Source organism: Bos indicus, chromosome 20 (genome assembly GCF_029378745.1).
Source record: "Bos indicus isolate NIAB-ARS_2022 breed Sahiwal x Tharparkar chromosome 20, NIAB-ARS_B.indTharparkar_mat_pri_1.0, whole genome shotgun sequence".
In the NCBI taxonomy this organism is placed as follows: Eukaryota; Metazoa; Chordata; class Mammalia; order Artiodactyla; family Bovidae; genus Bos; species Bos indicus.
This window is the reverse complement of record NC_091779.1, coordinates 55,463,857-55,535,945: the sequence shown is the minus strand read 5'-3', so window position 1 is coordinate 55,535,945 and position 72,089 is coordinate 55,463,857. Positions and strand designations below refer to the sequence as shown.

General features: G+C 41.1%; 1 pseudogene; it reads left to right on the top strand.

Moving 5' to 3' along the window:
- Positions 1 to 47,898: 47,898 nt before the first annotated feature.
- Positions 47,899 to 51,148, top strand: LOC139178022 (transcription initiation factor TFIID subunit 11 pseudogene; annotated as a pseudogene).
- The last annotated feature ends 20,941 nt before the right edge of the window (positions 51,149 to 72,089 follow it).

Here is a 72,089-nt window from a genome sequence, read left to right as displayed (position 1 = left end):
GGAAAAATAGTACTGATGCATCTATATGTAGAGCAGGAATGAAAATGCAGATGCAGATGCAGAGAACAGACACAGTGGGGGAAGGGGAGGGTGAAACAGATTGAGAGAGGAGCATTAACATATATACCTGACCATGTGTAAAATAGGTAACTAGTGGGAAGTTGCTGTTTAACACAGGGAGCTCACCTAGTGCTCTGAGGGGGTGGGATGGGGTAGAGGGGTGGGAGGGAGGTGCAAGAGGGAGGGGGCATAAGGGTCCTTATGGCTGATTCATGTTGTTGTACAGCAGAAACCAACACAATACTGTAAAGCAATTATCCTTCAATTAAAAATAAATTTTAAAAAAATAAAAAATAAACAACAGAAAGGGATTTTCTCACAGGTCTGAGGACCAGAAGTCCCAGGTCAAGTATCAGCAGGATTGTTTCTTCTGAGGCCTCTCTTCTTGGCTTGTGGATGGTTTTCTCTCTCTGTTTTCACATGTTTTTTCCTCCTTGTATATCTGTGTCCTGATCTCCTCCTTGGATGAAGGACACAAATCAGATTGGATTAGGGCCCACCCATATCACCTCCTTTTACTGTAATTCTTTAAAAGCTCTATCTCCAAAACCGGCCACATTCTGAGGTGCTGGGGTTATGACTTCAACACATGACTTTTAGGAAACACAGTGCAATTTCTAACAGTGTGCTACTCACACACTGTCATTTTACACATGGTTGTGAATGACACAGCGTTTGGGTTATGCGGCCCAGAAACAGATCCCAAAACCCTCACAGACGATACTCATGGTTTGTAAGGAGATGTTTCTTTAAAATGAGCTCGAGTTCATTCTTAACAGTAGTTGAAAGAATCTCAGTCCTGATTTTCTGTGACTCAATTTAATCAGAGGAGAGATATTTTTCATTTGTATGTGGTATTTAAAGTATAGCAATTACTAATATTTAAAATGAATAACCAACAAGATCTTACTGTACAGCACAGGGAACTCTGCTCAATGTTAAGTGGCAGCCTGGATGGGAAGGGAGTTTGGGAGAGAATGGATATAGATATATGTATGCCTGAGTCCCTTTGCTGTCCTCTCTAAACCATCACAACATTTTTAATCAATCATATTCCAATATATGGATGGATGTGAGAGTTGGACTATAAAGAAAGCTGAGTGCCCAAGAACTGGTGCTTTTGAACTGTGGTATTGGAGAAGACTCTTGAGAGTTCCTTGGACTTCAAGGAGATCCAACCAGCCTATCTTAAAGGAAATCAGTCCTGAATATTCATTGGAAGGACTGATGTTGAAGCTGAAACTCCAATACTTTGGCCACCTGATGTGAAGAGTGGACTCCTTTGAAAAGACCCTGATGCTGGGAAAGATTGAAGGTGGGAGGAGAAGGGGATGACAGATGATGAGATGGTTGGATAGCATCACCGACTCAATGGATATGAGTTTGAGTGGGCTCTGGGAGTTGGTGATGGACAGGGAGGCCTGGCGTGCTGCAGTCCATGGGGTTGCAAAGAGCTGGACATGACTAAGTGACTGAACTGAACTGAACTGAACTCCAATATAAAATAAAGTTTTTAGAAAATAAAGTATAACCATTTCTAGAAAGAGTGTTGAGTTAGGAGTCATTTTTAAACATCTAATTTTTTTTTGTCTCTGATAAGAAGTATATCTGCTTATTATTTTAGAAGACTCACTTGTTACAGAAATGAATGCTACAGAAAGGGAGAAGCTCCTGAATTCTTGCCTGAGAGTGTGTTGAAGGTACCTAGGTGCTGTAGAAAGGATGCAGCAGCTGAAATGTTTCTATCTACAGATATTTCAGTACATCCCTGAGGTTTAACCAAGGAGGTATTTTAGAGATTGCTCTCACCGCCCACAGGCTGTGATTAGTTTCGGTTTTGGCCATGATTTGTTGGCCCAAGTTGATGGATTTCTGAGTATCCAGTCTAAGCGCATCATCTCAACCTCTATCAGGTAAGTGAGTAAAGCCACACAAGCCTCAGGAAAGTTCCATTCCATCTGGTGGATCAGTTCAGGGAAACTTGATGTGCTTGCTGCTGGCTGTCCTCTGACCCACAGCCTGTCTGCTCCTGGATGGGGAGAATTCGATGCCCTTCAAAATATAGAGTATATTGATCTGTTTTTGAGGCCACAAATGCCAAAGCCCCGTCAGCTAATGGGCCTTCAGAAGGTTAAATATGGATTTGGAGTGAATCACCAGCTGCCCACCAGCATTTTCTAGGTGGTCTGACATGCAGAGACAGAGAAGGAAGATGCTCAGGGGTGTGTTTCTGGGCATACCGATGCATCTTTTTGGGCAAACATTACATACTTTGTATTTGACCTGGCTCTGCAGTATGCTGTGTCTTCATTAGTCAATGTCATCCCTGGAAAATTAGTAAAAATGGGAGGAAAAGAGAAAATGTCAAAGTTTGGAAAACAGTTCCCTTTACTTTTCTGAATTGTTGTTCAGTCACCAAATCGTGTCCGACTCTTTGCAAGCCCATAGACTGCAACATGCCAGGTTTCCCTGTCCCTCACCATCTCCTGTAGTTTGCCCAAATTCATGTCCACTTAGTCAGTGATGCCATCCAATCATCTCATCCTCTGTCTTGCCCTTCTCCTTCTGCCTTCGGTCTTTCCCGGCATCAGGGTGTTTTCCAGTGTGTCGGCTTTTGGCATCAGGTGACCAAAGTATTAGAGCTTCAGCTTCAGCATCCATCCTTCCAATGAATATTCAGAGTTGATTTCCTTTAGAATTGACTGGTTTGATATCCTTGCTGTCCAGGGGACTCTCAAGAGGCTTCTTCAGCATCACAATTCAAAAGCATCAATTCTGTGGTGCTCTGCCTTCTTTCTGGTACACCTCTCACATCCGAACATGACTATTGTATGGACTAAAGGTCTGTGTGGTCAAGGCTGTGGTCTTTCCAGTAGTCATGTATTTTTCTGAATCATACATGCATTAATTGGTGAGCCTGTCACTCTCCAGTTGTGCTGCAGAAGGTGGTTTAGAGTGGAGAGGGGAGGAGAGAGAGGAAATAAAGGAGAGAGAAGGGGAGACAGTATATGAATGGTTACAAACCCTTTTATAGCAGGATGCAGAGTTTAAACTTCCTGGGGTAAAAACACCAAGAATTGACAGTATGTTACTAAGTGACAGGTTTAGAAAATTCTTTGTCATTTGATCTTTCAGCTTTTCCCTTCTGTTTCCTTTTATACAGCAAGGCCAGTTAAAATAGCTCTGTTGGTTTTCATTTTGAGTTTGGTTTTCTCTTTTGTCTTTATGTGGTGGTAGGCTGTACTAGGCTTGAATTTATAGGAAATACCTCAGGGAAACACAATCTATCCTTGGAATATTTTCTTAATTTCTGTGTGATAAAATTTGCATAAATATGGACTGATGCATACTCAAGTGGATTTTTGCTGACCATTTCAGCCTCAGAAGACCTAGGTTTGAATCTTAACTGTATATCCTAGTCACATGATCATAAATCATGCTATATCACCTCTCTCAGTTTGAAATTTTGTGTGTGTAAAATGTTGGAGATCACATGGCCTGACCTTTCACAGCATTGCTCGGAGTGTAATAAGAATAATATATGAATTAACAAACTTAAAAAGCCCACCACATGTTGATTATTGATATTAAATATTTCTATGTTTATTTGAATATTACCATTAAGAGAGGTTTTATTGACAATAAGTTCTAAAACTGAATTTGGAACACTCATTAGAAAAAATGGAAATAATGGGATTTTGTTTTGTTTTTGATTTAAACTGTTAGCCCCAGATACAAACTCAAAAGAAATTTGTCTAAACAGACAGCTACTTTTGTGCCTTTGATTGTTCAGGCCACTGTAATTGATTTATGTCCACTTTACTGCCTGTGTGAAGTTTGTGTGCAAATGTGATATTATCTGATAATTACATTGTATAAAAACGTGAATGACATTGGTAATGAGAGGTTGTGAGACTGAAAGGTGATGCTGTCCTGGATGTGCAGTTTTGTAGGATCAGATTTCCACTAGGTGTGTTAGTTCTCAGAATTAAATAAGAGCATCCCACCCCTCACCAGTCCCACTCTTAAAGTTGTGTGCGGGCACTTGGTTTAAGGAGCTTTATTCAGCTGGCTTTCATTTTGGGGAAGAAAATTTTAAAATGACATGTATACATTATTTCCTGGTAGCTCAGCTGGTTAAGAGTCTGCCTGCAATGCAGGAGACCCTGGTTTGATCTCTGAGTTGGGAAGATACCCTGGAGAAGGGAATGGTTACCCACTCCAGTATTCTGGCCTGGGGAATTACATGGACTGTATAGTCCATGGGGTCACAAACTGTCGGACATGACTGAGTGACTTTCACTAAAAATTATCATGTGTAAAACAGATAGCCAGCAGGAAGCTGCTGTATAACACTGGGGGCTCAGCTCGGTGCCATGTGATGACCTAGAGAGGTGGGATGGGAGGTGGGTGGGAGACCCAAGAGGGAGTGGTATATGTATAGATATGGGTTATTCATTTTGTTGTACAGCAGAAACTAACACAACATTGTAAGACAACTGTGTGTGCTTAGTCACACAGTCATGTCTGACTCTTTGCAACCCCATGGACTGCAGCCCACCAGGCTCCTCTGTCCATTGGGATTCTCCAGGCAAGAATACTGGAGTGGGTTGCCATGCCCTCCTCCAGGGGATCTTCCCAACCCAGGGATCGAACTCAGGTCTCTCGAATTGCAAGTGGATTCTTTACCATCTGAGCTAGCAGGGAAGCCTTTACCATAACTTCAAAAAAAGAAAGAATAAATTATGTCTAGGTATAAATAAATCAGTCATTTCTCTGGAGTTTGAAAAAAAAAAAAAAATGAAACATGCCAGACTCCTCTGTCCTTCATTATCACCGGGAGTTTGCTCAAATTCTTGTCCATCGAGTCAGTAATGCTATTTAACCATCTCATCCTCTTCCACCCTCTTCTTTTGTCTTCAGTCTTTCCCAGCATCAGGGTCTTTTCCAATGATCAGGTGGCCAAAGTATTGGATCGTCAGCTTCAGCACCAGTCGTTCCAGTGAATATTCTGTAAAGAATTTGTATACATGCTAGCACTTCTGAGTATACAGATTCCTGTGAGTGAGGAGCAAACATACTGTGTTTGCCTGAGCTCTCTCAGTACAGAGCAGTGGTCTCAGTGTTCTGGGGAATATGGTGTCTATGCAGGTACAAAAGGAGTGGAAAGAGAAGGAGGCAGTTGCCAGAGAACATGGGACTCAAGTGGTCTTTAAAACAGCTCAACTTCTTTGCCAAGGTTTGTTTTAATGGTGAAGAAAACCACAGTGACTTCTGGATACTACCACGGAAACTTCTTGTTACAAAGAATTGTCCTTCTCTTTAGTTTGCAGTAATGTTATTATATAAATACTTCATTCCCTAGTTGTCCTGGCAGCCTAGTCCTCATATGCTATTTCTTCAATTTCTACAGCTGCAAAACTGTATTGTCTTTTTGCTTTTCTTGGTCAAAGGGTGTTTATTTGGCCCTGGTGACTTCACCCTATTGGGATGAAGTCAGAATTTCTCCTACATTGGCCTCAAGTTTCAACCGGCATTTCAGCCTGTTATGGAACCGAAGACAAATTCTCCAGTTGTAATTTTGCTACTTTCTATGATTCTTAAAATGAATGGAGAAGACTTTCCTCGCGGCCCAGGGCTAAGGCTCCGAGCTCCCAATGCAGGGGGCCTGGGTTAAATCCCTGGTCAGGAAACTAGACCGCATATGCGGCAGTTAAGATCTGGTGCAGCCAAATTAATAAATAAGAAAAAAAGTGGGAGTTGATCAAAAAGCCAGTCATCTTTGTGATTTTCTCATCCACTGTGATGCAGCTTTTATAACTGGGACATGGTAGATAGCTACACCTCACCCCTTTCTTCAAGCCACCCCTAGATTGTGTGGGGCCCGGGGTAAAATTTGTGTGTGTGTGTGTGTCACTTGTTTATATAATCAGTTTTATTTTTTATAATCAATTTCATTTAAGGAGACTTTGCAAAATTCATGAACATATGAGGCATAGTGATTTATCACTAAAAATTTAGAATGATGGGTAGAAGAGAGTTACTAATGTGTTTGCTTATTGTCCAATCAGGGCACTTGATCCCCCATAGTGCCCAGGCATCATCTCAGTTTAGATCCGGGAATCATCTTTTCATATTCTTTATTGTCAAATGTGCTGTTACTGGGTAATTTCATATCTCCCACTGTGAGAAAAAGATAACAACACTGCTATTACTCAAGTCCTATAGCTCTCAGGACCTGTCTGAATTGGAACTTATATATAGCTCTGCTTGACTCTAAGTGTCTTATGCCGTTTGTTTCATGTTGGTTACGCCGTGATTCATGATGCTGCACCATCCATCCTGCTCCCGTGAATACTGGCTTCCGATGGCTCTTTCAAAGGTTGTTCCGGTGCTTCTTTGAAGATAACCACAAATTCACACGGTACCCAGGAAAATGTGAACAGTGATTTATTTTATGGTTGTGTTAAATTTGTCATTTGGAATTTTACAGCATGTATATATAGAACAATACCCTTTCCAACCATGTCTTCTCTGGAGCTCTTGAGGCTGTAATCACAGCATTCCTAAAATGTGATCTCTTTCCATGTTGATTGCACCCTTGGTTTCTACTCACAAGTACCAGTGGGGCAGATAGGGGCAGATAGGTAGAACAAGATGAGTTATCCAATTTATGCGTGGAATCCCTGACCCTTATCTGAATTAGCTTAACCTGGAAGAGCCAAAAATCACTATAGCAATTGGAGGCAAGAGAAGACTGGGATTAGAAGGGACCATTGATGTGGTAAAACAACAATCTCCAAAGCCCCTCAAGGGGATGGATGGGGCCATCCCTGAGGATTGTATTACATGTGGTGTAGAGCCTGTGGAGGGGTGAGGGTGCTTCCCTGAGTGCCACTAGCCAGAGGGTGCACAGGGGAGAAGACGATTGCCATTTTGGATGCTGGAAACCAGAGGCAGCACCATGGTGGAAGTACGATGGGTAACTGAGTATGCAAGAGACCAGTTTGAACTCAAGGTTGGGCAAGCCCAGAGTGCCGAACTCATCCTGAGTCCAAGTGAGTGGGAATCATTCAAAATCTGAGTGTCAGCACCATTGCAGCAGCCCAAGCTCATCCATCCCAGGAGAGCAATTCTATGTCTGTCAGCTCTTTGTGAGCGTCCCTCACCAGCTGGCTGTTCTGGAAAGGCAGCCCAGCTCCAGGGCCCCAGGGCAACCTCACAGGACAAGTTTTGGAGCAACTCAGAGTGCTGAGTCCACTCTGCACACAATATGGAAGGTTGGAGAGAACCCTAAAGGGTAGAAATGGGGATTGGATGCCTTCCAACCTCCACCCAGCCATAGGGAGCCCATCCAGACAGCCCACTACCAGCTCCAGCCAGGCCTTGGTACTAGAGTGGTGGGAGGAGGGAGTCTTACCGAATGTCTTGAAAGACAGAGGAGTGTGGGGCCCTGGAGATCAGGGACCCAGGAAAGAGCTCAGCTTACCCATGTCTAAAGTTGGTATTACCTTCTGTTTGCTTCTTGTGACACGAAGGAGTGAAAAGAATAAAACAGTAGGATGAATATGGGAGATTTGTAAAGTGTGAAGTGTTCATGCAAGTCGGAGTCCTGAGAAGGGATGTTCCTGAGTTGACTTATTTAACGGACTGAAAAGTATTTCACCAAAGTATTTAATTAATAAACAACAATAACAATAACAAAAAGAGCTCTTACAGTTAAGCGTTGACTGTTCTACATTGGAGGACTTTATAGGTCAATTGACCAAATTAGAACATGTCTTGTAGACTAGACAAAATTACTGTGTCCATTTAATTGTACAGCATTGGTAACTGTACACTGGTTATATAAGAGAATATTTCTTTACTTAGGAAGCACACTATAACGAATTTAGAGGTAAAGAACCATGTTCAGAAAAAAAAAAAATCTATCATCAATCAATCAATCATCTATCTGCTTTAGTTCTATAAGTTGCTGTAAAAAGTTACCAGCTAACTTAAGTAACAGATTTAGATCTCACAGTTCTGGAGGCTGGAAGTCAGTGATGAGGATGCCAGCATGGCTGGGTGTTTGGTGAGGTCTCTTTTCCTGACTTATAAATGCCCTTCTTCTTGCTGCATTCTCACATGGCAGAAAGACAGCCAGCTAATTTTCTGGCCTCTTCTTATTAGGGCACTAATCCCATTCATGAGGGCTCCACCATCATGACCTAATTACTTTCCAAAGATCCTACCGTCATGCATCATCACATTGGGATTATGATTTTGAATATATAGATTTGGGGGTGGGGGACACAAACATTCATCCATTGCCCTATCTATTTATCATCAATCATCTATCAAACAGGGGCCCCCAACTTCCAGGATCTAATGCCTGATGATCTGAGGTGGCACTAATGTAGTAATAATAGAAATAAAATAGATAACAAATATAATGCACTTGAATCACCCCCAAACCATCTCCCCCACCCCTGTGTCTTCCACAAAACCAGTCTCTGATGCCAGAAAAGTTGGGGACCACTGATCTGTAGCAAACGGAGGAAAATTTTAACAACAGTATAATCTGTGAAGATTAAATAAGTGATATTTGTACTATTTATATTCTTTCTGCAACTTTTGGTAACTTTGAGACTATTTTCAAATAAAAAGCTTAAAAAGTAGCCACAACATCTTGTATCAATTTTGGTGAAGTTAGATATTATAGTGCTTCCTTTCCATTTATTCTTTCTTTTCCTTCCCCCTTGTTGTGCCCCCTTCCCTCTCCTTTCTCATTCTCTCTCTGTCTTTTTTGGTCTCTCTCTTTCCTCTTCCCCTCTCCCTCTTTCCTGTTTCCCTGTTTTCATGGCATAGAGATAAATACAGGTAGGGAACTTACAGCTTACTGGCATGTTCTACAGATTAAAATAATTTTAGATTGAAGAATTAAAGGAAAATGTTGACTAAATCCAGGATAGGTGTTTTGTCTGGGAGAAATGGCAACAGGGATGAGAGGTGAGATGAGATGATCCAGAACTTATGTTGGGAGTCTGTAGCTGATGACAAAAGTGTGTAAGAGAGCTTGAGTAAATAATTGTGCTAATGGATACACTTTAAAAAAAACTTTACAGGAATGGAATCTAGAAAAGTGGCACAGATGAACCAACGCATGGCAGGAATAGAGACAGATGTAGAGGGCTGTCTTGAGGACACAGCGGGAAAAGGAGAGGGTAGGATGAATTGAGAGTAGCATGCCATTTACACACTGCTGCTGCTGCTGCTGCTAAGTCACTTCAGTCATGTCCGACTCTGTGCGACCCCATAGACGGCAGCCTACCAGGCTCCCCCGTCCCTGGGATTTTTCAGGCAAGAACACTGGAGTGGGTTGCCATTTCCTTCTCCAATGCACGAAAGTGAAAAGTGAAAGTGAAGTCGCTCAGTTGTGTCTGACTCTTAGCGACCCCATGGACTGCAGCCTACCACGCTCCTCCACCCATGGGATTTTCCAGGCAAGAGTACTGGAGTGGGGTGCCATTGCCTTCTCTGCATTTATACACTACCATGTATAAAATAGATAGCTGGATTCATGTTGATATATGGCAAAACCAATACAATATTGTAAAGTTAAAAAATAAAATTAAAAAAATAGATAGCTGGTGGGAAGCTGATATATATTAATAATTCAGGCAGCCCAATCTGGCACTCTGTGATAACCTAGAGTGGTGGGAGAGAGACTCAAGAGGGAGGGAATACACACACACACACACACACACACACAGCTAATTTGAGTTGTTGTGTGGCAGAAACCAACACAGCCCTGTTAAGCAATTATTTAAAAGAATGCAGGAAAACCCATGCTTTATTGTGGTTTAAAAATCATCACATTTCTAAACTAATTGTTGTCTGGAGGATCACAGCATGTCATAGTGCTTAGTAACCTAGGCTCTAGGGAAAGACAGCCTGGATTTAAACACAGCCTTTTCCATTTACCACCTGGCTGATCTTAAACTGTTTAACTTTTTTGTTTCTCAGATTCCTCATCTCTTTATAAATTTTTAATGAAATCATAAAATTTTAGAAAAAGTTATAATAAGTACTATTCTCAATTCCAATAATATTTATAGTAGGTGTAGTACTTTTACCCACATGTTATAAGATGTCATCAGTTTGCGGAATAATTTTGAGCAAGCTTGTGGAAGTGGGGGTAAAGGAAGAAGTCAACAATCCCCCCCTTGCCCCCTCCCCCCTCCCCTCTCCCCCCTCCCCCGCCCCAGTTCCCCTCTGATCCATCTCTTTGTAGGCCAGGTGGAATGCGGGACAGGCTACTATTGAGATGGACTTTGCAGATTTCAAAGGGAACAATAGGATCCCAAAATAGCAGAGGTCAGGTGGTGGCCCTTATTCGCTTATTTTTATCACATTAATACACGCTGGATGGCCAGTTTTCCCGTTTTTCTTTTCCATGCTGATGGGCTGCGTTCATTTTGCTGGGATGGGCTCAAACTTCACACAACAGTCTTTGCCACGTTAATTTCTGCGGTCAGTGTTGTCGCTCTTGCCCATCCGGAAGTGGAGATGGTTTGTCTGTCCAGTGCGGCTCTGCATACACAAGTACAACTAGATTTTATTGGTGGATCTTTTCCAGGTTGCTAGCTTGGTACTTTTCAAAATGCGCTGAGTAGCTGTTTGCAATTTGTCTCTGCTGACTCCACTGGGCTCAGTTTCAAATCTCTCCTAATCCACTAATGAACCTTTATTAAAGTGGGAGAGAGGTTGAATAAGACTTTGGACACATTATTAAAATAAAGTTGGAGAAGTGAAAAAATGAAAAATGAACAATAAAGGAACACTTTGTCTCCCCTCCACATATTTTTTTAAAGGTGATTATTTTTTTGAGAGATGTCAATATTAGGTTAATTTTCGTAAGTCTTTACTTTTATCTTAATTTTGTTTTACTATGTATGAAGAGACTCTCGTTCCAAACTTTCCTCTTTTTTCTTTTTGATTTAAAGTTCAGGTTGAATATTAAAATATTTAAATACCAGCCTTTTATGATTCTGAAAATGAATCTGCTGGATCAAACAGTAATTATGAAGCAGCCTGATGGCTATTACTGCCCTCCTCCCAACTCCTCTGCCACCCACTCATGATTCCCTGTGTCTAGGACACCCTGAGTCTACAACGGCTTATGCTGAACCGCAAAGGAACCATCATGTACCTTTTCAGAAATGTCCACTCATCCTTAAAGTCACAAATCAAGGAAGAGATGGCTTGCAGCTATGCAATTCAACTTGTGACACCAGCCAACCTTTATTCTGAAATGTTCCTGTTTTTCTACTACTTTCGTTGTTCACTGCTTCTGCTGGTTACGTATTCACTCAACTGTTGGGTAAACGACGTTCTGTTAGACCAGGAGGATATACTGATGAGTATTTCAAGGAACTTGCATTCTGTCACGTAACTTATTTCATAAGAAGAAGCAATAATAATTTTTAGTCATTAAAGTAAAAGAGAGAAACTTAGGTATAATATTGTGCTTAGTACTTGTTTTTGTCAGCTCTGTTTCTTCATCAACTTCTTAATTGGGAAAAAAATGGTCATCACAAAAATCTAATCTCAAATTTAGCCCTGAGTGTTGGATTTTTCCTTTTCTATCTAACTACATATCTCCACCTCTTCTTCTTCTCTCCATATGTCTATATCTTTATATATTTATCCTTAGATCTATATCCGTATAGATAAATAGATGTTTTCTATGTTTATATATCTATCTCCTTTTATCTATGTATATTAATACATGTAATTTCTTTTGAATGAGCTATATCTTTCACCTATGAGAAGTTGCTAATTAAGTCAGTAATTTTTCTAGTCATAATTTAAAATTATATGGGATTTGATACTTTTTAGAATGCCTTTATAATACATTATCTCATATAGCAATACGTGAACTGTGAACTTCCAGATGTTCAAGCTGGTTTTAGAAAAGGCAGAGGAACCAGAGATCAAATTGCCAACATCTGCTGGATCATTGAAAAAGCAAGAGAGTTCCAGAAAAACATCTATTTCTGCTTGATTGACTATCCCAAAGCTTTTGACTGTGTGGATCACAATATACTGTGGAAAATTCTGAAAGAGATGGGAATAGCAGACCATCTGACCTGCCTCTTGAGAAATCTGTATGCAGGTCAGGAAGCAACAGTTAGAACTGGACATGGAACAACAGACTGGTTCCAAATAGGAAAAGGAGTACGTCAAGGCTGTATATTGTCACCCTGCTTATTTAACTTATATGCAGAGTACATCATGAGAAACGCTGGACTGGAAGAAACACAAGCTGGAATCAAGATTGCCGGGAGAAATATCAATAACCTCAGATATGCAGATGACACCACCCTTATGGCAGAAAGTGAAGAGGAACTAAAAAGCCTCTTGATGAAAGTGAAAGTGGAGAGTGAAAAAGTTGGCTTAAAGCTCAACATTCAGAAAACAAAGATCATGGCATCTGGTCCCATCACTTCATGGGAAATAGATGGGGAAACAGTGGAAAAAGTGTCAGACTTTATTTTTGGGGGCTCCAAAATCACTGCAGATGGTGACTGCAGCCATGAAATTAAGACGCTTACTCCTTGGAAGGAAAGTTATGACCAACCTAGATAGCATATTCAAAAGCAGAGACATTACTTTACCAACAAAGGTCTGTCTAGTCAAGGCTATGGTTTTTCCAGTGGTCATGTATGGATGTGAGAGTTGGACTGTGAAGAAAGCTGAGTGCCGAAGACTTAATGCTTTTGAACTGTGGTGTTGGAGAAGACTCTTGAGAGTCCCTTGGATTGCAAGGAGATCCAACCAGTCCATTCTGAAGGAGATCAGCCCTGGGATTTCTTTGGAAGGAATGATGCTAAAGCTGAAACTCCAGTACTTTGGCCACCTCATGCGAAGAGTTGACTCATTGGAAAAGACTCTGATGCTGGGAGGGATTGGGGGCAGGAGGAGAAGTGGACAACAGAGGATGAGATGACTGGATGGCATCACTGACTTGATGGACGTGAGTCTGAGTGAACTCCGGGAGTTGGTGATGGACAGGGAGGCCTGGCGTGCTGCGATTCATGGGGTCGAAAAGAGTCGGACACTATTGAGCAACTGATCTGATCTGATCTGAAAGGTCTTACTAGGATGGAGATATTTGGACAAGTGATTTAAAGGAGGCAGAGAACAAGTCATAGTGGTATCTGGAAGAACAGTAGAAGGAATGAACAGTGTAGTGGCAAGGAAGCAGCATGTAGTTGGAACAGAGTGAAAAAGGGTTTCTTCAGGAGGTAAGATCTGAGAAGTCAAGCGTTGAGTGGGAAGGGACAGATGGAGGTGATGATGGTGGCCCTGGAGGTTATCATCAGAACTTTCACTTTTCTCTGGGTCATGTTGAGGTCCATGGGGTAGTTTAAGCAGAGGAGTAAGCATGCTTTATTGTCTGGCTTATTTTTAAAAAACATCATCTGGTAGATGCCTTGAGAGAAACCAGTGGACGGCATGGGTGGGCACAGGGGAACCTAGTTCTGAGGGTTTTGTAAATGGGGCGTATGTCCAATGAGCAGAGGACCTGTGGGATCAGGTTTTATATTCTAGTTGAGACTTTTCCTTCCACCAACTGTTGAGGCATCTTGGGACAATCACTTAGTGTTTCACTAGAAAGGGAAATGGGACCAAGTAGTTAGTATGCATTTGAGCCAGTTTCCTGTCACTCCCTATGACTGGTAGCCTACTAGGACCCCGAGTTTGGTTTTCTTTTCATGTCCTAATTCCAGAGTGTGTGCCTCTGCTCTCCCCACCTCTATCCTTTTTATTTTTCTGATGTGGACCATTTTAAAAGTTTTTATTGAATTTTTTTTACAGTATTGCTTCTGTTTTATGTTTTGGTTTTTTGGCTGAGAGGCGTGTGGGATCCTAGATCCCCGACCAGGGATCGAACCCATACCCTTGGCATTGGAAGGCGAAGTCTTAATCACTGGACAGCCAGGGAAGTCCCCCGCCTCTGTCCTTACAGTCTCTTTACTATCCGTTCTCCTTTCCTGACCTTCCTCAGCACATGCAGGAGACCGGAGGCAATGGACAACAGTTTTGCTGGGTCTTGAGCTGTTCTGGAATTGTAGGTTGTAATGCACAGCCTATGTCTTTCATTAAAGAAATCAAAACGTAGTGTTGCTGCTGTTGTTGTTGTTCAGTTGCAGTTGTGTCTGACTTTGTGATCCCATGGACTGCAGCACGCCAGACTTCCCTGTCTTTCACTATCTCCCTGAGTTTGCTCAAAGTCATATCCATTGAGTTGATGATGCCATCCAACCATCTCATCACCTTCTCCTCCTACCCTCAATCTTTCCCAGCATCAGGGTCTTTTCCAATGAGTCCACACTTCACATCAGATGGCCAAAGTATTGGAGCTTCAGCTTCAGCACCAGTCCTTCCAATGAATATTTAGGGTTGATTTCCTTTAGAATTGACTGTCTAAGGGACTCTCAGGACTCTTCTCCAGCACCATAGTTCAAAAGCATCTATTCTTCTTGTAGAGATATTTTAAAAGTTTAAAATAAAAAAAGTCAACTTGAACAGCCTGCCTAATCAGTGAACTATTTAATATTACAAAATTTATGGTATACTGTATTAGTAGACGATAGACCACAGTGTCAGCAGGTTGGGGACTGCTGCTGGGACTTAGGTAGGCTATGTGCATACACATATCAGGTCTGTTTTGGTTTCATTTCATTTTAGCTATTTGCTTTGGTGTCTGCAAAACCCTGTGTGCACATTTTTATGAGCCTGGACAATTTACTGCCAAGCTTACTTGAATTCTAAAACGTTTCCAGTTTCTGAAAACCACAAATTATTTACCAAATAGGCAAGGAAATAGAGGTCATGAGTTCATTTCTTACATAATTTTAAACTTCCTTTCTGAGTCCTGACATCTCCCAGCAGGCAGAGTGATGTGTTTTTAAGCAGATTCAATAAGGGAGAGGAAAGAATGGGAAGTGATGAAAGTTGTTAACTGCTGTACTGCGCTATTTGTTTCTCTTGATGCTAAATGCCAAGAATCCAAGTTAGAATAGTGGAAGGGACATATGAAATAGCCCTCCCTTTCCAATTTTATTTTGTTCAGAAAGAGTTAAGTAGAAAGAGCTGACAAAACTTTTGGGATGTAAAATTATTAGTACTCTTTAAAATATTCATTTATTTATTTGGCTGCATCATGTCTTAGTTGCTGCAGGAGGGATTTTCATTGCGTCATGCGGACCTTCTGTTGTGGTGCAAGGACTCTAGTTGTGTGTAGGCTTTGGAACGCACGGGCTCAGTAGCTGTGGCACGAGCTTAATTGCCTTGAGGCATGTGGGATCTAAATTCCCAGAACCAGGGATCCAACCCATGCCCCCTGCAGTGCAAGATGGACTCTTAACCACTGGGCCACCAGAGAAGTCCTGGGATGTAAAATTATTTAAGATAAAAAGACAACTGTGGCTTTGTAGTAGAGCCTGAAGTCAGGTAGGTTTATTCCTCCAGCAATCCCTCTGCTGGGCATACACACTGAGGAAACCAGAAGGGAAAGAGACACGTGTACCCCAATGTTCATTGCAGCACTGTTTATAATAGCCAGGACATGGAAGCAACCTAGATGTCCATCAGCAGATGAATGGATAAGAAAGCTATGGTACATATACACAATGGAGTATTACTCAGCCATTAAAAAGAATACATTTGAATCAGTTCTAATGAGGTGGATGAAACTGGAGCCTATTATACAGAGTGAAGTAAGCCAGAAGGAAAAACATAAATACAGTATACTAACACATATATATGGAATTTAGAAAGATGGTAACAATAACCTGGTGTACGAGACAGCAAAAGAGACACTGATGTATAGAACAGTCTTATGGACTCTGTGGGAGAGGGAGAGGGTGGGAAGATTTGGGAGAATGGCATTGAAACATGTAAAATATCATGTAAGAAACGAGATGCTAGTCCAGGTTCGATGCACGATACTGGATGCTTGGGGCTAGTGCACTGGGACGGCCCAGAGGGATGGTATGGGGAGGGAGGAGGGAGGAGGGTTCACGATGGGGAACACATGTATACCTGTGGCGGATTCATTTCGATATTTGGCAAAACTAATACAATTATGTAAAGTTTAAAAATAAAATAAAATTAGAAAAAAAAAAAAAAAGACAAATGTTCCCCCCAAACAATAGGCTAACAATCATTAAAATGAAATTGAAGAGCAGTATAGAAAGTAAATCTTTCAAGCATCGGTTGCTTTCAGTTTCTTCCAAGCTATTTCAAGAGTGACTATACAGAGTTCCTTGTGTGCTTGGGCTCGGTTGTGTCCCACTCTGTGACCCTGGGGACTGTAGCCTGCCAGGCTCCTCTGTCCACGGGGTTTTTCAGGCAAGAATACTGGAGCGGGTTGCCATTTCCTTCTCCAAGGAGTCTTCCCGACCCAGGGATAGAACCCGAGTCTTCTGTGTCTTCTGCATTGGCCAGCAGATTCTTTATGACTGAGCCGCCCATGCATAAGTAGCAAATACATTCAGCAGAAAAAAGAGTAATGATGAAAGAGCGATTCTATGAAATATAAGAGGAATAACTAATAACCTTAGGTCAAACGAGCAGGATTAAAAAGGAGGGACTGATAACTCCTGGGTGTCTAGTTTGGAAAGAAAATGGACTCAGTTGAATGAAGATACATATACTTGGTTTGAACGTTGAGGATTTCTTTATTTATGATAAATGGTACATGGGTCCACCCACAGGAACTAGGACAAAATGTCACTCTTCTGATTTTGAGAACCTTTCTCTTCCAAATTTTGATCTGGTTTTTTTTTTTTTTTTTTCCTCTCAGGGGGAAAGGGAATGAGAGGGACTCAGGGATGATCGACATTTACCTTGGAGATTTCCATGTTTTGGGGGAAATAGCTTATAGACTGAGAGCAGAGACCTCTCCCGGGGATTCTACAAGTTGTGAATTGAGTGCCAGGAACTGAGAGACCAGATGTTTTCATGACACCAGCAGGATATAATTTAACCAAGGGATAGGATCCAGAAGGAAATTCAGTGACTGATACTGGGAAGCAAGATCCCAACTGAGCTTAGTTACAATTTCAGATGCGAAGAGTGCTCCAGAAAGCACTGCACCAAGGATATTATGAGTTTTAAAATTTCTTTATGTTTATGATTTTAATTATCCCTGTTTCCCAAAGTGATCAGCAGAAACAATTTAGGAGGAAATGGATGTATCTGCTGGAAGGGAAGAGGACATTCTGGAGACTATATCCCATTTCACAGCCAAGCTTGTGGTTAGGAAGTGGATGATGATGGTGTTTAAAGAAGCGAGAGGGGCTGGCAGTTTCTAAATGAAAGAGAGGAGAACAGGCTTGGTCCAAGAAAAAAAAGATTCAGTGGGAATCCCACTTAAAATGGGATCAGGCTGATCCCATTGGGATCTACAAACGCCATACAAAATTGAGAAGTCAACAGCTAAGAATAAATGTTTATCTCTAAACAGAAAAAATGGACCTGAAGATATTGCACTGTCTGAAATGATTTACATAATGGAGGTTCAGGTGATGAATACATTCATTTTCATATACACATATGATCTATGTAAAGTTCATTTCACATCCATGATGATCTCTGTAAAGACTTTAGAATAATTCCAGGCACCTATTAAGAGCTCAATGAATGCTGATTCTTTACCTCTGAATCCACCCACAATTTGTGCCTGATTGTCTATTATTCTGGAATTGTAAATAATTTATGGCTCCCTTCAGGGGAAATGTGGAGTCTTAAACACTGGACCACCAGAGAAGTCCGAAGACTTTTCTTGAAAATGGTCTTATTTATCTTTATTATAGAGAAACTTCAAACAAATGGTTTCTATTATTTGTGTGTGTGTTCATGTTCAACTGCTCAGTTGTGTCTGATTCTCTGCAACTCCATGAACTGTAGCTGGCCAGCTTCCTCTATCCATGGAATTTTCCAGACAAGAATACTTGAGCATTCTCAAGTAAAAATACTATTGTTTTTGAAAAGCAGCTAAAATCTTCAGACAGTAAACACAATTTATGCATCTTTCATTTGCTCTTGTTTTAAAATTATGGAAGTTAATTTCCCTTTTAAAATTAACAGATAAAAAAATAATTTGCAGCACATTCCATTAAAATAAGGTCTGTGGCACAGTGGCCATCCAGCTTATTGGAATCAGGGAGAATTTATTGTCTTCAGCAGTTTGATTGTGATGTGCCTAGTTATGGCTTTCTTTATATTTATTTTGTTTGGGGTTAGCTGAGATTCTTGAATGGGAGGGTTCTTCTCTTTAAGAACTCTGGAAAATTCTTGACCATGTTTTCTTCATATATATTGCTTTCCTGCTTTATTCTCTCTTTATTCTTCTTCAGTGACCTCCAACAATAAGCACGTAAGGTTTTGCACTATGACCTACATATGACCCTTATGTGTATTTTTTGTTTTGTCTGTGCTTTAACCGAGTGTTTTATACTGATCTGTCTTTGGAAATCATTTAATAAACCTCCTGCTGTGCTGTTGAATTCATCCAATGAGGTCTTACTTTCAGATACTGTCTTTTTCAATCTTAAAATGATATTTTTATGGAGTCTAATTCTTTGATGGAATTCCACAGTCTTTCATCACTTTGGCCATCTTTTCTTCCAATTTCTTTGTATATTAACCATTATATTAAAGTCTTTGGATGCTTACTACAGTATCTATTTTTTTTTATTTGCATTTGCTTATGTTGTCTGTTCCCCTTGGTTATTGGTTACATTTTCCTGTCTCTTTTCAAGTTTGTTAGTGATTAGCAGATACTAAAAACAAACACAAGTGTCGAAGCTTTGTATGATGCTACTTCTGGCAGACAAAGTTAGGAGCTAATCCCCTCAACCCACAGGGACTGAGCTGGGTCAGTGATGTGAGTTTTCATAAGACTCATTCCACTTCCAGTTCTCCTTTCCCCCTTAAGCCCATCTCTCTTGCACTTTTGGTTGAGAGCGCTGAGAGACTGTAGAGGACTCTAGCATCTTGCTACACACTACTTCCAAATTTGTTCCTTGTTGTGGGGAGACTCGTCATGGATCTGAGCCAGGCCCCTTTTCTCAAGTGAGACTTTTTCTCCTAGTTTTTATGGGAATATTGGAGAATTAGTTTACCTTACAGAAGTTTGTAACGTTATGCTCAGCTCCAGAATTCAGCAAAGGTACTATGGGAAAAACTGGCCAGGCACTTAGGGATATTTTAGTTTCTGAATCCCTGTGGTCCCAAATTTGCATGCCCAAATCTTTACTGGTCTCTTTTTGTCATCCTACAGTTCTTCTGCATGCCAAGTTCTGGTCTTCAGACTGTAGTCAGAATTGCTAAATGACTCAAGGAAGAAAGCAACCTGTGAAAGACAGCTCACCCTGGAAACGCTCTTTGCTCTGCAGAATTTTTGTTTACTTAACTCCATTTCCACAGTCTGCTCTCTTTAAAGATGACTTCTTGAAAACAGTCTGTATTTCGGTTGGTATAGCAAGAATGTGTTTTGCTGCAGCCAACTGCAGGCTTCCCAGGTGGCGCTGGTGATAAAGAACCTGCCCACCAATGCAGGAGACATAAGAGATGTGGGTTTGATCTCTGGGTTGGGAAGAGTCCCTGGAGGAGGGCTTGGCAACTCACTCAATATTCTTGCTTGAAGAATCCCAGGGACAGAGGAGCCCGGTGGGCTACAATCCATAAGGTTGTGCAGAGTTGGACACAACTGAAATGACTTAGCATGCACACACAACTGCATTCTGAGTCTGGAAGTCCTCTTGGGCAGCTATTTTGCTCTCATGTAATAGACTGTAAGAAGATCTTCATATGCTTTTCTAGGAGCTTCAGGTGAGACTGTAACCAAAAAAAAGTGTGAATGTATGTGACAGAGTTTAAAAATTAAATTTTATGCTAGAAGTTCACACAGAAGTCTATTTTCTGGCAATATACACTTCTTTAATCCAATAGCCAAATTTATCATTCATTTTCCTTAAAATATGGAAACTTTGTTAAGGTGAATACTGTATTAGTTAAGGAAATACTGTTTAATACTTGAGTCTTGCAGTTAATAGTGGGACCTTATAGGTCTTGGCATAAGACCTACTCACATAAATGTTTGACTATCATTTTTTTTTCCTGTATCGAGTAGACGGAGAACAGGGAGGACTGAGAGATTTTTGGCTGTCCATGGAGCCTGTCCTGCAAGCTTCAGTGCAAGCACATGAGTGTGCTCAATCTTGTCTGACTCTTTGCAGTCCCATGGACTGTAGCCTGCCAGGCTCCTCTATCCATGAAATTTTCCAGGCAAGAATACTGGAATCAGTTGCCATTTCCTTCTCCAATAAGAGCTATCAATCTGGATGTGAATGCAGGAAGGTGTTGGGTCTGGGGAACGTCCACTGAGTCAGCAGACCAGTGTCTAAGAAAGTGGCTGGTCTTAGCTATGATGGCTGTGTTTATTACTTCAGTAGACGCTTTGGCACATCCTAAAGAAACATTCTTTTTGGAATCGAACTTCTGGAATCTTTTACTGAGCCACTCTGTCTTTCTTTCTGGTTTTTCTACCACGATGATATTCCAGCTCTGTTCTCTATGTAAATTTCCCCAGGCACATGGTTGCACCGTGACATTTTAAAACACTTACCAGATTTCATTTTATTTAATCCTTGCAATAAACTTATGTGGCGAGGCCTGGCTAAGTTCTACTTTATAGACAAGGAAATCATAACTTGAGAAATTAAGCACAATCAGTAACAGCAGAGATAAGATTTCAAATCAGGTCATTTTACTTCTTATTTTGTTTTTTGTTTTTTCTTTCTTCTATATCATTGTGTGAATCGATCTCAGTTCTGAGATGACAGATGGCACAAGAGCAAAACAGTTCTTTACATCTGGTATATAGTTGAAAAGTGACGATTCTGCACAAATAAATACGAAGGGAATTTTTACCCTCTCCGATAACTTCCTTCCCAAGACCTGGCACTCTCCAACCTTAGAAAATAGAAAGGGGGTTTATATAACTTAGCTCAAAGCAGAGACATTTGTAGACTCACAGCGTCACGTAGCATGAGGTGAACATCGTTGAATGTCTGGAAGTTCTGATGGTCTCAGAGATGGCTTGACCTTGAATTGCATTAATGAGGTGCGAATTCTTCCTGCCTCTCCTTCAATTTCAGCTTCACCTGTGGACCGGATAACTTTTCTTCCTGCCTTGGTCCATCTAGAGGCAACTGAATGTCTGGATATCTAGGCTGAGGAAAGGATAAGAGGAACTCAGAGGAGTGAAAATTCTTTCTGGCCTGATAAACCAAAAGAAAGACAGTTAAGTGGGGGAGTTGAGAAGTGAGTGAAGAACTTCTAAGCTCACTGAGGAAAAGAATCATCTACAAGGGAACTCACTGGACACAATGATGTCATTTGGTAATTTTGTGTCTTAAAAAAATTATAAAAATATTACCGGTTTTTATGATTTGACCCAATATTTTATAACTGCTTTTGCATTCTGCAATGATATTTTTTTACAATGTAAATGTACACATACAGAGTTTAAAAACACAATGCCCAGTTCATGATATATATAAATACTTCCATCAGTAAATTTTTAGTCATGTCTCTATCTTCACTTGACAATGTGATATAAGCCAGAAACTTGCTGCTGTGTGAAGATTACCCTGGGTGCCACAGCTACAATGCAGATGTCATTATGGAGATTGCAGTGATGAATTAAATAACACTAGTGTTTTGCCATACATAGAGCTTCCACTGGGCCAGCTCACATATTTCCTCATTCCACTTTCACTCTTTTCCTTATTTCTAACATCTGAAGTTCCTTTCTCTTTTGGGAGCACAGTTATTATTTTTTAAAAAATACATGTACTTATGTTTTAAACATGTCTTCTAGCAAAGGTGCTCTTTATTGGAAAGGCTTCCATGTTGCTGGAAGGAGGGGACATGCCAATTTGAAGTGAATAAAGTAGAGAGATTTCATAGATTAAAGATAAGCATGCAATGGCTTTCCCATAGGTAAGCTTTTCAAAATGTTTGTGTAGAAAGGAAAGAAAAGAATGAAATGCAAATAAGTTATTTTAAACTATTATTTTCAGGACTAAAGAAGAAGTCTTTAAAAAACATCATAAGCTGTTTGTCGGTGTTTTTAGTGGAAGTAATTTAGAGATGATTGGATATTGTTATTTTTAATTTGATTTTTTAGAACAAGAGTTTACCAAAATAGAAAGCTTTGTCTTTTCTTTTGCCCACAACTTTAAAAAGTAAACTCTGAGTCTTGGGTCAGCATCATTTTTCCTTTTTAGGTTCTTTTGCTTGCAAATCCATCCACCATCAAATTACATTGTGTCCTTCCTCTTTTGCCTACCTGTGGCTGAGTGTTTTATAAATAAATCCAAAGCCCTGTCTTCCTTTTGCCTGTTGCTCTGAGTAAACAGTAAGAAATCAGATGCCTGGGCCCAGTGATTTGATTTTATACAAGTGGATCTTGTTAGAACATTTCTTTACACTTAGGATATCAGGAGATTTATTTGTAACCTTCCTCACCAAGAGAAGAATGGTGGTATTTACTGTTTCTACTGTCTGTTGCTCTGTTGTCATTTCAAAGAATTTATTTGAATCTTGCCAAAATGACTGAATTAAGAAATGCTTAATTGACTGATCAAAAGAAAACAACTTGTTTAAATCATTCAGCTGTTTGGCCTGAACCAGTCCATACTTTCTATAATTATGCATTTTTTATTTGTTTTGTTCAATTTCTTGGCAATGCATAGACCCAGCTATTTTTTAATTTCTTTGCTAATTATATGATCCTTTGAACTCCAGTTAATCTATCTGTAAACTTAGATAAAAATTTATCATGTCTTCTTTAAAAAAAAAAACAAAACACTCTATGTAAACAGAGGGTACTCAAGACCACTTGAGAAGTGGGGCAGAGATCTCAAAGGAACAGGCTCAACTGCCTCTAGAGAGACTGGATCCAACAACTTGTAGGGCTTCTGAGTAGGGCACACAGCTTTGGGAGCAAAGCTGAAATGCTCAAGGCAGTCGTCATGCAGCAGAACATCTTGCATGTCATTTTCTGCCCCTCTCTTACTTCTTCCTGGGCCCACCCCATGCAGTTCTCAGCCTCACCTCTAAATAAGTGCTGAAGACACCTTTTCATTGCTCTGTGTGTGTGTGTTAGTCGCTCAGTTGTATCCGACTCTGTGTGACCCTAGGGACCGTAGTCTGCCAGGCTCCTCTGTCCATGGAATTCTCCAGCCAAGAATACTGGAGTGGGTAGCCATTCCCTTTTCCACGGGATCTTCCCAACCCAGGGGATGAACCTGGGTCTCCTGCACTGCAGGCGGATTCTTTACTGTCTGAGCCACTAGGGGAGCCCTATTCACAGTCGAGGTATGCCAAAGTACACAGCTACTCAGGTTGTTCACATGTCTTGGTTTAGGCTTGGTCTCAGTTCTAGCCAACCTTGGTGTTAGTTATAGAAGGAAAGCTCCTTGGGAGGAAAGCTATGACAAACCTAGACAGTGTATTAAAAAGCAGAGACATCACTTTGCCAATAAAGGTCCATAAAGTCAAAGTCAAAATCACTTATGTCCCCAAGTGATTTAACAGTCATGTACTGATGTGACTCTGCATCAGGTGGTCAGTTAAAGGAGTAATGCTGAAGCTCATTGATACTGTGATTTCTGTCATTTAGTTCTCATGTGTCTTGGTGTTAATTTTTTTTTTTTTTTGGTTGCAAAATACTTTGGAACAATCCCTCTTTCCTCCTCTTTCCTCTTTCTCTTCTTTCAGAATTAGATGAGTTGGATGATGATAACTATTAAAAATGCCATGAACGTATTTGTAGTCTTTTACCTGACGTGGGGTCGACTTCCTTGGGGAATCAAGGATTGGGTTAGAGATATAGTTGGAAGAGTGAGGAAGCAAGATTCCTCCGTTTTCCCAGTCTAGAGAAATTATGCTGCAGTCACATACCCTGAATGAAAAAGAAGTTTTTGCATTTCTATCATCTTTGAGATCTGATTACTAATGTAGTCATCTTTAAAGAATTCTGCTGTTTACAATAAAACTATAATCTCCCTCCTCTCTCTTGTGTTACACAGCTTCTGATTGCAAGTTTCTTCTTGGCATCTTTGAATTGTGCAGGGACAATTGCACTTTCCTTCCGCCCCATATATGCTTTATTCCTGATGATTCTCTTTACACCTTCTGCTACAGAAATGCTGAGCCTCTTGGTAGGGCACTTCTCTCAGTCAGTGAACATTTAGTAAAGAATGAAGACCTTCTATCCCACAAATCAGGAAGATGCTTTTTATAAAGCCACTGTATTTTTCAAAAAGCAGCTACAATTAGCTTTGGTGTTTGGCAGCAAAAAATGTCCCCAAGTGATTTAACATTGCTTACATTATATAGATATTCATTTACTGAAAGAAGACTTTGTGTAAGAGTGTGTGTTTGTTACTTCATACATACTGCTTGAGTACCTTCTGTGATGCCAGGTATGATGCTAGTTGACATACAGTTGAGAATAAGGCAACCTTGTTTCCTTCCCTCAACCAAGGATAAAATAGAATAAAATAGGCTTCACATTTTTCAAATCTATAATGATATGATTACCATATGATACTTACTGTATTTGATGAAAAGCAATAGAAAGTACATAGAACTTACAGTTTAACAGGGGAACTTTAGCTTAGGAATTCAGATACTCTTTTCTAAGAAAGTCAAGATGAGAGCTTAAGGACTGATAGGAACAGAAGAGATGAAATATGAAGCTGGGAGCTGGGAGGAGAAGTGAAGGAGAGGTGAGGTGAGGTGTATCATGAAGGTTGATAATGGAGAGAAAGGTCTTGACGCAGGGAGAATTGTTACCATGAGGGGCAATAACAAGGCAACTAGAAAAAGAAGAGGTTAAGGGTGGTATGTGTGTGATGGTGTGTGTATATATGTGTGCATGTGTTATTGTGGAAGTATCTCAAGTGTAGTTTCTGTTGTGTTGCTGTTCAGTTGCTAGGCCATGTCTGACTATTTGTGACCCCACTGACTGCAGCACGCCAGGCTTCTCTGCCCTTCAGTATCTCCCAGAGTTTGCTCAAATATATGTTCATTGAGTTGGTAATGCTATCTATCCATCTCATCCTCTGCCACCCCCTTCTCCTTTTGCCTTCAATCTTTCCTAGCATCAGGGTCTTTTCCAATGAGTTAGCTCCTCTCATCAAGTGGGCAAAGTATTGGAGCTTCAGCTTCTGCACCAGTCCTTCCAATGAATATTCAGGACTGATTTCCTTTAGGATTGACTTGTTCGATCTCTTTCCAGTCCAAGAGACTCTCAAGAGTCTTCTCCAGCACCCCAGTTCAAAAGCATCAGTTCTTCAGTGCTCAGTCTTCTTTATGGTCCAACTCTCACATCCATATATAACTACTGGAAAACCACAGCTTTAACTATATGGACCTTTGTCGGCAAAGTGATGTTTCTGCTTTTTAATATGCTGTTTAGGTTTGTCATAGCTTTCCTTCCAAGTAGCTTTCCTTCTAGAAATAACACCAGAAAGAGATGTCTTTTTCATCATAGGGTATTGGAATGCAAAAGTAGGAAGTCAAGAGATACCTGGAGTAACAGACATATTTGGCCTTGGAGTACAAAATGAAATAGGCAAAGGCTACAGAGTTTTTTCAAGAGAACACACTGGTCATAGCAAACATCCTCTTCCAACAACACAAAAGATGACACTACACATGGATATTACCAAGTGGTCAATATCGAAATCAGTTTGATTATATTCTTTGTAGCCAAAGATAGAGAAGCTCTATATAGTCAGCAAAAACAAGACCTGGAGTTGGCCATGGAGCACTTTCTAGGTAAATGTGTAGAAAAAAGTGCTGCGGGTAGGGAAGTAGACTGGAAGGCTATTTTATTTAAAATTTTGAGAATGAGAATTTGTTTGTGTAATACTTCAGTTCAGTTCAGTTGCTCAGTCATGTCCAACTCTTTGCAACCCCATGGACTGCAGCATGCCAGGCCTCCGGTCCATCATCAGCTCCCAGAGTTTACTCAAATTCATGTCCATTGAGTCGGTGATGCCATCCAAATATCTCATCCTCTGTCATCCGCTTCTCTTCTCGCCTTCAATCTTTCCCAGCACCAGGGTCTTTTCAAATGAGTCAGCTATTCACATCAGGTGGTCAAAGTATTGGAATTTCAGCTTCAACATCAGTCCTTCCAATGAATATTCAGGACTGATTTCCTTTAGGATGGACTGGTTGGATCTCCTTGCAGTCCAAGGGACTCTCAGGAGTCTTCTCCAACACCACAGTTCAAAAGCATCAATTCTTCGGTGCTCAGCTTTCTTCACAGTCCAACTCTCACATCTATATATGACTACTGGAAAAACCATAGGCTTGACTAGACAGACCTTTGTTGGTAAAGTAATGTCTCTACTTTTTAATATGCTGTCTAGGTTGGTCATAACTTTTCTTCCAAGGAGCAAACATCTTTTAATTTCATGGCTGCAATCACCATCTGCAGTGATTTTGAGCCCCCCAAAATAAAGTTTGCCACTGTTTCCACTCTTTCCTCATTTATTTCCCATGAAGTGATGGGACTGAATGCCATGATTAGTTTTCTGAATGTTGAGCTTTAAGCCAACTTTTTCACTCTCCTCTTTCACTTTCATCAAGAGGCTCTTTAGTTCCTCTTCACTTTCTGCCATAAGGGTGGTGTCATCTGCATATCTGAGGTTATTGATATTTCTCCCAGCAATCTTGATTCCAGCTTGTGCTTCTTCCAGCCCAGCGTTTCTCATGATGTACTCTGCATATAAGTTAAATAAGCAGGGTGACAATATACAGCTTTGACGGACTCCTTTTCCTATTTGGAACCAGTCTGTTGTTCCATGTCCAGTTCTAACTGTTACTTCCTGACCTGAATACAGATTTCTCTGGAGGCAGGTCAGGTGGTCTGGTATTTCCATCTCTTGCAGAATTTTCCACAGATTATTGTGATCCACACAGTCAAAGGCTTTGGCACAGTCAATAAAGCAGAATCAAATGTTTTTCTGGAACTCTCTTGCTGTTTTGATAATCCAGCGGATGTTGGCAATTTGATCTCTGCTTCCTCTGCCTTTTCTAAAAACAGCTTGAACATCTGGAAGTTCACAGTTCACAAACTGCTGAAGCCTGGCTTGGAGAATTTTGAGCATTACTTTTCTAAGGTGTGAGATGAGTGCAATTGTGTGGTAGTTTGAGCATTCTTTGGCATTGCCTTTCTTTGGGATGGGAATGAGAACTGACCTTTTCCAGTCCTGTGGCCACTGCTAACTTAAAATATAAACACCAAATTTATATTTTTAAAAATTGCAAAAAAAAGTGAAAAATTAATTTCAAAGCACTGTATGATGTGTACTGTGGACTGAACTGTGTCCTTTCAAAATTTATGGGTTGAAGCTGTTGAGTAAAAACATATATTCACAACCTAAAAGTTCAGAGCTATGTTTTCTTCATGGGGAATTTTTGGGACTTCAAGCCCAAGAGGTAGCATCTTAAGTAACTCTGAGAGAACTGCTCCAAGAAGGTAGGGGGAGGGGTTGGATATACAGGAATTTTGCAACAAAGATCAGGTAGTAAGAATAAAAGATTCAGTTCAGTTCAGTTCAGTCACTTAGTCATGTCTGACTCTGTGCGACCCCAGAATCACAGCACGCCACTCCTCTCTGTCCATCAGCAACTCCCGGAGTTCACCCAAACTCAGGTCCATCGAGTCGATGATGCCATCCAGTCATCTCATCCTCTGTTGTCCCCTTCTCCTCCTGCCCCCAAATCCCTCCAAGCATCAGAGTTTTTTCCAGTGAGTCAACTCTTTGCATGATGTGGCCAAGGTATTGGAGTTTCAGCTTTAGCATCATTCCTTCCAAAGAACACCTAGGATTGATCTCCTTTAAAATGGACTGGTTGGATCTCCTTGCAGTCCAAGGGACTCTCAGGAGTCTTCTCCAACACCACAGTTCAAAAGCATCAATTCTTTGGCACTCAGCTTTCTTCACAGTCCAACTCTCACATCCATACATGACCACTGGAAAAACCATAGCCTTGACTAGACGGACCTTTGTTGGCAAAGTAAGTAATGTCCCTGCTTTTGAATATGCTATCCAGGTTGGTCATAACTTTCCTTCCAAGGAATAGGCATCTTTTAATTTCATGGCTGCAGTCAACATCTGCAGTGATTTTGGAGCCCCCCAAAATAAAGTCTGACACTTTTTCCACTGTTTCCCCATCTATTTCCCATAAAGTGATGGGACCAGAAGCCATGATCTTCATTTTCTGAATGTTGAGCTTTAAGCCAACTTTTTCACTGTCCTCTTTCACTTTCATCAAGAGGCTTTTGAGTTCCTCTTCACTTTCTGCCATAAGGGTGGTGTCATCTGCATATCTGAGGTTATTGATATTTCTCCCAGCAATCTTGATTCCAGCTTGTGCTTCTTCCAGCCCAGTTTCTCATGATGTACTCTGCATATAAGTTAAATAATCAGGGTGAGATTACTATTAATTAAACAGATATCACAGATTAAGGAATTTAGTGCTTTTCTATGTATGGAATGATGCAAGAGCCTGAACTCACTGAAATGATTCCTTTGATATGCATCTCAGGTATCTGGGGCTAGTATCCTGAGTTTCCTCAGGGCTTACTGTAGGGAGGGCTGCTGTCTGATGGCAGATAGATGAGATAGATGGAAGGTATTTTTTTTTTTTCCTTCCTGAGCTACCTCAGGGCTCACCAGATCACTATCCATTTGTTACTGCTTCTCAGTGCTAAGTCACATCCGACTCTTTTCAACCCCATGGACTGCAGCATGCCAGGTTCCCCTGTCCTTCACTATCTCTCAGAGTTTTCTCAGACTCATGTCCATTTAGCTGGTGATGCCATCCAATCATCTCATCCTCAGTCACCCTCTTCCCTCTCTTCCTCCTGCCCTCAGTCTTTGCCAGCATCAGGGTCTTTTCCAATGAGTCAGTTCTTCCCATCAGGTGGCCAAAGTGTTGGAGCTTCAGCATCAGTCCTTCCAGTGAATATTCAGGACTGATTTCCTTTAGGATTGACTGGTTTGATCTCCTTGCAGTCCAAGGGAATCTCAAGAGTCTTCTCCAGAACCATAATTCAAAAGCATCAATTTTTTGGTGCTCAGGTTTCTTTATGGCGCAAATCTCAAATCTATACATGACTACTGGAAAAACTGTAGTTTTGGATATGTGGATCTTTGTTGGCAAAGTGATGTCTCTGCCTTTTAATATGCTGTCTAGGTTGGTCATAGCTTTTCTTCACCATCTGTGGTGGTTGTAATTGCTGATGACTGTGACATCCTGTGTTCAGTGTATGGAAGACAGTATTCCATTTATTAAAGCCCTAATCCACAATGTGACAGAATTTGGAAACAGGGTTTTTTGGAAGTAAATAAGATTAAATAAGGGCTTCCTTGGTCTCACACGCTAGTAAAGTAATGCTCAAAATTCTCCAAGCCAGGCTTCAGCAATACATGAACTGTGAAATTCCAGATGTTCAAGCTGGTTTTAGAAAAGGCAGAGGAACCAGAGATCAAATTGCCAACGTCTGCTGGATCATGGAAAAAGCAAGAGAAGTCCACAAAAACATCTATTTCTGCTTTATTGACTATGCCAAAGCCTTTGACTGTGTGGATCACAAAAAACTGGAAAATTCTGAAAGAGATGGGAATACCAGACCACCTGACCTGCCTCTTGAGAAAACTATATGCAGGTCAGGAAGCAACAGTTAGAACTGGACAGGGAACAACAGACTGGTTCCAAATAGGAAAAGGAGTATGTCAAGGCTGTATATTGTCACCCTGCTTATTTAACTTCTATGCAGAGTACACCATGAGAAACGCTGGGCTGGAAGAAGCACAAGCTGGAATCAAGATTGCTGGGAGAAATATCAATAACCTCAGATATGCAGATGACACCACCCTTATGGCAGAAAGTGAAGAGGAACTAAAGAGCCTCTTGATGAAAGTGAAAGAGGAGAGTGAAAAAGTTGGCTTAAAGCTCAACATTCAGAAAACAAAGATCATGGCATCTGGTCCCATCACTTCATGGGAAATAGATGGGGAAACAGTGGAAACAGTGTCAGACTTTATTTTTGGGGGCTCCAAAATCACTGCAGATGGTGATTGCAGCCATGAAATTAAAAGATGCCTACTCCTTGGGAGAAAAGTTATGACCAACCTGGATGGCGTATTCAAAAGCAGAGACATTACTTTGCCAACAAAGGTCCGTCTAGTCAAGGCTATGGTTTTTCCTGTGGTCATGTATGGATGTGAGAGTTGGACTGTGAGGAAAGCTGAGCACCGAAGAATTGATGCTTTTGAACTGTGGTGTTGGAGAAGACTCCTGAGAGTCCCTTGGACTGCAAGGAGATCCAACCAGTCCATTCTAAAGGAGATCAGCCCTGGGTGTTCTTTGGAAGGAATGATGCTAAAGCTGAAACTCCAGTACTTTGGCCACCTCATGTGAAGAGTTGACTCACTGGAAAAGACTCTGATGCTGGGAGGGATTGAGGGCAGGAGGAAAAGGGGATGACAGAGGATGAGATGGCTGGATAGCATCACTGACTCTATGGACTTGAGTTTGAGTGAACTCCAGCAGTTGGTAATGGACAGGGAGGCATGGCGAGCTGCGATTCATGGGGTTACAATGAGTCGGACACGACTGAGAGACTGAACTGAATTGAACTGAACTGGTGGCTCAGAGGTTAAAGCATCTGCCTGGAATGCCGGAGACCTGGGTTTGATCCCTGTGTCAAAAAGATCCCCTGGAGAAGGAAATGGCAACCCACTCCAGTACTCTTGCCTGGAGAATCCCATGGAGGGAGGAGCCTGGTAGGCTGCAGTCCATGGGGTCGCGAAGAGTCAGACACAACTGAGCGACTTGACTCACTCAAGATAATTAAAGCACAAAGTTGGGGCCCTAATCCTATACCAAAACAGGAATCTGAGTTCTTGTTCATGGAGTTGAAGAATGGAATCCATAAAAATGCAAAAACACTCACGGTAGCAAGGAATAAGATTTATTAGAGAGAAGGAAAGTACAAAGCTCTCAGCATAGACACTGAGAACGGGTAAAGAGTCCCTCAAACGTCGAGGATTACAGCAATTGTATATCTTTACCAGTATTAATCTATATTAATGAATCTTTTGTTAGCTCCTGTTCTTAAACCATGTTATTTCTAACTAGTCAGTTTTCTAATCAGTTTAAAGGTCAAGATGCTTAACTTAACATCTTTATTATCAGATCAGGTTCTCTTGATTATCAGATTAAGTCACCACTCTTTTTCATGCCCCCTGGCCATTTTGCAAGGTACCAGATGTAGGGATTTAAGATTAATAATCACCAGTTGTTTTTCCCTCAGGCATATGGAACAGAAATTAATTACTGCCCTTCCCTGGGTCTGAGTGCTGATAATCTATCAGACTAAGGACACATTCCAGGAATTTGGAACAAAGGATATAGTTTTAGGTTAATGGAACAAGATGTTTACAGAAAATAAGACTGAGGTCTCAGAGTTCTACACTGACTTCCTAGCAATTTCTACCTCAATATGATTGGTGTCCCTATAAGATGAGATACCAGAGTGTTCTTTCAATCTCTCTCCCTCTTTCTCTCTCTTCCCCATTATGTGAGGGAACAGCAAAAAATCAGGCACTTGCAGGCCAGGAAGAAGGCTCTTATTAGATATAAAATCACCCAGCACCTTGGTCTTCCCAACTTCCAGAAATCTGAGAAATTTCTCCTGTTTAGCTTACCTAGACTATGGTATTTTGTTATGGCATCTTGAGGAGACTAATACAGTATGGATGTAATTATGAACATAATTGTTTTTTTGAATGAGTAATTTCTGATAATAACCAGTTCTAATTGTGCTTCATATTTTTATTTGAATTGTGAGGATTTTACAATTAACACTTGACAGAAATGAGCAACAATAGCACTCAAGAAGCAGATGGAGTAGAACAATTTATAGACATTTTAAATTAATTTAAAATATACATTAATTAAATGATTATTTTTCTTGTATTGACTTTTTTTTTTGGAACCAAACTGTGTAGCTTGTTGAATCTTGGTTCCCTGACCAGGGACTGAACCTTAGCCCTTGGCGGTGAGAGTGTGGGGTCTCAACCTCAGGACCACCAGGAAATTCCCTTAATATTTTTTGGATGGGGTCTTGAAAACACTGTTGGTGTTTTTCCTGCCCTAGATTACGTTTTGAGTCCAGAGGATAGTGCAAATTCTTACTTAGTGGACTCTGTTATACCTAAGGTTAATTCTGTACCAGACTGAACGTGTTTGTCACTCAGTCATATCTGACTGTGACCCCATGGACTGTAGCCTGCCAGGCTCCTCTGTCCATGGGATTCTCCAGGCAAGAATACTGGCGTGGGTTGCCATTTCCTTCTCCAGGGGAACTTCCTGACCCAGGGATCAAACTCCGGTCTCTTATATTACAGGCAGATTCTTTACTGTCCGAGCCAACAGAGAAGCCCAATTATGTACCAGGCAGTTACTAAAAGATCTTCTAGAGATGTTTTCCTTAGTCATCACCTCACTGGATAGCAAACACTACTGCATCTACATTTAAGAAAACTATTATACCTGTGGTGGATTCATTTTGATATATGGCAAAACCAATACAATATTGTAAAGTTAAAAAATAAAATAAAATAAATAAAAAGAAAAAAGAAAACTATTATATCATACAAAAATTTTAAAATTTTCACAACATGCTGGGATATTATTTTTCACTAAAGTATTTTTTATCACTATTTTTAACAGGGAGAACTTGCTCCTAAGATTTTTTTCCAAGAGAACCAGAGACTAGTTCCTTTGATTTTTCCTTCTTATATCCTCCCTTCCAGAAGCTGTATATTTTGAGAATAGCCACTGAGTTACAACCAAAATAGCCCTAAATAAATACAAATACTTTCTAATGAATGGGCATTTCTGATATGATCTTAGATTTTACCATCAAATTGGATCAAATTGATTGGGCCAGGAATGCTATCAGGGTCCTGTAACTCAAATCTCAGATTTTATTCATGGATGCAAGTGTCCGGTAGTTATAGTGCCGTCTTCTTCTAAAATCTAAGCCAACACATGCAGACAGTGGTTAGACCAAGGGCCAGAGAAGAAATCTTGTCACTTTTTAGTGGGTTTTGTGGTTACCATTAAATACAATGCACACTTGTGTTGGGTTTCCCAGGTGGCACAGTGGTAGAATCTTCCTGCCAGTACAGGAGATGTAAGAGATGTGGGTTTGCTCCCTGGGTTGGGAAGATCCCCTGGAGAAGGATATAACTGCCCACTCCAGTGTTCTTGCCTGGAAAGTCCCATGGACAGAGGAACCTGGTAGGCTGCAGTCCCACAGAACTGCAAAGAGTTGTACACAACTGAGGCACTGAGCACTCATGAACTTGTGTTATTAATTGTGTTAAAATGCCTGCTGCTGCCGCTGCTAAGTCACTTCAGTCGTGTCTGACTCTGTGCGACCCCATAGACGGCAGCCCACCAGACTCCCCCGTCCCTGGGATTCTCCAGGCAAGAACACTGGAGTGGGTTGCCATTTCCTTCTCCAATGCATGAAAGTGAAAAGTGAAAGTGAAGTCGCTCAGTCGTGTCCGACTCTTAGCAACGCCATGGACTGCAGCCTACCAGGTTCCTTGTTCATGGGATTTTCCAGGCAAGAGTACCAGAGTGGGCTGCCATTGCCTTCTCCATTGTGCAAGATGAGGGTGTCCTAATGACTCGAAATCCTGCTCATGGCCAGAATGAGCTGTTTGTTTCCACAGCTATTTAATAGCTATCATTCATATTTGCTAAGAAAATAACATTTTTTCTGTCTCTTTGTGCATTTTTTTGATATTGATAAAGAGGTAGCTCTATTCATTTCACAAACTTTCACCGTGTACTTACTATGTGACTGACCTAATGGAAAATGCTGTTGATATTCAGATATAAGGCACAGTCCCTGTTCTCAAACAGATAATGATAACTATTCATTAAATAAAAGTGGCAAGGGTGGGCAAATAACCACAAGAGGGATTGGAGTCTAGAATGATGTATAGATCTCTGACTTTAGTTATTGAGCTGATAAGGGATATAATTGCTTTGAAAAAGACTATGTTGTCACCTATACAAAGAAAGCTGAGCTCCAAATAATTGATGCTTTTGAACTGTGGTGTTGGAGAAGACTCTTGAGAATCCCTTGGACTGCGAGGAAATCCAACCAGTCCATCCTCAAGGAAATCAGTCCTGAATGTTCATTGGAAGGACTGATGTTGAAGCTGAAACTCCAATACTTTGGCCACCTGATGCAAAGACCTGACTCACTGGAAAAGACCCTGATGATGGGAAAGATTGAAGGCGAGAGGAGAAGGGGACGACAGAGGATGAGATGGTTGGATGGCATCACCAACTCAATGCATGAGTCTGAGTGAGCTCCAGGAGTTGGTGATGGACAGGGAGGCCTGGCGTGCTGCAGTCCATGGGGTCGCAAAGAGTCGGACACGACTGAGCCACTGAACTGAACTGAACTGAACTGATGTTGTCACCTTATTTCTAAATAACGTCAGACTGGAAACCAGTTGGCTCCTTCAACATATTAATAAAATTATTAATGAGTGTATTAATTACATATTAACATATTAATGAAATGTTCTTTGTGATTCTGAGCAGGCGATTTGAAGACTGGATTCACTCTGGGCATTTTTACTGTTGTGATTAATAAGCTGTCTTCTGTCTCTGACTCGGGATTCTCGTGTCCATGAAAATTCTGACAGGCTAACTTGACTACTTGCAAGTAGGATGAATTCTCAAATGTTTCATAGTTCTTGATGGTTATCATATTTCAGATTTTTATCTTCTCATCCATAGACTCTACATTCTACTATCATCTATAAAATATTTCATTTTTTTGAGCATTAATAGGGTATAACTCTAAGTATTGGATCAAATAAGAAAAAAATTATTTACCTTTTTTTGTGATTTTTCTTGTGATTGCAAATGAATGCTATGTCAGTGATACTTCACATTTATTATATATCATAATTTAAATTTTTATTAGGAAATATTGGAGTGTAAGAGTACTTTCCAAAGCAATAGCTTTTGTGAAAATGTGAACATTAACAATTGTTTACAGACCATTTATTTTCAGTACACTTAAGTCTCATGTAAGCACCATAAATTAGTATTTTGCTTTCTTTTTGTTTTTATAATCAACTTTATGGAGGTATAATTTATATGTAATACAGACCACATCAATTTAAAGTGTACAAAATGAGTGTTGCCAGTTGAAAATGCCAGTAAGACCACCAACATTCAGGATGTAAGATATTTTTATCACCCCAAAGGATTCCTGGTATCCCTTTTAATCCCTTTGAAATGAATTTGATACCAGGAGAAAACCCTTTATAATGGGACCCTCCAGGAATAATTTCTACAGAGGAATTTTTGCCATCTTTTATCTCATGTTGCAATCATTTAAGAAATTAATATTTGACTTTTTAAAGATATTTTCTCTGACTTTTAGTTTTTCTTTTAGCAGTTCCTCCTTCTAGTCTTTTCCTCCCTTTCATATGTGCCTTGAAGTAGAAGAGTTGAGTAATATTCTCATGAACTCATATAAATGGAATAGTTAGCATGCATCTGAAACAAATAAAGATTAAATGGCCTTGCAGAAAAAAAAAATCACATTCAGGAAAAAGAAGATGGGTATTGGTTCACTAGAGTGTGGCAACTTATTTTGGAAGCAGTGAAAAATGGTAATTGTGTCATTAAGTGATGAATTATATATAAACTGTATACTTTGTTCACGTTCAGCACGATGCTTGATTTTAGGATTTTTTTCCTTTCTCAATAAATGATATGTTTATTTATTTATTTTTGGTTGTGCTAAATCTCATTTGTTGTGTGTGCACAGGCCTTTCTCTGGTTGTGTTAAGCAGCAGCTACTCTGTAGTTGCAATGTGTGGGCTTGCTTCAGCTTGTTGCAGAGAAAATGGAAGTCAGATAATAGGGATCAGAAACTCAGAGAAGAAATCCGGAGAACCAAGAGCCTGGAACCTCTGGGTTTGCAAAGAAAAGATCAATAATCCTGGCCAAAAGGAAAAAACAATCAGGCTGTCAGCATAGGGTTTGAGCTATGTGGTACCAGGTTATTTAATCAAAACTAAAGCTTGATTTCAAGGTATAAGTGCCACAGCATCATCTCTTTCCTGTGTGTGTGCAGAACTGATATGTGATTTCAAGAAAGCCTGAGCATGCATTTTGTGGAAAGTTAAGTTTTCTCTGATGAGAGTGTGTGAGAAAAAGGAAGAAGCTATTTTCTGATACATAGTTCAAAACTGGAATATATCTGCAATTGTTTTTTAAAAACAGAGAGACTTTTAAAGTAGATGATAATGCTCAGGAATGAAAACAGTGAAATCTCTTCAAGCCATCAACCTTTTAGTTGAAGTTTAGAAATATCTGCCAGTTCATTTACTCATTAGTTCATGAACTTATTCACAAACATTTATGAAATATCTACTATATATAATGCTTATAAAATATTAAAACTCTAATGACTAACCTCTATTATTTGTATGGTTAGATTTTTAATAGTGAAGAGTCAATTACTAATAATAGCAATTAATATTGGAATGACAGTTTAGGCAAGTTCAAGTCATAGGGAATTATGAAACTTATCAGAAAACACTGATGACAATGGAGGGAAATAAAATAAGATCATGAAAACCTGAAGTGGTGAAATATTGATTTGAGAACATATTATTTGAACCATTTAGCTATGATAGTGGCAGTTGGACATATGCCTGGAAACTGTGATTGATTGTGTAATGACAAAGAAATTGGTCAAAGCCCCTACACGGAGTGAAAAATTGATTTGGTAGCTTCCTCTACATTTGCTATTTGAGATAATTTTAGCAGGGGATGCCAGAATAAAACATTTATTTAAATTTATTATTTGAGATAATTTTAGCATGGAATACCAGAGTAAAGGCTTTCTGGGTAGCTCAAATGGTAGTCTGCCTGCAATGTGGGAGACCTGGGTTCGATCCCTGGGTCAGGAAGATCCCCTGGAGAAGGGAATGGCAACCCATTCCAGTATTCTTGCCTGGAGAATCCCATGGACAGAGGAGCCTGGCGGGCTACAGTCTGTGGGGTTGCAAAGAGCTGGACACGACTGAGTGGCTAACACTTTCATGTTCACCAGAGTAAAGGCATCTTTTGGGATACTGGCTCAAGTCATCGGCCAGAAATAAAGTCTAAAAGGTTCTCCTCACTTCCAGTTTGTGACTTGTGGTTTGTTGAGCCAATCATTGTATTTTCCTGAAAGAATGATTATTTTTATTTAGTTCTGTTTTAAACACAGTAAAAGTATGTGTCTTTTACTGTGTGCATGGAAATACAGCATGAGATGCATTGGGGTGGGAGGGAATAAACAAAGGACTCAGGAATCCTCCTCTATAAACTCAGCAAAACTGTTTTCGGTCGACAATGATTTTAAATTACAAATTATTCTGAGGACGTTTTGTGTTTTTCTCCTTGACCAAACTCTAGCTATAAATTATTTTAATCAGATTAAGGGTCTTGAAAGGAGTCAAGGTAGGGGTTTAGAAGGAGAAATTGTATTTATTTTGGTAAAGATGAGGGATTTGGGGCAGCTAGTGGCAAGATGATGATATTGGCAAAGGAAGAAACCATAGTTAAGAAGCAAGACAAGGAAAAGGTTTCAGAAAGGGAAGTGAGAGGAGGATTGCTGAGTTTGCTTTGGAATTGACGGTACCAACATTGCCTCTTCTTCCAAGTTAATTATCAGAACTCTTTGTGTTATAAATTTCAGCATCCTTCAATTTGACCCTGTATACCTGAAGTAGGTAATTCAGTACAGTTTGAATTGATGAGTTGGTGAGGGTTGCATCTGCTTTTCTATTGTTTTCTATTCACAATAGCAGCTGCTAAGGTATTTTATTTTTTCCTCGCTTGCTGTAGGTATAACAAGATATACCTTTAACTTATCAAATACTACTTTAAATTAACATTTACTACCATATGTGTAAGATTAAAATATTATAATTGTATAATTCCATTTACTATTCTTTCTAGGTATTTTTCACATTACCAATGTTTTATTTTGCTTTATATTTTAGCATTCACAACACAGCAAAAGTTTTTTCTACTTTAAATGGTCAGTTGACTTTTAAAGAAATTAAAAAAATCATTTTTCCTATTTATTGGAATGTTTACCTTTTCTTATGTCTTTTATTTCTTCCTATTGAACTGCTTTCCCACTTAATGATACTTCGTTCAGTCTATAGAATTTCCTTTAGCATTTCTTGGAGAGAAATTTTCCCTATAATAAATTTTCTCAGCTTCATTTGAAAATGACTTTGGTTTGCTTTCTTTTGTTGAAGGGTATAGTTATTGGTGAAAAATTGAGAGATTTTCCATTTAGAATTTTAAAGATATTATTCTATTATCTTCCATCTTCCATCATTTCTTGTGAGAAGTCAGTCATAATTCTTATTGAAGTTCCCCTGAATGTGATGTGTTGTTTTTTCCCTTCAGTTCCTTTTAATATATATATGTATACTTTTATTTTTTTATTTTATTTTATTTTTATACTGGATGCTTGGGGCTGGTGCACTGAGATGACCCAGAGGGATGGTACGGGGAGGGAGAAGGGAGTGGGGTTCAGGATGGGGAACATGTGTATACCTGTGGCAGATTCATGTTGATGTATGGCAAAACCAAGACAATATTGTAAAGTAATTAACCTCCAATTAAAATAAATACATTTATTTAAAAAAATAATATATTTTTAAAATCACTGGTTTTCACTAGCTTGAAAATGAGGTGCCTAGATGTGTTTATCTTTGTGTTTGTCCTGCTTGAGGTTCATATTTCTGGGAAGGGTTTGTGGATACCTTTTTAAAAAAATCAGTTTGAAAATGTTTTAGGTATTTTACTTTTAAATATTTCTTCTGCCTTGCTCTCATCTCTTTCTGGGACTTCAGTTATACATATGTCAGATCATAAAATATGGTACTACAATATCATATACTATATTATTGTGTATTTCCTTTCCTTAATTTTTATCTTTGAGTTAATTAACTGGCTCTTTCTCCTGTAGGTCTAGCCTGAAGTTGTCACTTTAATGAATATTTTATTTCCAGTACTGTATTTTTAATATGCAATTTCCATTTGGTTCTTTTTAAATTTTTTTCTTTTTTTGTTTCAACTGCTGAGATTTCACATCTGTCCTTCTATTTTCTCCACCTTTTCCTCTAAATTCTAGCAGAATTTTATTAGCTGCTTCAAAATATTTGTTAAGTTCAACATCTAAGTTATATGCAGATCTGATTCTTTTGATTAATTTTTTTGTTTTTGGTGATATTTATATATTTTTGTATGCCTATTAATTTTTGATTAGATACAGAATATTTTGGATAGTAAACCTGGATTATGCTATCTTTTTCTAAAAAGTATTAAATTTTATCTGAACAGCTATTAATTTCCTAGCTTAATCCCTTGATTTTTTGGAGTCTTGATTCTAGGGTTTGTGTGTAGGTTCTTGTTTTGGTTTTTGCCCTTATTCTCATGCCATAGGTTTTAGTCATGATATGTGTTTCTTAATCCTAAACTGTTGCCCTTCTAGAGTTTCAATGAAAAGCAAAAGTATCTGTCAAGCTCTGCCAGGTCAGACTTGAACTACAAATTCTCTCCACTACTAAGCAGCTGCTGATATAGATTTTGTTTACTTATTTATTTTTTCAGGTCTTAATCCTTTCACAGGTCTTAATCCTTTCAGCTGCTGCTTTCAGCTGGGTTCCTCAGATTCTCACCAAAACCATGTACAGTTTAGGTATAAGCCAAAGATTTGAGGAAAATTTCTATGCAAGTTTTAGAGTATTTCCTCTGTGACTCCCTCCTTTCTGAAACTTTTCTTCCAATTTACTCTCTGCCAGCAGCCCTAAACTCCAAAATTTGCGTTCTCTTCCCAATAGGGTATTTTTTATTGGTTGGTTTTTATTCTCTCCCCAGAATTTCTCTGAGAAGCAGCGATTTGAGTGATCCAGTTACAAGACGAGGAGTGTAAAAAAAGTGGTCTCCTCAGGTGGTGCTGGTGGTAAGGAACCCGCCTGTCAATTCAGGAGACAGACGACACCTGGGTTCAATCCCCGAGTTGGGAAGATCCCCTGGAGGAGGGCGTGGGTAACCCATTCTGACATTCTTGCTTGGAGAATCCCATGGACGGAGGAGCCTGGCAGGCTATGGTGCACAGGGCCGCACAGAGTTGGATATGACTGAAACAACGACTTAGCACATGTGAACTAAAAGCGAGGAGACAGACATGGAACAGATTCTGCCTCCAGAAGGAACCAACCCTGCTGACCTCCTGATTTGGGGCTTTTGCCTTCCTGAACCATGAAAGAATAAATCTCTGTCATTTTAATTAAAAAATAAAACAAAAACCCACACAAAAGACACTGGGCTGTGCCATGGTTCCTGTGATACTGACTAAACCTTAAAAACAAGCCAGTTCCTATTATGTTTTCTTTCTAAACAATTATAGAATGGAAAGATGTTACATGTCTTTAATATTTTGATATCTTGGTATTTAATAGAGAAATAAATTATTCTTAATTATTTAAAATTAGTTTTTCAGAAGCCAGTCTATTACTAAGGGTTTAGTGGCAGTTAGCTATATGATCATACTATTTATGAATATACTTGAAGTGAGGTAAAGTGTTAGTTGATCAGTCACGTCCAACTCTTTTAAACCCCATGGAATAAAGCCTGCCTCTGTCCGTGGAATTTCCCAGGCAAGCATACTGGAGAGGATTGCCATTCCCTTTTCCAGGGAATCTTCCTGGCCCAAGGATCAAATTTGGGTCTCCTGCACCGTAAGCAGATTCTTTACCATCTGAGCCACCAAAAAAGTTTTATGAATATACGTAATACTTTTCTTTAGCCTCTAGTAAGAATTTTCTATTTGTTCACTTGTTTTGCATTTGAGAACAGATACATTTCCAAGATCTATTGGGGTATTTTTAATTTTTGTTAATCAATGTAAAGGAAATAGACAATAATTAGAATAAAAGCTAACTTTCCCATCTGCAATAACTTGCTGATGATTTCTGACCTATTGTATCTTGGGACTACATGATGAGCAGCACATTGTGAAAGATAATAGGTTGAAATGGAGAGTCTGGGGACTTCAGTTTCAGATATTAACCTGGTTTGTGTGACTTGATAGAGCCTCTTAACTTCTTTGGCCCTCAGTTTTCTACTCTATAAAATTTATAACTAAGGCTCTTTTGGCCCCCAAAAGTGATTCAATTTAGTAACTATCTAAAGAGTCACATCTAATCCTTTGTGTCAGGAGGGAACCAAACATGTCTTTGTTGGGAAATCTCATGACACCCACCATGTTTTCACCTGGCAAGTAATTCTGGCACAGTTATCACCCACACCCAAACCTTTCTTTCCAGAATGGTAACACTGTGATTTGCTTTAGTCAGGGTTGTTATTCTTACTGGGGGAGCTATGACTGGGATAAAAAAGGTAATTAAGCCTACCAAGAAAGGCTGATTTTGTTGGCTGGCTATAAGCCTAGGATTTAGGAACAATAGATGGGACAATGATGTGGTGTTTGGGAGCTGTTTTGCTTTGATCTGGGTATCATTCATAGGTTGAGCACAAAGCTATTTTCACTGATAGTTAAACATTTGGCAGTTGCTGATCAGTAACAATGAACTAGATGTCCTACTGAAATACCATGGCTCAGTAGGCAGAACATTGATTGAATTAGAATGTAAAAATATTTGTATCTAAATGTGTCTATTTTGCTATTGATTGGCCTTGTGAATGTGTTTTTATCCTTCAGTATCTTGGTATATGTGTGATGTGTACCTGTATTGGTTTGCTCAGGGATGTAGATGCAGGAGATAGCATAGCTTTGAAAAGATGAGTTTGAAATATGATAACTTATAATATGTAGAGGATTAACCTAAAGAGGTGGTCAAAATTTTTTTTAAAAATTCAGAAAACAGAAATGATAAACAATATGAGAAAGCTGAATCACAGTATATATATATATGTAGAGATAGTTGGGAAAAATTATTTGATATGTTTGAGAGCCCTATCTTAAGAAAAACAATATAACAAAAGATAATGTGAAAATGTAACAAAGGATAGTTAATGCATAGATTTGCTAGTATATTATATATTGCTTTACTTTTACAATCTTTGGATAATTTTAGTTACACAAGTTCAGTTCTCTGGTTTGTTAATCCATGTTGCCAGTTTCTAAGCTAAATTCAAGGCCATATTCTTAACATGTTTTCCAACATATAAGAATTTTGCACAGTCCACTTCTATTTTTCTAACTCCATTTGGGATAAGTGCATGTACTCTGGTAGGAATCTGTTTTCATTGTGTGTGTGTGTGTGTGTGTGTGTGTGAGAGAGAGAGAGAGAGGGAAGATAATTTGATCATTAATTATTAGGCAACTATTTTCATGCACCTTCATTTAAGAACAAATATACAGGTTAAATGTAAATTAGCTGATACTGGGAATAAGATGGCTAGACAGTGATAATTCCTGAATCCTTCTAATCAGGCATATTTAAGGGTATTATGAGGAATAATCCTGTTTATAGTTTTTCATGAAATAGGAGAATCTGTTTTAGCAATAAGCTAAACTAATATTCTCTTTTCTTGCTTACTTGCTATAAGGGCTCAAGTTTAAACCCCCTGTTCTAGAATGCTTTCCTCTGATTGTCATCAATACGCCTAGTTCCAGTTTTATTTATTTCCTGTCACCACCTCTATTTGGGAGATGTTACGGTTCACTGCCTCTCATTCTGCTCTCAGTGCCTGAGTATTCTGCCCTGGGTCTCTGCCATACTGAAGTATAGAAGCATATTACATACCTTTTTTCCCCCAGGAAGAGTAAGTTCTTAAGCTTTCATTAAAACACATCCTTTCCTTGGGTAAAAACTTTAACTGGATAATGTTTTCATTGCAAGGCTGGTGTCAGGCACATTTGACCTGTGCAATTTCACCAGGCCCCATGATTGGAAGGACTCTGTCCTTGGTTCCATTCTATACTGTCTTACAGATTTAATGATTTTTTAATAAGAAGCCCCATATTTTAATCTTTAACTACTTTCTGAAAATTATGCACAGTAATATCAGTCTTGTATCAAAATGGCATTAATCTGATATGCATAAGGTCATAGGATCACTTTAATTATATCCATTCCACGAGAGGTGGGAACTCAAAGCTTTGCTCATTGTATGGATCATTAATGGTTTACATAAATGTTGTGTTTCATCTAAAGATTTTAAGCATTCACTCCTCTTCCCCACAATGGGACACAAACTGCCAATAGTAAGGACCTTCTCATACCAGTAAAATAAATGATAAAAACTCTGATACCAATGCCTTTACTTCATGATAATAAAATCTGAAAGAAATCTTATGAAAGTCAACGATTTTGTCAATCAGTTCACTTTAGTCACTCAGTTGTGTCCGACTCTTTGCAACCCCATGAATCACAGCACGCCAGGCCTCCCTGTCCATCACCAACTCCCCGAGTTCACTCAGACTCACGTCCATTGAGTCGGTGATGCCATCCAGCCATCTCTTCCTCTGTCATCCCCTTCTCCTCCTGCCCCCAATCCCTCCCAGCATCAGATTCTTTTCCAATAAGTCAACTCTTCGCATGAGGTGGCCAAAGTACTGGAGTTTCAGCTTTAGCATCACTCCCTTGAAAGAAATCCCAGGGCTGATCTCCTTCAGAATGGACTGGTTGGATCTCCTTGCAGTCCAAGGGACTCTCAAGAGTCTTCCCAACACCACAGTTCAAAAGCATCAGTTCTTCGGTGCTCAGCTTTCTTCACAGTCCAACTCTCACATCCATACATGACCACTGGAAAAACCATAGCCTTGACTAAATGGACCTTTGTTGGCAAAGTAATGTCTCTGCTTTTGAATATGCTGTCTAGGTTGGTCATAACTTTTCTTCCAAGGAGTAAGTGTCTTTTAATTTCATGGCTGCAGTCACCATATGCAGTGATTTTGGAGCCCAGAAAAATAAAGTCTGACACTGTTTCCACTGTTTCCCCGTCTAATTGCCATGAAGTGATGGGACCAGATGCCATGATCTTTGTTTTCTGAATGTTGAGCTTTAAGCCAACTTTTTCACTCTCCACTTTCACTTTCATCAAGAGGCTTTTTAGTTCCTCTTCACTTTTTGCCATAAGGGTGGTGTCATATGCATATCTGAGGTTACTGATATTTCTCCCGGCAATCTTGATTCTGATGTACTCTGTATATAAGTTAAATGAGCAGGGTGACAATATACAGCCTTGACATACTCCTTTTCCTATTTGGAACCAGTCTGTTGTTCCATGTCTAGTTCTAACTCTTGCTTCCTGACCTGCATATAGGTTTCTCAAGAGGCAGGTCAGGTGGTCTGGTATTCCCATCTCTTTCAGAATTTTCCACAGTTTATTGTGATCCACGCAGTCAAAGGCTTTGGCATAGTCAATAAAGCAGAAATAGATGTTTTCACGGAACTCTCTTGCTTTTTCGATGATCCAGCGGATGTTGGCAATTTGATCTCTGGTTCCTCTGCCTTTTCTAAAACCAGCTTGAACATCTGGAAGTTCACGGTTCATGTATTGCTGAAGCCTGGCTTGGAGAATTTTGAGCATTACTTCACTAGTTCGTGAGATGAGTGCAATTGTGTGGTAGTTTGAGCATTCTTTGGCATTGCCTTTCTTTGGGATTGGAATGAAAACTGACCTTTTCCAGTCCTGTGGCCACTGCTGAATTTTCCAAATTTGCTGGCATATTGAGTGCAGCACTTTCACAGCATCATCTTTCAGGATTTGGAATAGCTCAAATGGAATTCCATCACCTCCACTAGCTTTGTTCGTAGTGATGCTTTCTAAGGCCCACTTGACTTTACATTCCAAGATATCTGGCTCTAGGCCAGTGATCACACCACCGTGATTATCTTGGTCGTGAAGATCTTTTTTGTACAGTTCTTCAGTGTATTCTTGCCATCTCTTCTTAATATCTTCTGTTTCTGTTAGGTCCGTAACATTTCTGTCCTTTATCGAGCCCATCTTTGCATGAAATGTCCCCTTGGTATCTCTAATTTTCTTGAAGAGATCTCTAGTCTTTCCCATTCTGTTGTTTTCCTCTATTTCTTTGCATTGATTGCTGACGAAGGCTTTCTTATCTCTTCTTGCTATTCTTTGGAACTCTGCATTCAGATGCTTATATCTTTTCTTTTCTCCTTTCCTTTTCACTTCTCTTCTTTTCACAGCTATTTGTAAGGCCTCCTCAGACAGCCATTTTGCTTTTTTGCATTTCTTTTCCACGGGGATGGTCTTGATCCCTGTCTCCTGTACAATGTCACAAACCTTCATCCATAGTTCACCAGGCACTCAATCTATCAGATCTAGTCCCTTAAATCTATTTCTCACTTCCACTGTATAATCATAAGGGATTTTTTGTCAATAGGTGTACTAATTTACTTCAATTTTAATACTATGTCAGATAGTGGACTAGCTATAATAGAAATCTCTTAGGAAAATGAAAAACATGCATCATATTTTAGTTTTAGAAGACTGCTGGAAGAAATCATAATATACTGAATAGTGGTATTAGAGTTATTTGAAGAAACAGAACCAAAGGATACATATACATATATTAAAAATTTATTATAGGAAATAGCTCACATGATTATAAAGGCTTAGAATTTCCTGAAATGCTATCTGCAAGTTGGAGAACCAAGAAAGTGTGCTGTATAAGAAAACTAAGTCAAAAAGCTAAAAATAGGGAAAGCAAAGGTATAACCAAGAATCTGAGGTCAAAAGATTAAAAACCTGGTAAGACACAACTGATGTGAGTACTGCAGTCTGTAGACCGAACACAATCTATCTGTGATGTTTGAAAAAAAGAGAATATGGAAGTTCTAGCTCAAGAGAAGAGAATAATTTAGTCATCCTATTTTTGGTCTAGTAGGGCCATGAACAGATTGAATGATGCTCACTAAAGTAATGAAGGTTGATCTACTGTCTTCTGTCTATAGACAAAAATACTTTCCAAAAACAAAGCTACAGACAAACTCAGAAATACTATATACCACCTGACTGACAATTCTTTAATTAAGTCAAGTTGACAAAACAAAAAGTTAATAAGCACAGTGCTTAAAACATCAATAACTTAGAAAATTTTAGATGAAAAGAGGTCTAGATCAAGGTATCACAGAGGTTGCAGCCTCAGAATCTCAAACAAATGACTAAGAACAAAGGCATCCATTACAGAGGGACATGACTCCAACAGCTAGGGGGTCCTGCATAGAAGACATAGAGGTGTCTGGGATTCATCATTGGACAGAGCCAAGGTCACGCCAGGACACGGGGAGAAGTTGGTCAGGTGCATCAAAGGAAAGAGCCACAAACCCTGCTCCAACCTTGATCTGGGATGTTCCAGACTCCAGAAGTGTGAGAAAATACGCTGGCGTGGGTGATGCCATCCATGATGTGAGGTCTTGCAGAAGAAAGGCAAGTATAGTGAGGAAGTTAACTCTAGAAAGAAGGTGGTTATATGATCCTAAGGGGCATGTGTTCTTGTCCTGATTTTTAAGTTCTTGACTTTGGCCCAAAAGAGGCGACAGTGAGGGGCCCACAGGACAACCTGCTCCCAGAGGAATTTGCATTTGAAACTGATGGAAGTAAACAGCCACAATTCCCGACATGGTATTGGGAAGAAAGGTCAATGAATCATGCTTGATACCTCCAGACACAAGATAAGGAAGTCAGTCATCAGATCAAGATCAGAACAGCAAACAGAATTTCAGAGGCATGACTACAAAGGGAAAGGAACCGACCATGAAATGGTCAGAGATCTCAGCCAGTCTTTGCTCCAATGGGCTGGTGGGCCTACCATGCCCCAGGTCAGGCTAAGAGACCAGTCTCTTAACGCTCAGGCTTTCTTTCACCCTGTTCCTTTTCCCTACGTGAGCAGGACTAACCATGTCTGCACTCAAAGGAAGTGAGTCATCAGGCCAGGTCCGGAAGGGCGGGTTGAACTCCAAAGGCATACTTACCATTGGAAAGGAACCAATGGGGAAATGGCCACAGATCTCAGCCGTCCCAGGATAGGGACACCGGGAAGAAACTTAAGCCCTGGCGACCCTGAAAACCTCTACCGAGGGCAGGGATGTGGGCGGAAGATTGGACCAGGCGGAGCAGAGAGCAGGTGGAGGTCAGAAACAGACCATTCCTTCCCGGCGTGGCTGTACTGGGGGATGCGTACCTCGACTCGGGAGGCTTTGTGAATCTCCATGAAATAGCTCTCAGGGAGGGCGATTCCTCATGGAAGTGATGGACCTTGCAGGAAGAGGATGTGTAGAGGTGGCTTCTTCCCGAAGTGAACGTCTGTACCTCACCAACCCCCACCACAGCCACCCTACTTCTGGGTTGGATGACTTGATGAGGATGGTAGGGGAAGGCTCGCCTGGGCAGGGAGTGGATTTGTGTGGCTGGCGTTGGGGAATACGAGGGAGAGAAGCAAGAGGGTGTTGAGAGGGGAAAGGAGTGCGAGGGGATCTGATTGCTTTTGCCTCTAGGCAAATTGAAGAGCATTTCCAAACGAAGGTGGAAGCCTCCCCTGTAGGCCCGCCGACCTATTTTCATATCTGTGCCTTGGGGGAGAGGATGGTCTGGGGCCACCCTGAAATGGCAAGAAAGTCTCCCAGAGTAGTGAACTCTCTGGGCTTTCTGGATTAGCCATCACCCCACAAGACAGCCAGCCTGTTCTGAGGAGCAGCGGAGAGAGGACTTGGGCTCTTGGGCTGGCTCCTGGAAGGCTTTCAAAAGGCAGCTTTGAGAGAACAGGTCTTCTGAGGACATGTCTACATTTCCATTGTGGCTCAAGATGAACGGTTCAGAAACTGAGGCAGGAAGAATCCTGCGAGACTGCCAGCAGTCTGCCCCAGCATGCGGCCCTGGGAGGTAGACCTTGGCCCCGCCCCTTGCCTGGGGCAGTAGGAGGAGCCTCCCCCCCCCCCCCCCCCCCCGCCCCCTCCGCTGCGCGGGGGATACTGAGCCTTCATCTGACTTCCGGGTGGGCGTGGCTTCAGGCCTAGCCTTATATAAAGGGGCTGGTCCCAGGCCCCTTTCAGGCGGATCCTGCCTCTGAGGGGATTGCTGCTGAGTGTGTTTCTCTGCCTCGGACTCTGCATCAGGAAGGGCACAGGGCTCTAGCTTTCTGAGCTAAGGTCTTTGACCCAGCGCCGGGATGGACAAGGCCAGGGCGTGGCTCCCGGACCAAGGTCCGAACTTGGATGTGTCGCGGGAGGCACCAGGCGTGCCACTGGGACCGGAACCCAGCAACCCAGGCCGAATCTTGCCGCGGGACCCAGCCCAGAACGCCAGGAAAGCCTCTGACGAGGAAGGCGGTGAGCTGGTGCATCAGGACTGGCCACAGCCAAGGGCAGGTGAAGAGGCGGACTCTTCCTCACGTTCCCCTGTGGCCAAGAGACGGAAAGTGGACACCGAGGGCAAGAGAGGCAGGCAACGGGAAGTGGGTGAAGAGGAGGCCCAGAAGATGAGAACCCTCGTGGCTGCTATGAGCAAGGAGCAGCTGAACCGTTACGAAGTGTTTCGCCGCTCAGCCTTCCCCAAATCCACCATCAAACATCTGATCCAGGCCGTGGCCGGCACGCCGGTATCCCAGAACGTGGTCATTGCCATGTCTGGAATGGCCAAGGTCTTCGTCGGGGAGGTGGTGGAAGAGGCCTTAGACGTGTGTGAGAAGTGGGGCGAGAAGCCCCCACTCCAACCCAAGCATCTGAGGGAGGCTGTTCGCAGGCTACGCGAAAAGGGGCAGATGCCCAGCACTAAGCACAAGATCCTCTTCTTCTAGACCTGAGCCCGGAAGGGCCTGTTCCTGAGCAACCTGGCCCTCCGGCTGACCAGCCTCTTAACCCTCAGGCTTTATTTCACTGTGTTCCCCATACGGCACCCCTGCCCCATCTCCGAGGCAGCTCCTGCATCCCGTGGACATTGCCACCAGGATGGGACATAACCAGGATGGATCAACTGCCTCAAAGGGGAGAGAAGACATCCAGCACAACTTGAGCTATTCCTTTGAAAAGACCAGTAACACGCAGAAACATCTCTCACCCGGAGGCATATTGGGGAGAGACCCGAGACCCAGAGTCTAATTCTTTGAGAGACACGACCTGCCAGAACTCACCTGTGAGAACAGACCCCTGAAATGGCGCCTGCCTGTCTACCGGAGAAGCTGAATCCATACACTGTAACCACGCCTGATCGGGAACACCAGGCTCTGGTGGATTCACTTAGGGAATTCTAGCAAAGCCATCCAGCTGACATAAGAGCACCTCTGTGATATGCTGTCCAGGAGCCGGAAGCCCAGGGAATTCTTTCAAAGTCACTACGGGAGTGAAGCCTTGGTGTTCCTCGGCAGAGGCAAGGCCTTCCCAGAGGACACCAGACGACGATCTCTCACGCGGAGAGACGCCAGTGCGCTTCAGTGCCTTTCAGCCAACCACGTCTGGCCGTGGGCAAGACGAAGCCTAGGCCTCTGGAAGTAATGGGTTGTTTCCCAGGCGCCTGGGGCTGGCTCGGCCTTCAAAGGCCAGGGGATGGGATCCCCGAGCCATCCGCGGTCCCGGAAGGAAACCTCACAGAATCCTTCCATGGGTGGGGTGAAGGTGGGAGTGAGGGTCGGGGTGAGATCCCAGCCTTTGACCAAGTCACCCACTCACCAACTCCTGATCACATTTGGGCAGGTGGGGCCAGGCGACTGGATCAGGACCCTCTTGCAAAGAACCAGAGCTAAGAGCCTTGTACCAGAAAGGTGAGGAAGCAGTGAAGCGCTCCCAGGTAGATCCAGGAAGAGGCAAGCCTCTGTCCTGTCCACACGCGGTTGCTCCATTGGGCCGGAGGGCCTACCTCATGCCCCAGGTCATTTCAAGTCAAGAGACGGAGTCCAGGAGTTCAGATCTGGAAGAAAGCCTCCTGTCTTTGGGGGATGGCTGATCAGAAAGTCAGGGCCCCATGGACCTTCATTCCCCTGGCCTCTTCATTCCCATGGGGACCCTTCTACCCTGAGTTTCTCTCAAATGGGGTGTGGGCCCACAGGGCATGCTGTGCATACAGGACTCCTACCTCGAATCTGCTTTCCAAAGTGCTGGAAGTCAGCAGCAACCAAACGCCCCTCCAAGGGATGGGGATGAAAGGTGAATGGATCATGTGTGGCAACTGCTTAAGCAGGACTAGTACCGTCCGCCCTCAAAGGAAGTGAGTAATCAGGTCAAGTCCGGAAGGGCGGGTTGAACTCCAAAGGCATACTTACCACGGGAAAAGAACCAACGGGGAAATGGCCACAGATCTCAGCCGTCGCAGGATAGGGACACTGGGGAGAGACTTAAGCCCTGGTGACCCTGAAAACCTCTACCGAGGCCAGGGATTCAGACGGAGGAAGGGTGGACCACGCAGAGCAGAGAGCAGGTGGAGAGGCAGGAGGAGAGTAGGCCCGCCGACCTATTTTCATGCCTGTGCCTTGCGGGAGAGGATGGTCTGGGGCCACCCTGAAATGGCAAGAAAGTCTCCCAGAGTAGTGAACTCTCTGGGCTTTCTGGATTAGCCATCACCCCACAAGACAGCCAGCCTGTTCTGAGGAGCAGCGGAGAGAGGACTTGGGCTCTTGGGCTGGCTCCTGGAAGGCTTTCAAAAGGCAGCTTTGAGAGAACAGGTCTTCTGAGGACATGTCTACATTTCCATTGTGGCTCAAGATGAACGGTTCAGAAACTGAGGCAGGAAGAATCCTGCGAGACTGCCAGCAGTCTGCCCCAGCATGCGGCCCTGGGAGGTAGACCTTGGCCCCGCCCCTTGCCTGGGGCAGTAGGAGGAGCCTCCCCCCCCCCCCCCCCCCGCCCCCTCCGCTGCGCGGGGGATACTGAGCCTTCATCTGACTTCCGGGTGGGCGTGGCTTCAGGCCTAGCCTTATATAAAGGGGCTGGTCCCAGGCCCCTTTCAGGCGGATCCTGCCTCTGAGGGGATTGCTGCTGAGTGTGTTTCTCTGCCTCGGACTTTGCCTCAGGGAGGACCCAGAGCCAGAGCTTTCTGAGCTAGGGGACTTGGTACCAGCGCTGGGATGGAGAAGGCCAGTGTGTCTGGGAAGAACCAGGCGTACCCCCAGGCTCGGACCCCAGCTACCCAGACCATATCCTGCTGCAGGACTCAACCCAGGAAGCCAGGGAGTCTTCTGACGAAGAAGGTGGGGAGCTCAGGCGTCAGGACTACCCGCAGCCAAGAGCAGGTGAAAAGGCGGACTCCTCCTCATGTCCTCTGCGGCCAAGAGACAAAAAGTGGACACTGAGGGCAAGAAAGCCAGGCAATGGGAAGTGGACGAAGAGGAGGCCCAGAAGATGAGAACTGTCGTGTTTGTTATGAGGGAGCAGCTGAACTGTTACGAAGTGTGTTGCCGCTCAGGCTTCCCCAAGGCCACTATCCAACATCTGAACCAGGCAGTGGCTGGCACGCCGGTGTCCCGATTTTAATCATAGCCATGTCCGGAATGGCCAAGGTCTTCATCGGGGAGGTGGTGGAAGAGGCCCTGTTCCTGTTTGAGAAGTGAAGCAAGACGCCCCCACTCCAACCCAAGCATCTGAGGGAGCCGCAGGCTCGGCGAAAAGATGCAGATGCCCAGCACCAAGCACAAGAAGGTCCTCTTCTTCTAGGCCTGAGTCCGGAAGGGCCTATTTCCGAGGAACCAGGCCCCTGGCTCACCAGCCTCTTAACCCTCAGGCTTTCATTCCACCCATGTCTCCCACTTCTCATCCATCCCTGAGGCAATTTCCATACCCAGTAACCTTTAGTTTGCCCAAAGAATGAAACAGTGTGTGTGCTCACAGGAGAAACTATGAGCACACCTAGGTTCGGTGCTAGAATGTTCCAAATTTTGGAATCATTTGTTACCTGATGCATCCTGGGGCATCAGGAAGAAAGATCATTAAACCAGGGAGTGGTATGTCCTGACCGGGTTTTAGGAGACAAGTAGTGTGGGCCCTCGGAGGAAATGAGTCGTCTGGTCAAGGTGAGATCTGCTTGTTAAGCTCCAAAGGCAAACGTTCAAAGGTAACTAAACCAGTCTGTGGTTGCAGACACCCCATTGCTGTCCCTGGCAAACTTGCATGTTAGTCATGTTCACAGCCTGAACAATCCTTTTTCATGGTTGCCTGCATGACCATTTCATCAGAATTATTGTGCTCTCATCTTTTTCTGAGTTGCATGGAAAAATGTAGAGAGTCTTGTTTTAGATGGTGAAGACACTTTGTAGCTCTATTTTTCCTCATGGAAGTACAATATAATATAGAACAGTAGAAAGTCCTCTAACGTTAGTGCTTAGTTGGAACTGAATGGTGCTCAGAACCATGGCTTTTCACATAGTTTGCCTTGGATGGAGGAGGCAGTTGAACTGAACTGGGCTTTGCTTTTTTTCTCTGCAACATTTGTGCTACCACATTAGTTCTACCTATTTGCTGAATATAATCCAAATAATAAAGAGATATGAATGAGTATATGATATAGGGAATAGAAAGCAGACTCAATGGGAGCAAGGAAAGACCTTTATACTGGTGTTTCAAAGACTGAGACTGGCATGAAGAGTCACTATCTTCCTTAATATAGTGGCCAAGAAAAAGTACATATTTCTTTTAGCTCTGGAAGTGCAAATTACCAAATTCCTTTTGTGCAGATTTTAAAACATGAAGTTGATTATTATTATTATTTTCTGATGTAATCCATACAGCTTGCATCTACTCAAACAAATGTTTTAGACCATTAATATTTATCTCTTGCCTACAAATCTGTCCTTATTTGAATAAACATCTGTTGATTATTTGCCAAGACTAATAACTTCAGATATGCAGATGACACCACCCTTATGGCAGAAAGTGAAGAGGAACTAAAAAGCCTCTTGATGAAAGTGAAAGTGGAGAATGAAAACGTTGGCTTAAAGCTCAACATTCAGAAGAGGAAGATCATGGCATCTGATCCCATCACTTCATGGGAAATAGAAAAACAGTGGAAACAGTGTCAGACTTTATTTTTTGGGACTCCAAAATCACTGCAGATGGTGATTGCAGCCATGAAATTAAAAGACGCTTACTCCTTGCAAGAAAGGTTATGACCAACCTAGATGGCATATTGAAAAGCAGAGACATTACTTTGCCAACAAAGGTCTGTCTAGTCAAGGCTATGGTTTTTCCAGTGGTCATGTATGGATGTGAGAGTTGGACTGTGAGGAAAGCTGGGCGCTGAAGAATTGATGCTTTTGAATTGTGGTGTTGGGGAAGACTCTTGAGAGTCCCTTGGACTGCAAGGAGATCCAACCAGTCCAATCTGAAGGAGATCAGCCCTGGGATTTCTTTGGAAGGAATGATGCTAAAGCTGAAACTCCAGTACTTTGGCCACCTCATGTGAAGAGTTGACTCATTGGAAAAGACTCTGATGCTGGGAAGGATTGGGGGCAGGAGGAGAAGTGGACAACAGAGGATGAGATGACTGGATGGCATCACTGACTTGATGGATGTGAGTCTGAGTGAACTCCGGGAGTTGGTGATGGACAGGGAGGCCTGGCGTGCTGTGATTCATGGGGTGGCAAAGAGTCGGACATGACTGAGAAACTGAACTGAACTGAACTGAAGCACTGAGAATACAATATAAATAAAATATGGTTAAATAATGATTTACTATATTCAAGTAGCATGTAAAAGATAAATTGCATATTTGATTTTGTGGGTGAAGTCAGAAGAGTCAAAGACTGAAAGGTAGAGAAAGGGGAGATAATACAAAAGAATGTTCCAGTAAAGAGAAAGAGAGCATATATAGTCATAGCATAGTGTGTGGGGGTGGTCAAACCAGTCAATTTTAAGGGAAACCAACCCTGAATACTCATTGGAGGAACTGCTGCTGAAGCTCCAGTATTTTCATCACCTGATGGAAACAATCCACTCATTGGAAAAGACCCTGATGCTAGGAAAGATTGAAGGCAGAAGGAGAAGAGGGCATCAGAGGATGAGAAGACTGGATGGTATCACTGATGCAATGGACATTAACTTGGGAAAGCTTCAGGAGATGGTGAGGGACAGGAGGGCCTGGTGTGCTGCAGTCCATGGGGTTGCAAAGAAACATGACCGGGCAATTGAACAACAACAAGAGGTGATGAGCTTGGATGACCCTCGTTATTTCAGCCTTAACAACCTCTCCAACCTCTGTCATCTGCTGCAGTTCCCTCAAATGCAGGCATTTTTTCAGTCTCAGGAGTCTTCTCACTTTGAAGCATTCATATATGCTGCATTTCTGTCTGAAAAGTTTATTTCACCTGACTCTTCTTTCTTGCCTTTGTCTACACATAATCATGCTTGGAAATCTGCTTCCTCTCATTTCCCAGATTAAGTTCAATTCAGAAAGACCTTCCTTACACCTCTGACCTACTTAAAAACTGTGGGCTTCCACTTGTTATCCTTATTTTAATTTTTTTTGCATGATATTTGTCACAACTTAGAAGTATATAAATGATTTATAATGCACATAATCTATCATTATTTTTGTTATCTTGGTTTTTGCTTTCCTCGTTGACTTAAAATTCCCAATCAAGTTCCTAGAATGTTTTTAGTCTCCTCAGTGTATTTCAGAATTCTATTAGTATTACTCTCTTCAGATTCTGGTGCCCAGAGGAGAAATCAAGTTTAAGTATGAAATTTAGGATTATGTTTATAAAGATAAAATTTTAAATCCAGGAGAAGGGGCGAAATCACCTAGGAAGAAAATAAAAGGGTCAAGAGAACTCATGACATAGCTTGAGATCATGTAGGCTCTAGTGGGAGATGGGTGAGGTCCAGCTTGGATATTAACTGGCTAACAAGCCAGGATGTCTTAACCTGATTTGATTTCTTCTCTGTGATCTAGACTAGCACATCAAAAACTCTTATCTAATAATCACGTCTGCTTGTCAAAAAGGTACCTCAATATCCATGTGTCCGAAGCTCAATTCCTGGTCTTCTCACCAAATAAATTTTTTCCTCCCTATGTGTCCTTCTTACCACACAGTCACTATGCCAGTCAGAAATGTGGGTTATTTTTGACTCCTCTTTTTCTGTCATCTCTATTCATACATTCAGTTCAGTTCAGTTCAGTTGCTCAGTCGTGTCCAACTCTTTGCGACCCCATGAATTGCAGCACACCAGACCTCCCGGTCCATCACCAACTCCTGGAGTTCACTCAAACTCACATCCATTGAGTCGGTGATGCCATCCAGTCATCTCATCCTCTGTCGTCCCCTTCTCCTGCCCCCGATCCCTCCCAGTATCAGAGTCTTTTCCAATGAACCAAATGTGATAGCATTTTGAAGCCTGTATAAAAAGTATCTGACAGAGAAATTATTTAGTTTGGATAACCAGGTCTGTCTTTCCTGAAGAAATAGTTTTTGACCTGAAGTTGAAAGCATTATTTTCCTCATTTGAGTGGAAGAATGGGGAAGAAGGAAAGTGTCTCTAGAGAACCAAACAGTAGCCTTGAGTAACATGCATAGTTGAGAGAAGGGGACCTCAACATGACTACAACAGAGGGAACAAGAAAAGGGTGTTATATGGGAGGAGGTGGAGAAATTCTGATTGTAAAAATTCTGATTTTAAATACAATAGGGCACAAGTGAAGCATTCTAAGCTGAGGGATGACTAAATTCAGTTAAAAATGTGCAATATCATGTTGGCTACTCTGTGGACTAGGATGCAGGTGGCATATAAAAAGAGCTGTGGGAAAGCTACCTGGAAACTGAATGCACCCTTGTGATAAATGATTGTGGTTTGGACTGAGGTCCTCGCTATGGCAACAGAGACAAGTGGATAGATTCAGATGTGAGTGGTTAAGTTGACCAGCAATTCAACATTTTGCTTTATCTGACATGTTTGCTTGGGCTTCCCACTACTTCCATTGTCTCCTGCTGCTTCTAGTTGGCCAGAGGTCCTGCTATTGCACTTGCACACTGAATGTCTTTTCTCCCCTCCATTGTATATTTTATTTTTTAAACTCTTTGTATTTTATATTTGTGTATAGCCAATTAACAATGTTGTGATGGTTTCAGGTGAACAGGGAAGGGACTTTGCCATACACATACATGTATCCATTCTCCCCCAAACTCCCCTCCCATCCAGGCTGCCACATGACATTGAGCAGAGTTCCATGTGCTCTACAGTAGGTACTTGTTTGTTACCCATTTGTACTCTGAATGTCTTTAACATATTTACCTTGGTCTATACTTTGAACCTTTCCTTGGTGTAATCTCAATCTCTTTACTCAGTCTCAAGCTGCAAATATTTCTCAATATTTCTACCAACTGTTTAAATAATTATTTTCAGATATATTTTTTCTTGAACTCTGTACCTTGATTATTCTCTCACTTTTCTCTGCATCTTTCCCTATTCTTTACACATATACAAGATGCTATTTAAGACCTACATCAAAGTTCATCATTACTGTAAAATTATTCTGAATTTTTTTTTTTTACACCAAATGACCTTTTCTTCCCCTAAAATCACCAATAAGATTGGGTGAATTATTACCTGTTCACTCTCAGTACCATATACCACCCTTTCTTGGTTGTGTTCTGTATCTCAGAGCTGGTCCTTTCCAGTGTGTTTGCCAATCTGCCTTGGCAAATGGCTTCCCTCCATGTGAGGCTAATGGAAGGCAATGGAGGAAGACTGTAAAATGAGAGAAAATAGAAAGTCAGTTATAGATCCTAATATGCTTGTCTGAGTTGCTAGCATTGGAGAAGACCTTACTGCTTCTAAAAGAGATATAGGAGAACCATCATCTTGAATTTGGTATCTCACATTCACAGAGAAGACAAATTGGGCACTAGAACCATAATCTTTAGTATACAGCAAAGACCACTATCTGGAAAGACGATTGTGGTCAGCCCAAAGTTGACCCAATGCCCAATCAATTAGCCTAGACAGCACCATCTAGTCCATAGCACATAGGTATTTCAATTTGTTAATATGGACAGAAGTTGTTTGTTTTTTTCCAAAAATATGAAAAAGATTACTATTTTTATTAAAACTCAGTCCCTAAAATGTTATGTTTGTTGTATCAGGTTCACCACCTGGAAACAGACTTACTGAGTACTTGTTCTTTGGCTCCAGTGTCTTACTTTCTTTTTATTCCCTTGGATTCTCTCCCACATGCTTCAGGTGATGACTTCTTTGGGATTCTAACTTCCTCTTGGAAGCGCATCCTTCATGGTCTTGGACCTACTAGGCATCTTTTACATAGGATTAGTTCTCTTCAGGCAAAAGGCCACTGGGCCATGGTGATATCATCACAGCATCTCAGTGTCCTTCATGACCTAGAGAGCGTAGTGGCCAATGTTAACCTCTGACACGGCTCACCTTTCCCTGTAACATGGTGATTGCAGCGATGAAATTAAAAGATGCCTACTCCTTGGAAGAAAAGTTATGACCAACCTAGATGGCATATTCAAAAGCAGAGACATTACTTTGCCAAAAAAGGTCCATCTAGTCTAGGCTATGGTTTTTCCAGTGGTCATGTATGGATGTGAGAGTTGGACTGTCTCTGTCCAACTGATAGGTCAAACTGTGAGAGTTTGACCTATCAGTTTAGTTCAGCCGCTCAGTCATGTCCAACTCTTTACCACCCCATGAATCCCAGCACACCAGGCCTCCCTGTCCATTATCAATTGCTGGAGTTTACTCAAACTCATGTCCATTGAGTCGGTGATGCCATCCAGCCATCTCATCCTCTGTCATCCCCTTCTCCTCCTTCCTCAATCCCTTCCAGCATCAGAGTCTTTTCCAGTGAGTCAACTCTTTGCATGATGTGGCCAAAGTATTGGAGTTTCAACATTAGCATCAGTCCTTCCAATGCATACTCAGGACTGATCTCCTTTAGAATGGACTGGTTGGATCTCCTTGCAGTCCAAGGGACTCTCAAGAGTCTTCTCCAACACCACAGTTCAAAAGCACCAATTCTTCAGCGCTCAGCTTTCTTCACAGTCCAACTCTCACATCCATACATGACCACTGGAAAAACCATAGCCTGGACTAGACGGACCTTTGTTGGCAAAGTAATGTCTCTGCTTTTCAATATGTCATCTAGGTTGGTCATAACTTTTCTTCCAAGGAGTAGGCATCTTTTAATTTCATGGCTGCAATCACCATCTGCAGTGATTTTGGAGCCCCCCAAAATAAATTCTGACACTCTTTCCACTGTTTTCCCACCTATTTCCCATGAAGTGATGGGACCGGATGCATGATCTTCGTTTTCTGAATGCTGAGCTTTAAGCCAACTTTTTCACTGTCCTCTTTCACTTTCATCAAGAGGCTTTTTAGTTGCTCTTCACTTTCTGCCATAAGGGTGGTGTTATCTGCATATCTGAGGTTATTGATATTTCTCCCAGCAATCTTGATTCCAGCTTGTGCTTCTTCCAGCCCAACATTTCTCATGATGTACGCTGCATAGAAGTTAAATAAGCAGGGTGACAATATACAGCCTTGACGGACTCCTTTTCCTATTTGGAACCAGTCTGTTGTTCCATTTCCAGTTCTAACTGTTGCTTCCTGACTGGCATATAAGTTTCTAAAGAGGCAAGTCAGGTGGTCTGGTATTCCCATCTTTTTCAGAATTTTCCACAGTTTTTTGTGATCCACACAGTCAAAGGCTTTGGCGTAGTCAATAAAGCAGAAATAGAAGTTTTTCTGGAACTCTCTTGCTTTTTCCATGATCCAGTGGATGTTGGCAATTTGATCTCTGGTTCCTCTGCCTTTTCTAAAACCAGCTTGAACATCAGAAAGTTCACGGTTCACATATTGCTGAAGCCTGGCTTGGAGAATTTTGAGCATTACTTCATTAGTTCGTGAGATGAGTGCAATTGTGTGGTAGTCTGAGCATTCTTTGGCATTGCCTTTCTTTGGGATTGGAATGAAAATTGACCTTTTCTTGTCCTGTGGCCACTGCTGAGTTTTCTAAATTTGCTGGCATATTGAGTGCAGCACTTTCACAGCATCATCTTTCAGGATTTGGAATAGCTTAACTGGAATTCCATCACCTCCACTAGCTTTGTTCCTAGTGATGCTTTCTAAGGCCCACTTGACTTCACATTCCAGGATGTCTGGCCCCAGGAGAGTGATCACACCATCATGATTATCTTTGTCATGAAGATCTTTTTTGTACCGTTCTTCTGTGTATTCTTGCCATCTCTTCTTAATATCTTCTGCTTCTGTTAGGTTCATGCCATTTCTGTCCTTTATCGAGCCCATCTTTGCATAAAATGTTCCCTTGGTATCTCTAATTTTCTTGAAGAGATCTCTAGTCTTTCCCATTCTGTTGTTTTCCTCTATTTCTTTGCATTGATATCTGAGGAAGGCTTTCTGATCTCTCCTTGCTATTTTTTGGAACTCTGCATTCAGAGGCTTATATCTTTTCTTTTCTCCTTTCCTTTTCACTTCTCTTCTTTTCACAGCTATTTGTAAGGCCTCCCCAGACAGCCATTTTGCCTTTTTGCATTTATTTTCCATGGGGATGGTCTTGATCCCTGTCTCCTGTACAGTGTCATGAACCTCCATCCATAGTTCATGGTGTTGCAAGAGGGCATCAGAGGGCAGACACACTGAAACAATAGTCACAGAAAACTAATCAATCACACTAGGACCACAGCCTTGTCTAACTCAGTGAAACTAAGCCATGCAGTGTGGGGCCACCAAGATGGGTCGGTCATGGTGGAGAGGTCTGACAGAATGTGGTCCACTGGAGAAGGGAATGGCAAACCACTTCAGTATTCTTGCCTTGAGAACTCCATGAACAGTATGAAAAGGCAAAATGATAGGATACTGAAAGAGGAACTCCCCAGGTCAGTAGGTGTCCAATATGCTACTGGAGATCAGTGGAGAAATAACTCCAGAAAGAGTGAAGGGATGGAGCCAAAGCCAAAACAATACCCAGCTGTGGATGTGACTGGTGATAGAAGCAAGATCCGATGCTGTAAAGAGCAATATTGCATAGGAACCTGGAATGCCAGATCCATGAATCAAGGCAAATTGGAAATGGTTAAACAAGAGATGGCAAGAGTGAATGTCGACATTCTAGGAATCAGTGAACTGAAATGGACTGGAATGGGTGAATTTAACTCAGATGACCATTATATCTACTACTGTAGGTAGGAATCCCTTAGAAGAAATGAAGTAGCCATCATGATCAACAAGAGTCCAAAATGCAGTACTTGGATACAACCTCAAAAGCTACAGAATGATCTCTGTTGGTTTCCAAGGCAAACCATTCAATATCACAGTAATCCAAGTCTATGCCCCAACCAGTAACGCTGAAGTAGCTGAAGTTGAACGGTTCTATGAAGACCTACAAGACATTGTAGAACTAACACCCAAAAAAGATGTCCTTTTCATTATAGGGGACTGGAATGCAAAAAAGGAAGTCAAGAAACACCTGGAGTAACAGGCAAATTTGGCATTGGAATACCCAATGAAGCAGGGCAAAGGCTAACAGAGTTTTGCCAAGAGAACGCACTGGTCATAACAAATACACTCTTCCAACAACACAAGAGAAGACTCTACACATGGACATCACCAGATGGTCAACACTGAAATCAGATTGATTATATTTTTTGCAGCCAAAGATGGAGAAGCTCTATACAGTCAGCAAAAACAAGACCGGGAGCTGACTGTGGCTCAGATCATGAACTCCTTATTGCCAAATTCAGACTTAAATTGAAGAAAGTAGGGATAACCACTAGACCACTGTATAATAGTTTCTTGATAGATAAATATTGGTAATCTGTCTAGAGCATATAGCAATGTTTTTTTAACAAATACAGTTCCTACTTTCAAAAAAATCCCCAGAAGCCATGTTGACATGTGATCTGTACATGTGAATTTGAAAGTTTGAAGCAACATCCTAAGAAATAGGTTTTACTTCAAGCACTTCTGTAATGTGAGATAGGGCACAATAAGAGAATAAATTTTTTTTGCCCTTTATAAAGATATTTTTAGGTTACCCTTGAAAGATATTATTTTTTTCCGATTTTGAAGTTTTGAAAAGAATGTCTCCATCAAAAGTGATAACAGAAGGCATTAACAAGACACATTAACAAAACACATTTCTTCCGAGAAAGTTACTCAGGAGTGTCATGCCTCCTGGGTTCTAGCTTTGTATAGATTTCCTATTTGTTGTAATTAAAAACAGAAAAAGGCAGTATCAAAAGAAACTTAATAAAAGCAAGAGCTATTGATGGTTGAAGAAGAAATCATATACTTTAAGAATTGGACTTTGAGCAAATTCAGACAAATAAAACAGCATGCAATCAGTATACTGGTTTAATTCAAGGAAGTGCTTCATTTGGTGTGAAGAAGCAAAGGATATAGAAATAAGCAACAATAGGCAGGCCTATCTCTTGGAAAGGAGAGATTCATATTGAGATGATAACTCTCTTTCTATGTGAAGACTCCGACTTTTGGCTTTTTGGCAAGAAGTCATTAACACTACAATCACACCGTGATTATTCTTACTTATTATAATTCAAAATAGCATATCTAAAATTATGTGTACACAATACACTAAATACTTTTCATTTAGTTCTCAATCATCTTACTGTGTCCATATGGGGGTTGTTTTGACTAGGATCCTGGCATGATAGATCCAACTAAGGTTACAAGAATTGTTCTCCAAAGACTGCTTACAGAAACACTGTTAAAGTTTATATTTTTGGCCATTTCAATTGTGTGTGACTTCTTTAAATTCCGGAGCATGTATCTTAGCGCCCATTTATATGGTTTTTTTTTTTTGTCTACGTGTGAATGCATATATATCCTTAGAAACTTTCTGCAAACTCTTCCTGAATTAATGGCATTTGTGCATTTGCTGGTTGTTAAGTCATGCTCTTAGGAGATGTGTGTTCCTCCCTTAATTATTATTTTCCACTTCTAACCAGAGAAATTCCAGTGGGGATGAAGTGATTTTAAAAGAAAATTAGTGGTATTTTGCAATTTTCTAGTTTAATCTATGGTTAAGATCAACATATATTCCTGGAATTTGGGGGAAAATGAGTAGAATTTTGGCTTTGTTGTCTTTACCACCAATGATTCAATAAAACCATTTTTTTCTTATAGACAGAAGAAACCAATATTTATACCTCAAAAGAGCTGACATAGCAACTGGATTTATTTCTAAATTTATCACAAGCATAAACGACTATGATTACTGTTAAAAATAAGTTGGTTGAGGCTTGAAGGGCAACTAATTGAATGAAAAAATAATTTTCCACAACCTTATGACTAAATGTATCTTATTGGATATTATTAAGACTTGCAAAACTGAAGTGCTTTCTGGTTCCTGAAGGCTTCCCTGATGGCTCAGAAGGTAAAGAATCCATCTGCAATGCTGGAGACCCAGGATAGTTGGGTTCAATCCCTGGGTCGGGAAGATCACCTGGAGGAGGTCATGGCAACACACAACAGTATTCTTACCTGAAAAGTCCTGTGGACAGAGGAACCTGGTCCAAAGGGTCAGAGTCAGATAGGACTGAGCAACTAACCACATATCCAGTTACTGAAGAGTTTTCCTAAGTCTTTCAGGCTTCTGTTTCTTTTTTGATAAACTATATTTGCTTAATCTTTATTTCCTATCTAAAGATTTTCCCCCCCATTAGTTTCAAAAACCATTACTTTGGCCTTGTGAGAAGGGAATTCTTCTTTTAAACATATTACAATAAGCAACCATATTAACATCAATATAATAAGAATATATTAAAATATCATTTGAAACCATTAGAATATAAACATTTAACTTAATTATACATGGCACCCCACTCCAGTGCTCTTGCCTGGAAAAGCCCACGGACGGAGGAGCCTGGTGGGCTGCAGTCCATGGGGTCGCTAGGAGTCGGACACGACTGAGCGACTTCACTTTCACTTTTCACTTTCCTGCATTGGAGAAGGAAATGGCAAACCGCTCCCGTGTTCTTGCCTGGAGAATCCCAGGGATGGGGGAGCCTGGTGGGCTGCCGTCTATGGGGTCACACAGAAGCAGACACGACTGAAGCGACTTAGCAGCAGCATGCTAGTTAGAGCAGGAATTTGGAGGCAAAATTTATTTTGGATTTGGCTATATTTTTAATACTGTGAGCTTGAAGAGACTCTCTAACCTTGATTTCCAGTTGAAAATAAAATTAAAAAGCCCCCAAATAACAAAAATTTTATAGTACAAGTTGCTTCACTTACTAGGTGTTGATTCATTTTATTATACATAAATAACTTTTTAATCATGCCGATTCAAAATACAGTTTTTAGTATAGTATAGGAACAGCCTCTTTCTCTGTTTATCCTACTTCAAAAATGCACATATGTTATTTATCTTCTAGTGGGCAAATGGTACAATTTAAGAGGATTAAATATTTTTCTTAATATTCTTTCTGCCGAAGCTTCTAAAATGATTTGGGGATGATCATTCTTGTTGGCTACGAGTCAATTTGAACCAATCAATACAAATCAGTGCTCATATTATTCTTTTGCTTTAGAGTCGAGAGATGATTTGTTGATCTCTGAAAATTTCATAGGGAGGGACTGTTTGCCAATTTTAAGGCAGCTCTGATCCTGATGTTATCTTGCTCCAGAATCTTTAAAGGTTTCATGTTGCTCTGGAAATGAAACATACATTTCTCAGTCAGGAATGCATAACCCTGGTCTGAAAGGCAGACCTCATTCAGTTTGTTGCCCTATCTTCCCATCTTTCCCATGCTGCAGGCCAATGAGAGGATTCCACTTTTCCCAAACACACTTCCTCCTCTCTTAACACAACTCTTTTAAAGTAGTTTTACTTGTTTCATGGCCCATCCTCAAGTTCAAATTCTTATTTTTTTTTAATTGAAGGATAATTGCTTTACAGAATTTTCTTGTTTTCTCTCAAACCTCAACATGAAACAGCCATAGGTATACATATGTCCCCTCCCTCTTAAAATTCCCTCCCATCTTCCTCCCCTTCCCACCCCTCTAGGTTGATACAGAGCCCCTGTTTGAGTTCCCTGAGACATACAGCAAATTCCCATTGCCTATCTATTTTACATAAGATAATGTAAGTTTCCATGTTACTCTCTCCATACATCTCACCTTCTCCCTTCTCTCTGTGTTCATAAGTCTGTTCTCCATGTCTCTTTCTCCACTGCTGCCCTGCAAATAAATTCTCCCGTACCATCTTTCTAGATTCTGTATATGTGCGTTAAATTCAGATCAGATCAGTCGCTCAGTTGTGTCCGACTCTTCGACCCCATGAATCCCAGCACGCCAGGCTTCCCTGTCCATCACCAACTCCCGGAGTTCACCCAGACTCACATCCATCAAGTCAGTGATGCCATCCAGCCATCTCATCCTCTGTTGTCCCCTTCTCCTCCTGTCCCCAATCCCTCCCAGCATCGGGGTCTTTTCCAATGAATCAACTCTTCACATGAGGTGGCCAAAGTACTGGAGTTTGAGCTTTAGCATCATTCCTTCCAAATAACACCCAGGGTTGATCTCCTTCAGAATGGACTGGTTGGATCTCCTTGCAGTCCAAGGGACTCTCAAGAGTCTTCTCCAACACCACAGTTCAAAAGCATCAATTCTTCAGTGCTCAGCCTTCTTCACAGTCCAACTCTCACATCCATACATGACCACAGGAAAAACCATAGCCCTGACTAGACGAACCTTTGTTGGCAGAGTAATGTCTCTGCTTTTGAATATGCTATCTAGGTTGGTCATAACTTTCCTTCCAAGGAGTAAGCGTCTTTTAATTTCATGGCTGCAGTCACCATCTGTAGTGATTTTGGAGCCCAGAAAAATAAAGTCTGACACTGTTTCCACTGTTTCCCCATCTATTTCCCATGAAGTGATGGGACCGGATGCCATGATCTTCGTTTTCTGAATATTGAGCTTTAAGCCAACTTTTTCACTCTCCACTTTCACTTTCGTCAAGAGGCTTTTGAGTTCCTCTTCACTTTCTGCCATAAGGGTGGTGTCATCTGCATATCTGAGGTTATTGATATTTCTCCTGGCAATCTTGATTCCAGCTTGTGTTTCTTCCAGGCCAGCGTTTCTCATGATGTACTCTGCATAGAAGTTAAATAAACAGGGTGACAATATACAGCCTTGACGAACTCCTTTTCCTATTTGGAACCAGTCTGTTGTTCCATGTCCAGTTCTAACTGTTGCTTCCTGATCTGCATACAAATTTCTCAAGAGGCAGATCAGGTGGTCTGGTATTCCCATCTCTTTCAGAATTTCCCACAGTTTATTGTGACCCACACAGTCAAAGGCTTTGGCATAGTCAATAAAGCAGAAATAGATGTTTTTTTGGAACTCTCTTGCTTTTTCTATGATCCAGTGGATGTTGGCAATTTGATCTCTGGTTCCTCTGACTTTTCTAAAACCAGCTTGAACATCAGAAAGTTCACGGTTCACATATTGCTGAAGCCTGGCTTGGAGAATTTTGAGCATTACTTCATTAGTTCGTGAGATGAGTGCAATTGTGTGGTAGTTTGAGCATTCTTTGGCATTGCCTTTCTTTGGGATTGGAATGAAAACTGACCTTTTCCAGTCCTGTGGCCACTGCTGAGTTTTCTAAATTTGCTGGCATATTGAGTGCAGCACTTTCACAGCATCATCTTTCAGGATTTGAAATAGTTCAACTGGAATTCCATCACCTCCACTAGCTTTGTTCGTAGTGATGCTTTCTAAGGCCCACTTGACTTCACATTCCAGGATGTCTGGCTCTAGGCCAGTGATCACACCATCGTGATTATCTAGGTCGTGAAGATCTTTTTTGTATAGTTCTTCTGTGTATTCTTGCCATCTCTTCTTAATATCTTCTGCTTCTGTTAGGTCCATACCATTTCTGTCCTTTAGCAAGCTCATCTTTGCATGAAATATTCCTTTGGTATCTCTAATTTTCTTGAAGAGATCCCTAGTCTTTCCCATTCTGTTGTTTTCCTCTATTTCTTTGTATTGATTGCTGAAGAAGGCTTTCTTATCTCTTCTTGTTTTCTTTAGAACTCTGCATTCAGATGCTTATATCTTCTCTTTTCTCCTTTCCTTTTCACTTCTCTTCTTTTCACAGCTATTTGTAAGGCCTCCCCAGATCGCCATTTTGCTTTTTTGCACTTCTTTTCCATGGGAATGGTCTTGATCCCTGTCTCCTGTACAATGTCATGAACCTCCGTCCATAGTTCATCCGGCACTCTATCTATCAGATCTAGGCCCTTAAATCTATTTCTCACTTCCACTGTATAATCATAAGGGATTTGATTTAGGTCATACCTGAATGATCTAGTGGTTTTCCCTACTTTCTTCAACTTAAGTCTGAATTTGGCAATAAGGAGTTCATGGTCTGAGCCACAGTCAGCTCCTGGTCTTGTTTTTGCTGACTGTATAGAGCTTCTCCATCTTTGGCTGCAAAGAATATAATCAATCTGATTTTGATGTTGACCATCTGGTGATGTCCATGTATCGAGTCTTCTCTTGTGTTGTTGGAAGAGGGTGTTTGTTATGACCAGTGCATTTTCTTGGCAAAACTCTGTTAGCCTTTGCCCTGCTTCATTCCATATTCCAAGGCCAAATTTGCCTGTTACTCCAGGTGTTTCTTGACTTCCTACTTTTGCATTCCAGTCCCCTATAATGAAAAGGACATCTTTTTTGGGTGTTAGTTCTAAAAGGTCTTGTATTTCTTCATAGAACTGTTCAACTTCAGCTTCTTCAGCATAGACTTGGTTGGGGCATAGACTTGGATTACTGTGATATTGAATGGTTTGCCTTGGAAACCAACAGAGATCATTCTGTCATTTTTGAGATTGCATCCAAGTACTGCATTTCGGACTCTTTTGTTGACCATAATGGTCACTCCATTTCTTCTGAGGGACTCCTGCCCGCAGTAGTAGATATAATGGTCATCTGAGTTAAACTCACCCATTCCAGTCCATTTCAGTTCACTGATTCCTAGAATGTCGACATTCACTCTTGCCATCTCTTGTTTAACCATTTCCAATTTGCCTTGATTCATGGATCTGGCATTCCAGGTTCCTATGCAATATTGCTCTTTACAGCATCGGATCTTGCTTCTATCACCAGTCACATCCACAGCTGGGTACTGTTTTGGCTTTGGCTCCATCCCTTCACTCTTTCTGGAGTTATTTCTCCACTGATCTCCAGTAGCATATTGGGCACCTACTGACCTGGTGAGTTCCTCTTTCAGTATCCTATCATTTTGCCTTTTCATACTGTTCATGGGGTTCTCAAGGCAAGAATACTGAAGTGCATTAATATGCAATATTTATCTTTCTGACTTACTTCACTCTGTATCATATGCTCTAGGTTCATTTTGGATCTCTGAAATGAGATGTAGTTATAGTAACCTTTGAACTCCAATAATATGTTTATTATATTGTTGGGGATTCTTATGTCTGAAATTAAGAGCTATTTATACACTTACATTTTAGGATCTTGAGGATGGCATCTTTCTCATTTTGGCATTCCTTTTGTATCTACCACAGTGCTTTACACATAACCAATGGGAAGACCTTAAACCCTGAATGTCAGGGTATGTGGGGGGCCAGTTTCACTATGTAACTGTGCTATAGATAGATATTGTGTACAAAGAGGGCAGGATAACTATTTTTGCTTACAGTAGTTATGCAGGTCACACAAAAGATAAGAACTTTGATCAGTGACATGAACTAGGATCATGTGTTTTGCCACAAGGAGCATAGAAGGTTATTTTCCTGGTAGAGATAAAAAAAGTACACAAATGAAGTAATACATAGAAAAGGAGGGTCATTTTACCTGAAGCCCAGATTTTGTGAGAAGATGTGAATTATAAGAGGTAAGATCAAAATGGCAATTTGGGGACAAGTGTGAAGGCCTGTATACAGTGTATAAAATTTGGAATTCAACCTCAAAGCAACTAGAAGGAGATGAAGGTGTGAAAAGTGGGTATGTGATGGCATAAGATTTGTTTCTTGGTGAGTTGGGAATTCTGGCAGCAGTGAGGCAGGGAAACCAGTGACTGGCATGGGTCTTCAACCAGTTGACAATTTCCATTCAATCTACATTTTTTGGTAACACACAATAGCAAAGCAACTAATTAAATTAGCACCCATAATCACCTGGAAGGCCACATCCATTGACTATTAGACTTTAGAAGGGTTCAAACAAGGGCAAAGCGTACTATCTGAGTGTGGTGTATATTGATTGAAACACTGCACTTAGTATATAATTTCAAATTTCTAAAAGAAAGAAGTACCTATTGTTGTACACAGCTTAGTGTTTTAAAAAGAAAATGAAATTCTAATGGCCGTAAAAGGGGAGATGCACCTTCCGAAAGTCTGGAAAGGCAATTTTAGGTGAAGAGGCCATCTCAGATCACGTACAGAGCTTCTAGGCTGCAAGCAGAAGCAGGGTCTCTATTTCTCAATTCACTTCCTCATCACTAGGCTAGTTCAATGTGCTGTTGATCTAGATAATGTGAATTTTGGGTCACATTCTCTGACTCTGCTGCCTGAATCTGCCATCAACCTCTGATACCACTTCTCCTTTCTTCTGTCAACACTCATCCTTTTATTCAGCTTTCTAGTTCTTAAAATATGTGCACCACACACATTTCCTGTTAAAAATACTATTTTTGAAGAGTGATATCCTTATTCATTTTTTATGATTCATAACTTTCTTCAGCCAGGCATGCCCCTTAGAACTGCTTGGCAGATCAGTTATCTAAACCAGTTTTTATCCCAATAAAAATGGGTCTAAACGATTGCTGCCGTGGGGGAGATTGCACGAGTGTTAGAAAACAGAACAGGGCAGCTGTCTTAGGTTGTGAGCTAGATGGACCCTGGGGCAATAGAAGGAGACTTTATGATCTCCAAGTCCTTCATTATGCCAACTACTAGCTGAACTGCCTTGAAGTTCCTCTGACTACTTATAAATGACAAGTTCAGGTTAATAGTGAAGGATTTTGTTCCAAGTTGTAACCAGGACTTTTAAATGTCTCTCACCCAAAGATTAAGGAATCCAACTTAAGTCTGATTAACACAGAGGAGGAAAGAATCCAACTCAATGGTGGGCTCAGTCAGAAAGTGATGCCATTTTGTTGCCATCTCTTTGGGAATGTTTTTATTTTTAGCCATACCTTCCAGTAAAAGTCTGTCCTGTCTGAACATCAACATCAATGCCAAGCAAATGAAATTTGGATACAGCTCCAAGCCTTTAGTTTCTATTTTTATAACAAAATCTGCCCATAGCTGCCTGTTTACATTACTTTCATCCTATCTGGGCTTGACAGATGCTGTATATTAGGATAAAAAAGAGAGAGAGATAAGGGGTAGGAATAGGAAAAATGAAGTATGTGTACAAATTCGATGTCTCTGAAAAATTTCTGAAGATGTAAATTTAAAAGACCAGAAAAGTTTTCAGAACTGCAGGCTTGTGTTCTCAAGTGAATTTCTTTTCATATACTTTTAAAGTCTACTTTTTTTCTAAGGAATGCTCATTTTTCATTAAAACGTAAATCAATCAGTTCAGTACAGTTCAGCTGCTCAGTCGTGTCTGACTCTTTGTGACTCTATGAACTGCAGCATGCCAGGCCTCCCAGTCCATCACCAACTCCCGGAGTCCACCCAAAACCACGTCCATTGTGTCAGTGATGTCATCCAACCATCTCATCCTCCATCATCCCCTTCTCCCCCTGCCCTCAATCTTTCCCAGCATCAGGGTCTTTTCAAATGAGTCAGCTCTTTGCATCAGGCGGCCAAAGTACTGGAGTTTCAGCTTCAGCATCAGTCCTTCCAGTGAGCACCCAGGGCTTATCTCCTTCAGAATGGACTGGTGGGATCTCCTTGCAGTCCAAGGGACTCTCAAGAGTCTTCTCCAACAGCACAGTTCAAAAGCATCAATTCTTCAGTGCTCAGCTTTCTTTATAGTCCCAATCTCACATCCATACATGACTACTGGAAAAACCATAGCCTTGACTAGATGGACCTTTGTTGACAAAGTAATGTTTCTGCTTTTTAATATACTGTCTAGCTTGGTCATAACTTTTCTTCCAAGGAGCAAGCATCTTTTGATTTCATGGCTGCAGTCACCATCTGCAGTGATTTTGGAGCCCCCAAAACAAAGTCAGCCATTGTTTCCACTGTTTCCCCACCTATTTCCTATGAAGTGATGGGACCAGATGCCATGATCTTAGTTTTCTGAATGTTGAGCTTTAAGCCAACTTTTTCACTCTCCTCTTTCACTTTCATCAAGAGGCTTTTTAGTTCTTCCTCACTTTCTGGCATAACGGTGGTGTCATCTGCATATCTGAGGTTATTGATATTTCTCCTGCAATCTTGATTCCAGCTTGTGCTTCTTCCAGCCCAGCATTTCTTATGATGTACTCTGCATATAAGTTAAATAAGCAGGGTGACAATATACAGCTTTGACGAACTCCTTTTCCTATTTGGAACCAGTCTGTTGTTCCATGTCCAGTTCTAACTGTTACTTCCTGACCTCATACAGGTTTCTCAAGAGGCAGGTCAGGTGGTCTGGTATTCCCATCTCTTTCAGAATTTCCCACAGTTTACTGTGATCCACACAGTCAAAGGCTTTGGCATAGTCAATAAAGCAGAAACAGATGTTTTTCTGGAACTCTCTTGCTTTTTCGATGATCCAATGGATGTTGGCAATTTGATCTCTGGTTCTTCTGCCTTTTCTAAAACCAGCTTGAACATCTGGAAGTTCACAGTTCATGTATTGCTGAAGCCTGGCTTGGAGAATTTTGAGCATTACTTTCCTAGCGTGTGAGATGAATGCAGTTGTGTGGTAGTTTGAGCATTCTTTGGCATTGCCTTTCTTTGGGATTGGAATGAAAACTGACCTTTTCCAGTCCTGTGGCCACTGCTGAGTTTTCCAAATTTGCTGACATATTGATAGGTTTCTGTAAGTGGGGGATTAGTTTGTGTAACATGTACCAACTTCAAATTTCATAAGAACTTTAAAGAATTCAGTTTTATGATTGTGACCAAATTTTACTTTTTCATTAAGTAGTCGGAGATTTGATCTGTGGGAATTTGTGATTTGGGGGATATAAAAAGTTAATTTTTATGGAGTCATAATAACTATGTGCTTTTTTTTGCTATGAAGTAATCCTTTGGAGTAGAAGTAAATGTCAAATGACAGCAGTGGAAAAAGAATTGGTTAGGTGGCAACTTTTGCTATGAAAGAAAATACATTCTCTTTGCCATGGACAATTCAGTTGTTACTGTGCTCAGGGTTCTGGCATATTAAACTAGTAAGCTGGCAAGTTCTGAGTCAGTAATTTTTCTTATTTTTTTTTCTGATTAGTTTATTTTCTTATATTAGCCAATATAAAATGCATATGTGATTTTCTAATATAAAGAACACATACACACACATACTCTCTGTGCCAATAAATTCCAAGCCAAAAAACCACATATATGTGGCAAGCTTCATGACTAGTGCCCAGGAGATAGTGCCAAAATCTAGTTTCTATGAACTAGTAGCTAGGAAATTGGGTTCAGCTATGCTGTGATTCATGGGGTCACAAAGAGTCAGACACGACTGAGGGACTGAACTGAACTGATTCTTGCCCTCAGACTCATATAACTGTAGTCTCTTAACATGGTTGCTTGTGTGTTCAGCTGTGTCCATTCTTTGTGAACACATAGCCTGGAGTCCGCCAGGCTTCTCTGTCCATGTGATTTTCCTGGCAAGAATACTGAAGTAGGTTGCCAGTTCCTCCTCCAGGGG